Source organism: Coffea eugenioides, chromosome 7, assembly GCF_003713205.1.
Source record: "Coffea eugenioides isolate CCC68of chromosome 7, Ceug_1.0, whole genome shotgun sequence".
NCBI classification, from domain to species: Eukaryota; Viridiplantae; Streptophyta; class Magnoliopsida; order Gentianales; family Rubiaceae; genus Coffea; species Coffea eugenioides.
The window spans coordinates 28,445,697-28,517,785 of record NC_040041.1 but is presented as its reverse complement, the minus strand read 5'-3'; the positions used below and the strand labels follow the sequence as shown (position 1 = coordinate 28,517,785).

At 35.6% G+C, this 72,089-nt stretch overlaps 1 protein-coding gene across 1 annotated transcript; it reads right to left on the bottom strand.

Annotated features, from left to right (window-relative positions):
• Positions 1-31,725: 31,725 nt before the first annotated feature.
• LOC113777206 lies at positions 31,726-44,053 on the bottom strand. The gene is made up of 5 exons (XM_027322241.1): positions 43,787-44,053; positions 40,516-41,719; positions 32,085-32,186; positions 31,883-31,973; positions 31,726-31,735 (listed from the first exon to the last, which is right to left on the bottom strand). Exons 1-5 carry the CDS (start codon positions 44,051-44,053, stop codon positions 31,726-31,728), a joined length of 1,674 nt encoding a protein of 557 aa, XP_027178042.1.
• Between the last annotated feature and the right edge of the window lie 28,036 nt (positions 44,054-72,089).

Here is a 72,089-nt window from a genome sequence, read left to right as displayed (position 1 = left end):
AGAGTTTGAAGCAAATGAGGGAGAAAGTTAATTTAAAAAATGAGCCGTTGCACTGTCGGACGGCCGAACGAAGTTGTGCGTCCGACAGTTGCGTCCGAACAGGCGCAATTCTGGAAAATGGCTGAAGAACATCATCGGACGTCCGTTCATCTTCTTTCGGACGTCCGAAGACTTTGAGAAATTTTAGGATGATTTTTCGATTATTCCTAATTTTGATCTTAGATGAATGAACTGATCTAATGGCAGAGCTTTGGTAAAAATATCAGCAAATTGATCTTTAGAACAAACATAATTTACACATATGTCACCTTTTTGAACAAGATCACGAATAAAGTGATGCTTTATATCTATGTGCTTTGTCCTAGAATGATGAATAGGATTTTTGGTCAAATTTATAGCACTAGTATTATCACAAAATACAGGCATGCAGTCATACAACAATCCAAAATCATTCAAAGTGTGCTTCATCCATAAAAGTTGAGCACAACATGCACTAGCGGCAATATATTCCGCTTCGGTTGTAGACAAAGATATTGCATTTTGCTTTTTGCTAAACCAAGAGACTAAACAATTTCCAAGAAAATGACAAGTTCCACTAGTACTCTTTCTATCCACACGACAACCTCCAAAATCAGCATCCGAATAACCGTATAGTGCAAACTCATTAGATCTAGCATACCAAAGACCATAGTCTAATGTACCTTTCAAATACCTAAAAATTCTTTTTACAGCATTCAAATGTGATTCTTTTGGACAAGATTGAAATCTAGCACACAAGCAAACAGCAAACATAATATCAGGTCTACTTGCGGTTAAATAGAGTAGGCTTCCGATCATACCTCTATATTGCTTTTCATCCACATGATTACCTTCTTCATCTTTGTCAAGCTTTGTAGAAGTGCACATTGGAGTTCCAACTTGCTTTGAGTCCTCCATGCCAAACCTTTTCAGCAACTCCTTGGTATATTTTGCTTGATTTATAAAAATTCCCTCAAGAGCTTGATGTATTTGAAGTCCAAGGAAGAAATTTAATTCTCCCATCATACTCATTTCAAATTCACTTTGCATAGTGGTGGAAAAATCCTTGCATAGATACTCATTAGTAGCACCAAAAATAATATCATCAACATATATTTGCACAATAAGAAGGTCATTCAACACTTGCTTAGTAAAAAGTGTGGTGTCCACAACACCCCTTTTGAAACCATTTTCAATCAAAAAAACCACTTAGTCTTTCATACCAAGCTCTTGGAGCTTGTTTTAGACCATATAAAGCTTTAGATAGTTTAAACACATGACTTGGAAATTTTGTATTTTCAAAACCGGGGGGTTGATCCACATATACTTCTTGATCAATAAAACCATTTAAAAAGGCACTTTTAACATCCATTTGAAACAATTTGAAGCCTTTAAAGCATGCAAAAGCAAGAAGCATTCTAATAGATTCTAATCTTGCTACGGGAGCAAATGTTTCATCAAAATCAATTCCTTCTTCTTGTGCATATCCTTTAGCAACTAATCTGGCTTTATTTCTTACAACAACACCTTTATCATCTAACTTATTTCTAAAAATCCACTTTGTGCCAATGATAGGTTGATTTTGAGGTCTATCAACAAGTGTCCAAACTTCATTCCTCTCAAATTGATTAAGTTCCTCTTGCATTGCCAAAATCCAGTTTTCATCCTTTAAAGCATCATTGACATTTTTGGGTTCAAAAAGAGACACTAAAGCAAAATTGTCAATCAATTTTCTAGATGAGGAACGAGTGTTTACCTTCTCGGATGGATCACCAATTATAAGCTCTTTTGGATGATTTTGGCTGAATTTCCAAGCCTTGGGAAGATCTTTGAGTGGATCATCATTTTTGTCTTCATCTTCCTCTTCTTGATCATTATGAACTTCATTTTCCATTTCAGTTGCTGCTGGTTTAGAACTTCCTTCATTTCCAATTGACAGCTTTTCCATTCCTGCTCGAACACCTACATCATCATCCTCACACGGACTTTTGGAATTATCATCATTGGTTTCATCAAATGTTATATGTATAGCTTCTTCAATCACAAGAGTCCTTCTATTAAAAACTCTATATCCTCTTTTATTCTCACAATACCCCAAAAATATTCCTTCATCAGATTTTTTATCAAACTTACCAAGATGTTCCTTTAGATTCAAAATAAAACATTTACAACCAAATACTTTGAAATAACCAACTGTAGGTTTCTTATCAAAAATCAGCTCATAAGGAGTTTTCTTTAAGATAGGTCTCAAGAGAATTCTATTCATCACATAACATGCAGTGTTTACCGCTTCAGCCCAAAGATATTTAGGCAACCTACATTCATTTAACATAGTTCTAGCAGCCTCTTGGAGAGTCCTGTTTTTCCTTTCTACAACACCATTTTGCTGTGGAATTCTTGCAATAGAAAACTCATGAGTTATGCCATTATGATCACAAAATTCTGGAAAACCACAATACTTGAATTCTGTTCCATTATCACTTCTAATTCTAACAATTTTTAATCCAAGCATATTTTGCACTTTAGCAAACAATGAAGTGAAATTCTTGAATGCATCATCCTTATGAGCAAGAAATATTACCCAAGTGTATCTAGAATAATCATCTACAATCACAAAACAGTATTTCTTACCACCCAAGCTAGAGATTTGAGTAGGGCCAAATAAGTCAAGATGCAAGAGTTCTAAAGGTTTGGAAGTAGATACACACTTCTTTGGTTTAAAAGAAACTTTTGTTTGCTTTCCAAATTGACATGCATCACATATTTTATCCTTTTCAAAACTGATTTTTGGCAAGCCTCTAACTAGCTCCTTTTTCGAAATTTCCTTTAGTAACTCCATGTTAAAATGACAAAGTCTTCTATGCCACAACCAAGGATCTTCATTTGAAGCTTTAAGACATGTTAAGCTAGAAGAATCAATTTTATCAAGAACCACAATATATATGTCGTTGAACCTCTTACCTTTGAACACAACATTGTATTTGGAATCAAGCACAATGCATTCATGCTTTCTAAACAACACATTCAAGTCTTTATCACACAATTGACTAACACTAAGCAAATTATAACTCAAGTTATCAACTAAGAGCACATTATGAACAAAAGTTTCACCATCCTTACCAACATCACCTATTCCAATTGTTTTAGCTTTCACATCATCACCAAATGTCACTTTTCCACTTGATCTTGATTTCAGCTTTATGAACAAAGAGGGATCACCGGTCATATGCCTTGAACAACCGCTATCAATGAACCATTTGGACTTGTGTGAGCATTTTTCCTGAAAAGAGAAAGTGTTTGGTACCCATTTTAATTTTTGGGTCCATAATAGTTAGCATTATATCTAACTAACCACATGCATTTCATCCCTTTGTTCAGATTTCTTTTCACATAGCAATCACTTTTCAAATGCCCTCTTTGACAACAAAAACCACACATAATGGAAGAGTCCTTAACATGTACTGGTTTGACATATCTCAATCCACCTTTTCTATATGTTGTGAAACCATGTGCATTTTTGTTGTGTGCAAATGTTCTTTGAAAAATAGTAGGATGTGTAGGTGACATGTTCCTTTTGATAAACTCCTGCTTTCTTGCTTTCAAAGTCTCATCCAAGTTGTCCATTCTCCTTTTTAAATCACCATGTCTTTCCTTCAGCATTTTACAAATATTTGTCTTTCTATCAAGCTCATTCTGAACATCAAATCCGGCTCTTACAAGACATTCATTGTCAGTCTTTAGTTGTTTATTTTGTTGAAGGAGACATGCATTTTCATGAATGAGAAAAGCAATTTTCTGTTTTAGCTGCTTGTTCTTATCATAAGATTCCTTCAAAGCATTATGCAGTTTTTCAACAAAGGATTCAAGATCATCATCTTCTTCATCATCACTTTCAGATTGAGAGTGTATGGAAGTTACCTCATTATCTCCAATAGCCATGAAGGCCATTTGAGCTGATTCTTCCTCTTCTTCAACTTCCCCTTCAGAGTTGCATTCATTCCAAGTAATCTGGAAGTTGTTGAATCTTGGCTTTCGATCAGCTTTTCCATCTTTCATTTTCTTCATGGGGCATTCGTTTGCATAGTGTCCAGGCTGTCCACATTCATAGCATTTGTCCACTTGCTTCTTGTTGAATTCTTGTTTTCCTTTGTTCCTTGCATTTGATGAATAATTTTGGAATTGATTGCTAGGTCCTCCCTTTCTGAACTTCCTTTTATTCAAGATTCTTTTGAAGCCTCTTGTGATGAGAGCAAGATCATTATCATCACCATCCGAATCTTCATCATCCAAGTGAGCTGGATCATCTTCACTTTGAGTAGTCTTTAGAGCAATATTTCTTTTTGCTCTAGCATCCTCTTCCTCCTGCACTTTAGATTTCAGTTTTAACTCATAAGAGGTTAGTGAGTTAATGATAGATTCAATAGGCACAGAACTTAAATCCTTAGCCTCCTCTATTGCAGTCACTTTATTTTCCCATTCTTTGCCCAATGCATTGAGAATTTTTCTGTTCTTCTCTCCCAAGGTGTACTCTTTGCCCAACACCTCGAGATCTTTGATCAAGTCAGTGAACCTGCAAAATATTTTGTCAATATCCTCAAGAGGTTCAATCTTAAAAGATTCATACTTTGTGACCAAGATGGCCTTTCTCTGTTCTCTCACATTGTCACCACCCTCATGGATTTCTCTTAACTTATCCCACATTTCTTTGGCTGATTTACAGCCTTTCACTCTAATTGATTCATTTGAATCTAAGGCACTATAAAGAACATTCATGGCCTTGGCATTCAATGTGAGGTTAGTCCTGTCTTGAGCATTCATTTCAGCTCTCATTTTTGGCCGAAGCAGCCCTGTATCTGCATCAAGAAAGTTAGCTTCATGCGGTCCTTCACTCACAATAAACCACAGTTCAATATCAATAGATTGCAAAAAAATAATCATCCGTTCTTTCCAGCTAACATAGTTGGAGCCACTGAACATGGGAGGCCTAGTAACAGATTGCCCCTCAACAAACATAGCATGACTGGTTGTCATCTTTACTCCAAGCCGTTAGAGCTTAATCTCAAGGAGACCAAGCTCTGATACCAATTGTAAGTCCCAAAGACAACCAAGAGGGGGGTGAATTGGGTTATTCAAAATTTTAATCAGATTTAGGCAATTTTTACTAAATGAAAATTTCCTTCTTTTCTAGTAATGATCAACCAAGTAGATTAGAAGACAAGAGCAATATTGATCAGAAACACAAGTATAGACAAGCAATGAGAATTTTATTAAACAGAAAAGTAAATTGGGGAATCAAACCAAGTGTCTACCAAGCTATCCTCAAACTTGAAGACCACACACTAGGAAGAGCAACTTCTCTTTGATGGAAGACGATCAACTAGATGTACAATGGAGGGAGCACTTCCTCCTTGCCCTAAGCCTCACTTAGTCAAGCTAAGAAGTTTTACAATCACTCAGAAAACCCTCAACAAAGCTATACTAAAGATCCTTTCAATCACAAAGGAAATGCTCACCAGAAATTCACACCACTTTAAAACAAATCTTGCTTTGGAGACTATTTTCTAGCTAAAATATCTCTTGAGATCTTGTAAACAAAGTGTGCAAAAGTCCTCCCTTCGTTCAGAACAGTTTGTTTTTAAAGGGGAACAGAAATGAGCTTCATTAAAGCTTCCAACGGATAGAAGGCAGATGAAGGGTCAGCTAGCCGTTGGGGCTTTCGGACGTCCGACGATAAAATCATCGTCCGAACCAATCGTCCGAAAATAGCCAAGTTGAAGTTCGGACGTCCGATGAGATTTTTGTCGTCCGACAGCACAGCGTCCGATCGTAGGCCGAGAGCTAGCAAGTTATCTTGGAATTTTTCGGACGTCCGATCTGGTTGATATGCGTCCGAGGTGTGCGTCCGATCCTTCCGGACGTCCGACAGTTTCCTTTCGGCCGTCCGACCTGATTGTCCTGTTTTTGCTTCTCATTTTGGTTGTCTTGCATTTCATGACATATTTGAACCTGATTCTTGGATAGACAAAAACACTTGTATTTGAAGGAGTTTAGATAAACATTTCAAAGTACCAAGAATGACAAACTAGACATACTTAAAAGATAGTATCTTTGATCGGAACAAAACAATGACTAAATTCATTTATATTATTTCAATCTTGTTTGCCACATCCAAAGCATCGTAGACTGGAGTCAATCAAACATATGCTTTCCTTGTTCCATCAGGCCTGATCAATCTTGGTCAGTATAAACGAACTTTTGTGATCATCAAAACCAAGAATAACATAACCTTTAAGATTGATGTGATTCCGGGAGCAGCACCTATCTCTAAGACACCATATCGGATGACTCCAGCCTAGTTGAAAGAATTGAAATTACAACTACAGGATTTGTTAGAACGGGGCTTTATAAAGGAAAGTGATTCTCCGTGGGGAGCCCCGGTTTTGTTTGTTAAGAAAAAGAATGGAAGTTTGAGACTGTGTATAGATTACTGAGACTTAAATGATGTTACTATCAAGAATAAGTACCCGTTGCCCCACATTGATGAATTGTTTGATCAACTACAAGGGGCAGTAGTATTTTCCAAGTTGGATTTGAGGCAGGGTCATTATCAATTGAGGATTTTGGAAAATGATATACCCAAGACTGCTTTTAACTCGAGGTACGGGCATTTTGAGTTTGCAGTAATGCCATTTGGATTGACTAATGCACCTGCTGCTTTCATGGATTTAATGCATAGGATTTTTAAACCTTATCTAGATCAATTTGTAGTGGTCTTTATTGATGATATATTGGTGTACTCTAAGAATGTGAAAGATCACGAAAAGCACTTGAGGATTATTTTGCAAACCCTGAGGGAACATAAATTATATGCTAAGTTTAGCAAGTGTGAATTTTGATTGAAAGAAGTGACATTCTTGAGGCACATAATTTCTAAAGATGGGATTAACGTGGATCCGACTAAAGTTGAAGCTGTCGCAAAGTGAAAATGACCGGAAAACCCTACTGAAGTTCGAAATTTCATTGGACTAGCAGGGTATTACCGGAGGTTTATTCAGGATTTTTCTTGGATTGCTGGACCTATGACTGAGTTGACCAAGAAAAGTAGAAAATTTATTTGGAGTTCCATGTGTGAGGAGAGTTTCCAGGAATTGAAAAGACGTTTGACAAAAGCACCTGTGTTGGCTCTACCAAATGGAAAGGATAGTTTTGTGGTATACACGGATGCTTCTAAGGAAGAATTAGGATGTGTTTTGATACAAAATAATAAAGTGATAGCATATGTATCTAGGAAATTGAAACCGCATGAGGGAAATTACCCGACTCATGACTTGGAGTTGGCAGCGGTGGTATTTGTTTTAAAGAAATGGAGACATTACCTGTATGGAGTGACATTTGAGATTTTTACTGACCAGAAAAGTCTCAAATATTTGTTTTCTCAAAAAGAGCTAAATTTGAGGTAACGTAGATGGATGAAATTTTTGAAAGATTATGATTACACGATAAAGTACCACCCAGAGAAAGCCAATGTAGTGACCGATGCTTTGAGTCGTCAAGTACAAGTGGCCGGATTGATGATTAAGGAATTACACCTGTTAGAAGAAGTTTGTTATTGGAATCCTCGATAGGAGCCAAGGAAAATAATTCTTGGAAATATTGAAGTAAATTCCACTCTATTGAAAAGTATCAAGGAATCTCAGGAAAAGGACTCTGAAGTGCAAAGATCGTTGGAAAAAGTTAAAAAGGGAGAAAAGACGGATTTTAGCCTGGGGACGAATGGCATTTTGAAGTTTCAGAATCGGATAGTTGTGCCAAAAGATGAGGAGCTTAAGAAAGAGATTTTAGAAAAGGCACACCGATCAAAGTTTACGGTACACCCTGGAGGGAATAAAATGTACCAAGAGTTGAAGAGTCTATATTGGTGGGAGAGTATGAAAAAGAAAATTGCCCAATTTGTCCAGACTTGTTTGGTTTGTCAACAGGTTAAAGTTGACCATCAGAGACCATCAGAACTTTTGCAACCTTTGGAGATACCTGAGTGGAAGTGGGAGAATATCACTATGGATTTTGTATCAGGATTACCAAAGACACAAAGAGACCACGATGCCATTTGGGTGATAGTGGATAGACTTACCAAATAGGCTCATTTTCTACCGATCAGTATGAAATACCCATTGGAGAAATTAGCCAAGCTGTATCTGGATGAGATTATCAGGTTACATGGGATACCTGTAAGTATAGTGTCCGATAGAGATCCAAGATTTGTTTCGAGCTTTTGGCAGAAGATGCAGGAAGTGTTGGGGACTAAGTTGAACTTCAGTACTACATACCATCGTCAGACCGATGGACAGTCTGAAAGGACAATTCAAACCCTTGAGAATATGTTGAGGACTTGTGTTTTGGATTTTGGGGAAAGTTGGAATAAGTTTTTGACGTTGGTGAAATTTGCCTATAATAATAGTTTCCACTCTTCTATTCAAATGACACCGTATGAAACACTTTACGGTCGAAAGTGTAGGTCTCTGATTTGTTGGGATGAAATAGGTGAGCGAAAGATCCTAAACCCGACTACAGTGCCTTGGATTGAGGAAGCTAATGAGAAAGTAAAGTTGGTACGCCAGAAAATTCAGACCGCGCAGAGTCGTCAAAAGAGTTATGCAGATAACCGAAGGAAGGATTTAGAATTTGCGGTTGGAGATCTAGTATTTCTCAAGATTACTCTTTTGAAAGCAAGCTTAATGTCTGGAAAGGAGAAGAAACTACAACCAAGGTTTGTAGGGCCTTATAAGGTTATCCAACGCGTGGAAAATGTAGCATATAAGTTGGAGTTGCCACCGAATCTGTCTCGGATTCATAACGTGTTCCACGTGTCTATGCTTAAAAAGTACCATCCACACCCTTCTCACGTTTTGCAGCCAGAAAGTGTTGAAATTGATGAGACCTTAACCTATGAAGAGAAACCGGTAAAACTTCTGGATCGGAAGGTGAAAGAACTAAGGAGTAAACAGATACCGTTGGTAAAAGTTCTTTGGAGGAATCACGGGTTAGAGGAAGCAACCTGGGAAGTCGAAAAAGCAATCCGAGAAAAGTATCCAGACTTGTTCGCAGGTCAAGGTAAATTTCGAGGACGAAATTTTCTTAAGGGGGAGAGGATGTGAAAACTCACAAAAATGATCTATTTCAAATTCCTAACTTCTAGCTCATTTAATTATTTAATTGGCCTTTTGCCCTGAATATTATTTTCTAGACTCTTTAGACCTAATTACATGGGTTTATAACTCAATTATATTTTTAGAGTGGCTTGTTGAAAAATTTAATTTTTGGAAGCTCGTTAAGTGAAAATAGTGAATACGCGATTGGAGTCAATAATCGATTCGAGAATACAGTAAACTTGAAAAATTGGAGACTTGTACAATGGTCTTAAAATAGGTATTTTTATGTTTAAGTATTCAAATGTTGGTTAGTTATACTATCGTAATAAGAATTTCTTGAAAATTTCACTCTATCGCGCTTAAATTGGAAGTACACGTTTTTACGCGCGCGACTAATTGAGGAACTTTAGACCCTTATTTTGGGGCAATTAAGAGTGAATAATATTAATATGAATACAAGTACATTAGAGGTTCAGTGCACTAGTGAAACAAACTCGAGTAGAATCGAGCACGAAACGCGCGCGTACGCGCATTATTCCTAGTTGACTTTTGAAGTAACTTTTGGCCACAAATTTTAAAGCTTCTCACGGAAGCTTACCATCAGCACATCTCTTCTTTTCCTTGCTTCAAACAGCCGGCCAAGGAGGAAGAAAAAGACAGCTCCAAATTCTCCTTCATTTCACCATTTAATCTTCACCAAATCACATCAAACTTTAACCATACGTAGCTAATCACTTGGAGATCACATCAAACTAAGAAAGAGGGCTGCTTTCCACGGTTTTTCTTGGGTTTCATTGGACCGAAAATTCTGTCTTAGTTCATCTAAGAAGGTAAACCACGATCAACCCTTCAAATCTTGCTTTATGGAAGTAGTAGTGCATATATAAACTCATGCATGCATGTGGGTAGCTTGTTTATGTTGGAAAAATTGTTGTGTGGGCTTTATGCACTCCCACTTTGGTTGGATGGACTGATTTGATGAATGATGATGCTATTAATGTTGGTTTAGTGCTTAAATTAGTGGAATAATGTTGAGTTGTTGGTAGAAACTCAAGGAAGGTGCAATGAACAAAAGTGACCATTTTACCCCTGCCATGTTCGTGCACTTTGGTGTGAAATTTTGAGGTTCTAATGACTTTTATATGATGTATATATGGTATATGAATGGTGTAGAAAGTTTCATTGAAAGATAACATGATTTGGTTGGTCAATTGTAGTGATTTCAATGGTTTAGCAAAACTGGAAAATTTTCCCGGATTGCCCAGGCAGTCTTTTTCTTTCGGCCATAACTTTTTACTCCGCTATCAAAATCGAGTTCCATTTTTGGTACTGGAAACTAGACATTAACAGATTTCTAACGGTATAAAATGTACATTTTGATTCCACCTGAGTAGTCCGTACCAATCGTTTAAATATGACTGTCCTGTTTCTCGTTTACACTGGGAACCCTGTTTTGAACAGCGAGATGATGCTCAAAAATGAGCTAGTTGTGAATGGATTTTGAAAATAGTTTCTTCTAAGAAATTGTAGCTTTATGAATTTAGTTTTCAACGCCACCAACCACGCTCAATTCCGAGTTGAATCGAGTGAGTTGTGGCCAATCTACAAAACTGACTTGGTGAATTCAAACCCTCTTTTGGCTAGTGAGTGCTTAAATCCTTATTGGGACTTGTTGTTTTGAATTTCATAGTGTAAATCACCTACCAAATATATCTTGGACATCTCTTAGACATTACCTACTGGAGTGGACCGTGTTTGAGATGTTTTCTTGGCCAAATGTTTGAAAACGGAAAAACGGAAGTCCAAGGCAGATTTGCCTTGGAACTTCTTGGAATTTTAGTGGTTTCGTTAACCGATTTCTCGTACATATTTTCCTTTTATATTTGGCAGAGGAATAGCCCTTATATGGTAGTATATTCATACCAAATTTGGTGCCGTTCCGAGTCCTTTTTGATACCTAACCAAAGTCCCAAAGTTTGAAGTTTAAATCTGGAATTTTGCTGAACAGTTTCGGTTTTTCACCAACTTTGAGCTATCATATTTTGGTGCTCAGCACTCCGATTCTTGTTCCATTTATTTTGTTTTAAACTTGGATTATAGCTCTAATAGAGTTCCAAATTTCAGAGGTTAGTTCAAATCAAGTGAATTTTGCCGAATTTTCAAAATTGACCAAAAACCAACCTAAACCTGTCCTAAGTGCTCCAAAACAGCAACTTTGAGCTAATTTTTGAATACTTTACGTTTGGAATCATGGAAAAGTAGATTCTAAGAACTTTTAGTACTTTCTAAGAGGTTTCCAACGGTACCAAGTTTTCCAATTTTGGACTTGTAAAGAGGGAGATACAATTTTTCAAAGATCTCGTATCAAAACTGAAATTTCCGAATCTTAAGGAAATGGAGTTTTTCGAATTCTCCTTATTCCTTCGATATTACTTGAACGTTTTATACTTGATTTCAAAGATGAAAACTTGATTGCTCCCGTGTTTTAAAACTCTATCTTTGAGCCTCGATTTACGAATAATCGAGGTTCATTTTCATGAGATTTCCTTAGGTTGTATACTAGTGCAATCTTCTTCGATAATTGGGGTTTATGAGTGATGAATCATTATTAATTATTCAGGCTCGTGCGAGGACCTTCAAGAGGATCCCACAGTGGACACTTGAACTTCAAACGACTTTTCTTCTTGTTTACTTGGTGAGTGTCAAGTGTGTGACTACTTGAGCTCCTGTGAACTTTATACATGCTTGTTTACTATCGATGACTTGTGATTTTGAAAATGGAGTCGAGTGTATTCTTTATCGCACTCGTTCTCATTTGAAATGAATCACTCATGCTTGAAATATTTTAATATGTCAAACGCTCGAAAGTTCAAATGCTTGAATGTATCAAATGCTTGAATTACATGAAATAGTATGCTATGGCTGCATACGTCCTTGGAGTGAACCTCCTCGATACTCAAATGTACATGGAGGACGCCCAAACTGGCCGACCTTGAAACTCGAGCCGCCATGGGCTTGGTCGGGAACCTCGGTGAGCCATGAGAATTACATGATAAACTTGACCTATCGAGAGATCTCGCTTGGCATACTCGTGGAGTATCGCCTTATAAATGTCGTGCGGGCCCGGTGAGAGTTGTACGGTGGACGGACATGAGAAGTAAGTAGATCTACGGATTGGAAATATCGACCCGGATGACGGAGAGTCATTGCGGGAAGATATACTCATGAGATTGACAAGCAAGTGGAACTTAGCTCCTGAGAGCTACCATATCCTTGAATTTTTCTGTTTTATATTTCATTTGAATTGTTAATTACTCGCACTGTATCATTTGACCTGTTTTTTTTTGGGCTTGCTATTTGAACTATGTGCTTGCATGTGTGTTCTTGGCCTCACGAGCGTTCTGCTCACCCCGTAGATTTGTTTTCCTTAACAGGGATGGAGGATGTGGAACTTGATGGAACCCCTTTTGAAGTACTTTTGTATTAGGTTCCAAATGTAATTGACTGGACTGCTTGGCTATTTTGTACTTTGGGGATTGAGATATCTTTTGGGGTCAAATGTAAGAATTGGATGATTGTTATATTGCGGAACTTGTGGTGTAAATTTTAATGTTACTTATGGAAGCGACTTATCTTTCTTACTCTGCCTTGTTGTGATAGATAATATTGTATTAAACTTGAACGGGATTGGTCTTGAGTCCTGGCGAGAGATGGGCAGGCGTCCCGCGGATACCCTTTGGTTCGCCTTAGGGAGAAGTGGGGGCGTCACAAAATTAGTCTCTGCAATTGTGTTGTTGGCACTGTTGTTGTTGTTTGTTTTGCTGGTATAAAAGGCCAAAAATTAGGATGGAATAGCTATGTTTTAGTGGATTGTGACAAGCTACTAGTAATCAGCAATGGGTGAATGTGGAGGTTGGGATGTATTATATTGCTAGTAAGATATCAGTAATGTTGTATTCAATGCTATTGTAAACTGTAATGAAGGCATTATTAAGGCATTTAGAGGCCAAATAAAGGCATTATTTGGAAATTATCCCTGTGAAAATTTAGATAGTTTAGATTACAAAACAGATTTGTAATCTAAAAACATATGATGACCGTATAATCCCAAGGGAAACTAATGTTCTGCAGCTTTTCACCAGTCACCAGCAGCTTAATATGATACAGCACCAACGAAATTCACCCAAAAAATTGAAAAAGAAAAAAAAAACAAACATCAGCCACAGCCATTGCTTCTTCTTCACTAACTCCCTGTTCCTTCAACTCTAGTACTCGCCAGCCAAATAGTCGGACTGGAGGTGGATTGAAACCAGAAATTCTGTGAAGTAACAAGAATGAGTCAAATTTTGACTTGCAGGACAAAAATGAAACCTCAACAACACCTTTGCATCATCCAGCAATACAGGTGTAATGAGGCACCTGTATTTTGCAATATAAGCACATTTAGAAATTATCCCTGTAAAACACAATGATGCCAAGATATTCACAACTCAAGTAACGAAGGAAACTGCAACAATTCTGCCATAAAATCAGCAATCTTTAAATAATAATATTGCAATTCACTTATTACAACCATGAAAAAGGGACCTCCAATTATCTCTTACAAAATATACATAGACTTCATCAGACAAGATGACAAAATAAGTACAAAATAAGCTGCATTACAACATCTGCATTACTTCCAACATAACAAAAGAAGTACCAAGTCTACCCAGCAACAAACGAAATACATAATTAGTTCACTTTTGTTTTTCCTTTAACATTAGACTTGTCACCACATTGGGGAGTCGGAGATGAATTTGAACATCCCTAGTTCTAAATGGTGCAGAAGCAATGGGAGCAACTGGTTGGCTGATATGTGCCACATGTGGATTTGAAATTCCAAATCATGTAAGTTAGGTTCAGCAACAGGGGCAGAAGAAATTATGCTCGTCTCAGTAGCTTGTTGGCTATGTTGTGATGAAGTTACTTTCTTTCCTACACGTCTAGTGCCTTTTCCCTGCACAACAGTAGTATGAGTAATGAGTATGCGCAGTAGTTATGTTGGTAAGAATATAAAATCAAATTCAAGTTATAAGAAAACTTCACAGCTTTTTTCACTGCTCTTCTTGTTGTCTTCTTAGTAGTGGAGCCAATACCTTCAACCTAGAACACGAGATTAAAACCATTATCATTAAGCAAATACAAAATCACAAGACTTGAATTCAAAAATATCATATCTTATCACTCATAGAGATGCTATGGTTTGTATCCATTTGTGACAAGTTTGTTTCACATTGTGCTTCATGCAATCCAGCAGATGACATCTGTGATAGACTTACATCTTCACCACATTTTGGTTGCCTAAGTTTGCATGTCCTTGTGTTATGACCCTTTTCCCCACTGTAAGTACATTTATAGATTTATCCAAATCGTCTTACTTTAACTCTTTTATCTTTCATTTCCTGCACCTCATCAATAGATTTTCTCCTTTGTTTCTTGGGTCTTCCTGGTGCTCTTCCATATGTTGGTGGGAGTAGGGGCTGGACATTCACATGTACCCAATCGTGCTCTCCATGATGAGGTAGTATGCAGGGCTCATAACACTTGAGATAAGTTTTCACTCTGTAGCAGTCATCAACATACTCCATTGGATCCTTCATTGCAATCCAAAATGCTGAAATTGCATGATAGCAAGGTATCCCTGTCAAGTCCCATTTCCTATAAGAGCATGTCTTCTCTTCAATGTTAACTGCATACTTTTCACCATAGGGATCAGCAACTTCATAATTAACTTCATTGGATTTGTAAGGCACACAGTAAGTTACCTTATCTATGTTCTCCATCATTCTTTTCCTGATTTTGGGCAGTCTGCATAGTTGTTCCTGATACGAAATATGGGCCGCTTATGGGCCATGTTTTGGGCTGCAAGAGATTGAATCTTTTAGTAATAGTTAGTAGTTTATTTTCTAGATTCCTATTTTATTTGCTAGGAATAAATTCGGTCCAAGACCTCATGTTGAGTTGGATCCGATTTATAGAGTCTAGGCTCACTATAACTTAAGTTGGTTAATTAGCTTTTATTGGGTTATGTTGGGCCAGCTTAAAGCCTTCATTGGATCAATTATAAGCTGACCATTAGATAGTGGATTTGAGTAGTGGAATCGGGCCAAAGGCCTAGCCTAGCCGAGTTAGGGTTTTGTCTTGTAAGGCTATATATAGCCTAGGTTTTCATTCATTAGGGGGACAATTCAGATTTTATAAGATATATGTGAGTTATTTCACTCTCTCTTGCCTCAAGAGAATTTCCTTTGAATACTTGAGAATTAATCTCAAGTTGTTCATCGAACTTATCAATCAAGTAGTCTCCTTGATTGTGGCGTTCTTCTATCCATACTTTTGGTTCACTAAATTTGCTAGTCGTGGGTTAAGGAATCTCCTTAGTTCGTGGCTCGTGATTATAGAAGGGTCAAAGTTCCGCCAATCATCCCAACTTGGTGTTCGTCTAGATCCGTCTCACATCAGTTGGTAATCAGAGCTAGTCGACAACCACCAGGTTATATCCTTCTTTTCTTTTGTGTTTCGAGTCACATACTCTTGTTTCAAATCAGTTTGTGTGTCAATTCAAAAAAAAAAAAAAAGTACTGTAGCATCGTACTGTTCATCGCTACAGTAGCGGTACTGTTCACCCGGTACTGTTCACCCCAACACTGTTCACCGACACTGTTCATCGTTACTGTTCACCGAATACAAATCTGTCCAGCCTTGTTGTTTGTGTTATCCAACTTGTTTACTTGATTTTCAAATCTGAATTTTGGCAAAACTTGTTGGAATTTTGTGAATCTTGAAGAGAACTTACAATAATCTTGAGCTTCTTGCATTCTTGATCACAATCTTGAAATTTCTGAAGTTCCTGACAACTTCCTTGAAATTTCTTGAAAGATCTTGGAGTTCTTGGTAGTTATTATTTGTGGACTTCCTTGTTTTGTGTCGTGGTCGATAGTTGTAGTCAAGAAAAAAAAACAGAAAACAAAAACGAAAAGAAAAAGAAAGAAAAGAGGAATCGGTTGGCAAGAAAAAAAAAAGGAAAGGAAAGAAAGTGGCAACCGAATTGTTTTGAATAGGAAACCAAATCTGATTTGTGCAATCGTTCTTGGAGTAGAATTTGGAAGTTACCAAAAGTTGTTTCAAGAAAATTACCAAAGGTTGTTTCAAGAAGGTTACCAAAAGTTGTTTCAAGAAGATTACCAAAAGTTGTTTCAAGAAGGTTACCAAAAGTTGTTCAAGAGGAAAAAGGATTTTTCAAAGGGTTTCCAAAAACTAACTTGTTTCCAAAATCAATTAGGAAACTAAGTAAAGCACTTGGATAACTCTTTGTACTCACTTGGACACTCTCTCTCCTACATTTTTTAGAAAACTTTCCTAAATTCTCTCATCCATTTTTTTTCCAGAAATTTTCCTACATTCTCTCATCCATTTTTTTTGGAAACTTTCCTAAATTCTCTCAACCATTTTTTAGGAAACTCTCCTAAAATTCTCTCATCCATTTTTAGGACCTTTCCTATATTCTCTCATCCACTTTAGGAAACTCTCCTATATTCTCTTCCTAGATTCTAGGAACACTTTCCTACATTTTCTCCTACATTCTTGTGATTACACTTGTGGAAAGGTTGGTAACGGTTGTTGGACTTGAGCAGCATTTCTCAACTACCTAACCCAACAGGTAAAGGTATTTGGTAAGTCCATTAGAGTGACATCCATATACACGAGTGCGAGTGGAAACACGTAAGGGAGCGAGTGAGGACTATTCTACTAATTTTTGTTGAGTTTTGCAGGTAATAAAAGTATGAGACAAACGAATGCTCAACTGGAGCTTCACCATCTTGTGCCTAAAGGAGTAAATACCGTGGCCTTGCGTGAGATAACTGAGCAATTGGAAATCATCAAAGCTCAAAAAAATGATTGGTTTTATACACGTTGCCATATCAAGGATAAAGTTTGCAGCTTAGCCATTGATAAGGGTTGTGAAGTTAATCTCGCAAGTACTGTCTTGGTTGAGAAATTGAATTTTCCAACCATTGATCATCTTCGACCTTACAAGTTGCAAAGTGATAGTGGTGATATTTGGATTACTAAGCACACACTTGTTCCTTTTCGTATTGGTCAATACGTGGATGAGGTGTTGTGTGATGTGGTTCCCATGCAAGTGACGCATGTGCTGTTGGGACAATGGTGGATGTTTAATCGAGAAGTCAAATATGATGGATATACTAATAAGTATTCCTTCACATTTAATGGCCGTCGTACCAGGCTTGTGTCGCTTAACTCTAAGCAACTTTGTATTGATCTAGCATACATGAAGAGTGAGTATGAGCGTTATAGTATGAAGCAAGAGCTGGAGGAGAGAATTGTGACTGAAGAGGTAAAATTCGAGGGAGTTGAAAAGGAGAAAGAGGTTGAGAATAATGAGGGGAAAAAGTCAGCTACTGAGCATGAACAAGAGATTAAAAATTCTAAGAGTAAGCTGATTGTGAGAAAGGATGTGAGACCATATGTTTTTTCTAACGATCTTGACTCTACTTTGTTTAGTGTTTCTACTTTTATGCAGGTTAAGCAAGGAAAAATTGAGTTGATCTTGGCATGTTCTATGCCTAAATCCATTGGTGAATATCAAACTTTTCATGGAGTTTGCACCTTACGTGTTGTCTCTCTTTGTCATCCACTGATGTTCAACGTCAACCATGAGCCTGATTTGCTTGTTGGGAGGAATAATGAAGTTTCAAAGGGAGTTTCTACACTTGAAACTTGTTATACATTTCCTTCTTATTTTGTTGGTGACAATCCTTTCCTCATTGGTCCAAATTCTGATTCCTTACAACCTGATTTTATTCTTCAATTTGAAGGTTCAGAAGCTGCCTATCTCGATCTTACTCCATTTGTGCAAGATAGGCCATACCAACAACAACTTGCAATGAATTTTGTAACTTTGCAAAATCATGTCCGGGACTTTTCTAACCTGATTGAGCATTACTATGAAGATCCTTATCTTGTGAATGTGAATGGTAAGCTATCAAGTGATTTTATACCTACAAATGCTAATCGTGTGATTTATTGTGTAGGTCCAAATTCGACCATTCATGACACAGGACTGATTAGAGAGCTTTGGAGTGGTTGGAGTCAAGCCTTGAGTTTTCCATGGCAGATTGTGAGCATTTTCAAGCTAACCAAGAGACATGTGCACCGAATTACAATAATCATGACGTATGCAAGTATCATTCATTCTAAGAGAGCACAATATGTGGAGATTTGAAGTTTCATACTGCCAATTCTTGTAGTACTATTCATTTCCAAACACGATTTGAGGACAAATCTTTTTCAAGAGGAGGGGAATGATACGAAATATGGGCCGCTTATGGGCCATGTTTTGGGCTGCAAGAGATTGAATCTTTTAGTAATAGTTAGTAGTTTATTTTCTAGATTCCTATTTTATTTGCTAGGAATAAATTCGGTCCAAGACCTCATGTTGAGTTGGATCCGATTTATAGAGTCTAGGCTCACTATAACTTAAGTTGGTTAATTAGCTTTTATTGGGTTATGTTGGGCCAGCTTAAAGCTTTCATTGGATCAATTATAAGCTGACCATTAGATAGTGGATTTGAGTAGTGGAATCGGGCCAAAGGCCTAGCCTAGCCGAGTTAGGGTTTTGTCTTGTAAGGCTATATATAGCCTAGGTTTTCATTCATTAGGGGGACAATTCAGATTTTATAAGATATATGTGAGTTATTTCACTCTCTCTTGCCTCAAGAGAATTTCCTTTGAATACTTGAGAATTAATCTCAAGTTGTTCATCGAACTTATCAATCAAGTAGTCTCCTTGATTGTGGCGTTCTTCTATCCATACTTTTGGTTCACTAAATTTGCTAGTCGTGGGTTAAGGAATCTCCTTAGTTCGTGGCTCGTGATTATAGAAGGGTCAAAGTTCCGCCAATCATCCCAACTTGGTGTTCGTCTAGATCCGTCTCACATCAGTTCCATTTTTCTCTGGCTCTGTCTCTATTTTCCTTCATTCTTGACATCATAAAATATCTCAATGACTCCATCATTGCAACAATTGACTCCTCTCTAGCATCTAAGATCTTGCTGTTGAAGGATTCACATATGTTATTCAGCAACATATCACACTTTGGGTAAGTGCTAAAGTGTGATCTACTCCACTCTGCTGGATTCTTGTCATCCAACCAGTTAGCAGCTTCAGCATCAAGTTCAGCAATTGCCTCCATTTTTCTTCTGAATTGAATTGGAGTAGTTGCCTTAGCTGCTTTCCATAGAGCTTTCCTCATTGCCGCCCCTTTGAACCCAGCAGATGACATGTTACTATGCATATGTTTAACACAGAATCTGTGGGTTGCATTCGAAAAAACTGTTTCACATGCTTGGATTATTCCCTTTTGCTTATCACTCATTATTGTCCACTCATAGTCCCTTTCAATTTTCAAATCTTCCTTGAGTAATGTTAGAAACCAAATCCAAGAGTCTTTGGTTTCTCTCTCAGTTGCTGCATAAGCTATAAGATACATTCCATTATTTGGATCAACTCCAACTGCTGTCACTAGTACACCCCTTGCTGAACCTTTGAGAAAAGTTCCATCCAATCCAAACTCAGGCCTACAAGCTACTAAGAACCCCTGTTTTACCCAGCAAACCACATGTATAATCTCTGAAATTTGCCCTGTCCAATTACTGCATCACAATAGTCATCTACCAGTTTCATAATTACTGTGTTGCCTGGATTACTTCTCTCGATTTCATTGATATATTGAGGCAGTTTATTATATTGATCCATCTCACTACCTTTGGCCAAATTCTCTGCAATTTTCTTAGCTCTATAGCCTTGATGTCTACTAAGATGACATTTGTGCTCCTTCATTACCAGATTTTTGAAACTAAAATAGTCCAGCCTTGGGTTCTCCCGAAATATGCCAACATACCTTCTTCCTACCCACCCAGACTTCACACTCTTGTTGTGGTATGAAAATCCACATTTGTGATTCTTTTGAAATGTTCTAACCTCCAATCCACCATCCCCTTTCATCCTCCTAGCATATATGCACCAATCACACCCATCTTTAGGACATATTGCTCTAACTCTTATGCTATACTCTTGATAACTTTAAATGATCTCCCTCTCCTGATGTTCTAGGTTCTAATTGCTTCTTTCAACTCCTTGAAGGAAGAAAATATTTGTCTAAGTTTAATTTTGGGGTTATTTTCATCCTTGGGATCAAACACAGGGGGTCTCAAGCTTTTCTCTTCATCTGACCCTCTATCACTACCAATATCAATATTTGAATCTGGGGCAGCATCTACGTCAGAATTGTCATCGTCACTTTCAGTATCACTAGGCATTTGTTTCCTAGCCATGTGGCTCATCCTAGCATCTGTAGACTTTTTTTTTAGATGCCTATTCAGCTGCTCTTGTTTTCTATTTTCTACCCCTAACCATTCATAATGTTCATCAACATTTTCATCATAATCATTACCATCTGAATTTTGATCATAATCCAAGTCTTCTCCTGAGAACTCCCTCAAATTAGAGCCTGAACTAGCCATATATTCATCATCACTTTCATCCTGTTCATCTTCTAACACAAAGTCCCCATCCTCAATGTCAGACCCCCATTGTGATGCTAGTAGATCATTAAGGGAAACTTCCACATACAAATCAACCACCCTACCACAGTCAAAATGATCAGCACAATATGCATGCAATTCTCTATAATGTCTTAACAAACGAAATCCATGTTCCTCAATTAGGATATGGTACTTTTTGTCACCAACAGCTTGAAGTTGATTTTCTAGCATTCTATCCATTTCAAATAGACTAATGTATGTGGCCTCTACATGATAAAAAATCCTTAATTCTCCTCCCTCATAATGCACATCAGGTTCGGTTTCAATTTTTCCCCATATATAACACTTCATAGTCACTTCAGTGCTATCACTGTCCGAATTTAGGGACAAAAAAAATGAAACAAACACAATAAACAAGTACCATAAGTGACAAATTAGATTATATAAGTAAGTAATTTGCACTCAATCAGCTTCAAGACAGTTCAATAATACACCCCCTGCCATATAAAGTTCAGACAAGGACCACAAAAGCATGCTACAAAGTCTCATTTAACCCAACATTGTCTACCATGACAACCCACACCAGAGAGACATACGGGACCACATACAATGGTAGACAAGTTTGTTTTTAGGACTTTGTCAAATTACTTAAAAATCCAAAATTTAAGACATTCTTTGTCTTCCAAGTGAAAATATCACCATTCATCATCACGTTCTTACAATATAAGCATGAATTAAGCATGCATAATGCTACCTGAGGTAAAAATCACATACTGTAATCTGGTGGCGGTGCTCCATTCATTTCTTTTGGTCTTAGTGCCATTTCCTCCTCCCAGATTCACGAACAACTCCACTATCACCGAGTTCTTCCGATTTGCTGGTTTTATGCGTAGAACTTAATCTGGTTTTTTGTTCTCGTTTCTGGAGACCGAAGAGAAGAAAGGGGGGACAATTAGTGTGTTTTGTCTTTGCTAATTAAAAAGGGGGCACCAGAAAGCTGGAAATAATTTTTTATAAGTTTTCCCGCTTAAAAAATTGAAAAAAGGATTTTAACTGCCGGCACGTGCTCTCACGTGACTTGTTTCCGGCAAAAAATGAAGAAAACCCGTCAATTGTCCACTTTCGAGCAAAATTGGATAGATTGGGTACCACATTTGTTCTCCCCAATAGATTGGGGACTAGTTTCGCGCGTTTGTAATACATTGGGGACCAAAACTCCAATTCTCCCTAATAATTAATGCTGAAACCCTAGAAATTTGAGGTTTTGGTTCAAATCCACTTCCTTGTTTTGCTTCTTTAGGCTTATACATTATACCTCCCGGTTTTGTTTTTACAAGGCTTATACATTATTCCTCCCCACTTCGCTTTTATAAGGCTGACACATTAGATAGGTTTTGCTTTGACTTGATTCACGATAAGAAATATAACTAGATATTTACGCTTGTTTAAAACTGCACATAGTTAAATGTCAAAAAATTAGACTAATTTTCACAATTTCTGTTTTAAAAAAAATTAAATTTACTCAATTTTGTTTTACTGACAAAATCCTAAAGAAAGTCTGAGAAATGAAAAAAAATCAATTACCAATATGTCATCTGATGATTGTAACACAAAGTGCGGGAAACAGCAAAAGAACTTCCCTACAAAAGAAGAGGGTTAAAAGTACCTAACACTTAAAAAGAAGGGCCATTTTTTATTCTTAATTCTTAACATATCTCATCACATCTAATCTTGTCATATTATAAATATTTGATTTCATTATATTTGATTTGATTAAATTAAAATCTATAGATTTGATTAGATTAATATATATAGATATATTTGATTTGATTAGATTAGATTCAATTTTAATTAGGCTGATTTGATTTCATTTGATTGTACATATCTCGTAGGACCATTTTTCTTGAATATACAGAAAATTTCCAAATTCTTAACGTCTTAGTTTTCTACCATTAATAAGCTAAAAGTTGGAGAAGTTTGAGGAAAATTCAAGAAATTGTTTGCAACAAGGATGTCCGCAATAGTTTTAGTACCTTGGCCTACAAGTTACATACGATTGGCAACCGGCATCTTCCCTTGTTAATATATGCTTCCTTTTTCGCAGAACCATATGTTTCGTTTAACATATATTTCTTTTTCCATTTATGTTTTTCCTTTTTAATCACTCAGAATATTTCATGCACCAAAGTATAAATGTAAGTAGAACTGTAGAAGGGGTGCTGGCAAATTAACCAGTATTCCCTCATCCTTGTTAAAAACTTAAAACCTTTGCAGCAGCAGAGATGGCCAACGACTCGTCAGGGCCAGTGCCACTGTCACTGTTACTGTCAACGGCAGCGGTATCCTTTGTAGGCTTCGTATGTTCCACGATCGTTTATTTTGTTGGAGGTAGAAAAAGTCATTTCGTGCTTATCCTGGCGGTTGGCTTGCATCTTCCTTTATTCGTAGGTTCGCTGCTCTGTCTCTGGTGTAACTATATGACCCATCGGCTGCCTCCAACAACGCCTGCGAACAACCGGACGAGATAGTTTAACTATTATGATCAATGCTTTTTTGTTTTTTTGGGAAGAGTGTAGTTAATTTGAAAATTGAGAAAAATGGACATTCGTCGGAAGAATCCTATTATATATGCTTAATTATTATGTTGAGATTGAATTTAATTTCTCCAAGGAGAGAATTCGATATTGATTTCTCAAATCCTTACTATACTCAATCGGATTGTTGGTATAGCTTATTCTACGCTATTATATATCTATATTTTTCATTCTGTCTTAATTTATTTAGTGTTACCTGCTCATGGATGGACTTCTAGTTTGGTGGCTTTTTAAAAGTGTTTTTATGGCTTCGTTGTTTTTCGAAGTACAGGTTTCTCTTGTATCTTTCAACCTTGGCAAGTATAGTCTTGTAATCCTTTGCAGTATCTCTGGCTAGTATCCTAATTAATAATTGAAACAGGAAGATCAACTATATCAGCATACCAATTTTTGTCCTTGTTTCAAATCTTAAATTGTCCAACGGCCATTGGGATTTCTAGAATAAAAATAATGTGATGACATCTGCATATAGAGATAAATATCCTTGCGCATTAGTTTTAGTTTTTCAACTAATCAGACTCTTCAATTCGACCAAGTATGATGCAGGTGTTAACCTTTAGATTTGGCTGGTCAGAAAAATGATTAAAATTGTAAGTGAATTTTTTTTTTCAATGTTAAATGGTTAATCATAGGCAAAACTAATATGGCATGGGTACTTCTCACTAGAGGTGCCAATTACTATCCAATTACATTGATTCGTTCAAATCTTTTCATCAATAACCCGTCCATTAATTTTAAATGAGTCTAAATGGGTACCCAATTAAACCTATTTAATTAGTGAGTAATCGATCTATTCGACTCACCTATATATACCAATTTAAAAATTATTACATATTTAAAAGTTGAGCATTAAATAAATAAATTTGAATTTCTCACCAATTTAATAACAATAAAACACCATTATTTCTTGTCAAACAATATGCGAAAAAATAAAAAATAAATAAATAGAATTTTAAGTGACTCATAAATAGGTAATTGGATATACCCATACCCATTTATTTAAACGTGCATTAGTGGGTTGACCCAATTATGCTTATTACTCAATTATGACCCGTCCAAATTCTTCCGAATCACCCATTTTGATAGTTGTACTTCTCATGAAGTTTCTCTTTTACATTGATTCAAATGTAAAGCAATTGAAATATTGATTAAATCTTTAGTATATCCTAGGATCCTGAGGAATTCAGCTGTTAGAACTAGTTTTAGAAAGACATTACAATTTGCTCTAGTCGTCTATGAGTAGACCTCTAATTTTCCATGTCTATCCCTTCATTATTATTTTTTTTGCAAATACTTTAATGACGGTCTCCTTATATTTTGAGATAGGTGTAATTCAGTTAGCATACAGACGTATACAACTTAAATAATGAACAGTGGTTTCACCCTACGGCTTGTGGACGGGTCCTCACAAGTTGCATTGCATGCAATTTGAGGGTAAAATTATAATTTACACTATGATTGAAAATATTTATGTCAAAAGATGACAAATTGACTGTACCTAATTTACCTCGAATCCAACTTGTTTGCACGCAAATCCAATTCATTTACATCAAATTCTAACTTTTGAATATATAAAACAATTTACACCAAATTCCTACTTATTTACATCGGGGACAAACTTGTGCAAGACACAACTTGTGAGGCGACATAGCCTAGAAGCCTAGTTTAAAAACTTAATTTTAATAAAGGAAAATCGTTCAATACATTTCTCACATTTTGTAAAATGATTTTTCCGTCCCTTACAAATTCACATTTGTCAAATTTGGCCCATGTCTAGGTTTTTGATTAGTTTTTATCGAAATCCACCACGTGCCTTGTACGTAATCATTTTTTAGAGGTAAAATTGTCAAATCATATTTCACATAATCGGATTCATAGTCCCTCACATTTCACAAAATAAATTGTTTCGTCCCTCACATTATACAAAATGAAATTTTCATCCTTCATTGATATACCAACCTCTTTACATTTCCCATTATCTTTACATTCATTCTCATTGTAACTTTCCTATAATATACCAACCTCTACTCTTTCCACTAAGGTAAATATGAATTAAACTATCAATAAAAATAGAAGTAGGTCAATCACCATTAAAAGTCAAACTGTCGTTGTACTAAACACAATTAAAAATCAATTGGAAACTTATGTTGAGACCAAATTTGACTAATGTGAATTTGTAAGAAACGTAACACTATATTTTTAAAAGTAAGGGATGGAAAAAATTATTTTATAAAATGTGAGGAACATTTTGAACGCTTTTTCCTTTTAATTACATCAGTTTATAGCAACCTGACAATATTTACTTTGCCCACCCAAATTATTATAATCACTTCATTTCCCATTATCTTTACATTCATTCTCATTGTAACTTTCCTATAATATACCAACCTCTACTCTTTCCACTAAGGTAAATATGAATTAAACTATCAATAAAAATAGAAGTAGGTCAATCAACATTAAAAGTCAAACTGTCGCTGTACTAAACACAATTAAATTGCTATTGTATAAAAAATAACTCTTGTTTTCAATTATGATCTCTAGAATCCATTCCTTCCAAGGCAAGTTTTATTATATTTTTCTTTAGAAATTCTTCTATTATATTTTCAATCTTTATGGGTTAATTATTTAAATAATTACTCTTATTAATTTTTTTTTGTAAAAACTTTTTCTTATTCTTATTCATTATTTATTCATAACATCTAACTTTGATGGACATTGTATTCTTATTTTTTACTGTATCATCATGCTTTAATTTCGAATCAAACTAAATTTGCAAAAAGTTAAATCACTTGATCATTTTGTCTTATGTTCGTCCACTTAATCAAAATTTCTGGATCCGTCTATGCCTTTAGGTTGAGAACCTTGTATACAACTGTGACAATCCCACTTTCCCCAAAGGCGAACCGGAGGGGTCAGCGAACTGCCTGTCCAACTCTCGCCGGGACTCACAACAATCCAAAATTCAAAAACTAGAAATACTTCAAATATTTTCAATATACATTTAAAGTATTCCAAAACATTAATACTTAAAACTAGTTAACCTTCAAGCTTAAATACAACCCAAAAGAATATGTACTACAGTCATTTGCTATAATACAATTTAAAGTCTCCAAAAGAAAACAACTTAGTACTATTCGTGAGCACTCTCGGCCTTGAACCCTGTTAAGAAAAATAAAGGAGTGGAATGAGCTAAACAGCCCAGTGAGGTTCCAAAACACACAAGCAGTTCTAATAAATCAAGTAAATTAAGCATAACACACATATGGCTCAAGGTTTCACATTGGCACATTAAAATGAGACATTTATCATTTTACAGAAATAAACACATATTAAAAAGGATACGGTGTTCACTTGAAACTATTTCGGTCAGCTTCACCTTATAACTCCAATAATTCCCCCGGTTGTCTGGCCATCGCCTTATTCCTCTAGTGGTAATACTCGAGTATACCGAAATGATAGCCCAGGGTTCCAACCTACCCGACCGAGCCCAGTCCTGACTCGAGCAGGTTAGCAACCAAAGGCATGGCCCAGTTCAGCTAAGAGCTTACAACATGCACAAATAATCAAGTAAACCGATAAACGGTAGAAATTCACGGTTAAACGGTAGAAATTTGTTATTTTAGTAGGTCGAGTGTGATAAAGTACACACTCGCCTTAAAACGGTGGAAAATTACATAGGAGCAATTATAGGGAGCACTTAACACTTAAACACACAAGAAATATGAAGTAAACATGTAGCAAGACTATTCAAGTCACACACACATGCAAGGAACACTCACTGTTACGTGCGATATGTCTCGGTTCCTGGATAACACCCTTGATTCCCCTCGAGTCTTGAGGTAAGAACCAACAAGTTTATATGAAAGTGAAAAACAAAACCTTAGGATTTTCGCACTTAAGAAGTGAAGAAACAAGAGGTTGGTATATAATTCCCAAATGTATACTAAAGAATAAAGCGAGTCGTTATAGCCTTGAATCAAGCCTTTTCAAATTCAAAGTTCAAAAGTAAGAATGGAACCATGAGAAATCAAGTTCTAGGTCAAGAATTAAGTATAATAAAGAACATTAAGGTTTCTCATTTAAATCCAAGGAAACATCAAGTACAAGGGAAACTTGTATCCTCCATGAAATCGAGTTTAAAATGAACCATCAATCTCAAAAGGAAGTTGAATGTTCTTAAAAGTTCATTTCTTAAGAAATCAGAAAATTTGAGCTTTATGCGACAAAACTTGGAAAATCAGATCTTGAGTTTGGTAAGTCCAAAAATCAGAAACTTTACACCGTTGGAAACTAGATTCATATTACTAAAACTTCCCAGAAGACACTTTTCCAAGATTCCAACCAGAAAGCATTCAAATTTCAGTTTAAAGTTGCAGTTTCAAGAAGACAGGACAGAACCGGTCTTGGTTTTTTAGCAATGTTTGAAAATTTAGCAAAATTCACAGAAAGTGAATTAGCCTCTGAAATTTATAACACAATAAGAGTTCCAAACCAAGTTTCAAACATAACAAGTGGAACTAAATTTGGAGTTTTGAGCAACAAGATATAACAGTTTGAAGTTGACTGGTTTTGGCAACCTGTTCATAAGATTTCCAGTCACCAAGCCTCAACACTGTTTTGAAATCAAACCATATCTAAGTCTACACAAGTCCAAATTGAGAATGGTTTATGGCGTTAGAAACTAGGTTCAAAATGCTACATTTCATCAGAAGACATCGTTTTAAAATCTTTTCACAAGTGGGACAAAATCGATCCACAAGATGCACCTTCCCAGATTCTCTCGGACAGACAGGCAAAGTAGGTCAGTCCAATTTTTCAATTTGCTACAACTCACTCAAAACGAACTAGCAGGGGATTTTTATACCGTTGGAAAGCTCTTGGTGTCTAGTTTCGAATGCCGCAAATGGCACTGAATTTTGACTTTTGCACAAAGAGTTATATTCAGACAAAGAACCACTGTTCGCTTCCCTGGTAACCAGTTTCTAGATTTCGAACTTTCTCCAAAACTCAAGTTTTGTGCAACCATTTGAGATGATTTTCGAAAGACACTTTCTACACACATAATACAACATATATCAATCAATTTAGCAGTCAAATAAAAAACAAAATTTCGAATTTAAAGTAGGACAACAAGAGCAGAATTTCGGCCAGCTCTCCTCTCACGATTTTTCCAACTTTCTCTCATCTTCTCAAGCCAAAATCATATCACTCACCACATAAACAATAACAATCAAGCAATATAGCCTCAAGTCAGCTACCTAAAGGCTTCCTCAAGACATCTAGCTTAGGATTTAAAGCAAGATAAATGTTTCCTCAAGTCCGCTAACCTACAAACTTCATTAGAGTTTCAAACCCATGAAAACTAACCATCAATCTTTGTATAAATGGAAAGATTAAAGAGATGAATTGATTACCCTTTAAACCCTAGATGAAGACCAGATTTTTCACCAAAATATCACCAAGGTACTCCACAAGATGGCTTCTTTCTCCAAGCTAGAGAGAAATCCAAGTGGTTTGTGAGTTAGATGAAGAAAAGTGAGCAAACTTGGAGCCAAAGAATGGAGTTTCTTTGTTCCCTTTTCTTCCTTGGGGTTTCGGCCGAAAATGAAGAGAGAGAGAGGGTTTCTTGGTTTTTAAATTTTGTGGAAGAAATGTGTTGAAGAAGCTAACTTAAAGTTGTACCAAAAGTCAACTCTTAATAGTGGCCAAATAGTGTTGTGCACTACCACTTTCTTTTTTGTTTGATACACTTAACTACTAACTTTCCAAGGTAGTTCCTCTAGTACTACAATTTCTCATACATACTAGCCTAGTATTAAATCCTCAAATCTCAGTTAGTTGTGCCGGTGCGACTTTCGAGAAACTTTCGACGCGCGCGCAATAAAAGCTTAATTTAAAAAAAATTCATGCAAAAATAGTAAAATTAAATAACACTTGGGCAAAATAATTATAAAATAAACTAAATTAAGAATAAAAACATGAGTCCTCCTCACTGCAACTCCCTTCCAAATTGCTTTTCAGTGTAAAAGTCTCACTAGGGGAAGATATTTTTAAGCTTCAATTCAGTAACTCCTTATATGTAGCAAATAGTCATTCAGGCAAGTAGAAAACTCCAAAAATTACACAATCAGCATTCAAGTTGCTCCAGCAAAAATTAAAGCATACTCTCTCATTAATACATTGATCAGCTTATACTTTAGCACAAAGTAATTTGCTTTACAAAAATCCCATGATTTGTCCCCTTCTGTAACCAATCCTCAATTACTATTATTATGTTGCAGTCTTTCCAAAATACCGTGAGACTTATATTAATAGCAATATAATTTTAAAAAAATAGCAATATAATTTACCCATGCAATGCCTAAAACAGTGGAGAGTCAAACGAAGAGGTATTTCTAGTCGTCCTAGGCCCAAGGGTAATACGCAACCCCAACTGCCAGCAAGAGCAACTCTTTTTGAAGAACGCTTAAAAGTGCTCAAGCTAAGTTGGTTGTTCCGTACTCTAAGAATATGCTACACGAAAAAATAAAAGAATACTTCTTGATTGTTTCCCCATGTAGCAGTTGCCACAGGACCCAATAATTATATTATGCAAGCTTTGAAACATAAGATCTCCTAGAACCAAATGGTTACAAAAGCAACAACGTAAAGAGAATTTTTATGAATTCTAAGCTCTTATGGACCATGTTTGCCAAAAAAGCCAAAACCTAGGCCTTGATTGGATTGCAATTTTTCTCCAATTTTTTTAATTTGTCATGAGCACATTTTCAAATCATCTTTTTACCTCAAATATATAAAATCGTTGCAGTACATTTTTTCACAAAAAAACTTAAAAAATTTGGGTTTTGAGCCTTATTCAGGCTTAGCCCAAATGCACTTATTACCCCTTAATTTTCTTAATATAATTACTATAAGTATTAAGTCATAAAGTTAATTTAACATCCGCAACATTAAAACTACACACAAACCAATAATAGTTCATTAAAAAGTATATAAATCAAGAATTTTCTAACAATAATCATATCTAATTTGTTCAAAGTATATGAAAAATAGTAATAAAATATAATCAATAGTCAATACATTTTAAATGGTTGGAACTTCTCTATAACCTTTTCAATTTGCTCCTACTAAGATTTATCCACTACCATTGTTCACAGTGACCAAATTTGAATAGAATACAACATTTGAATCCAATGAAAGAAAATGTATACTAATACAAATAAAAGGAATAAGAATTAAGAAAGTGCTCCTTGTATAAAAAAAATGTTATCATGCAAATACAACAAATTCATACCTCAGAATTTCCTGTTTTGATTTCTAAGAAAGTGATTCAAATATGCATAGCAGCCTGAATCTTCTAATTTTTTATATTAATATTCCTAATACATATTTATATATTTTGACATATAAGTACTGTTATTTAGTAATTATACATTTATTTGGATATAATTATATATATCAAGATATAGATGTATTATATATATAGGTACAAATTAACGGATAGGGCTTATATCAGATTTGAGCCCAATAAGGCCCAATCTCTACTCGCATTTAATTTGAACTTAATATTTAGGTCTAAATTCAACCCAGGCCAATGAAAAGATAGTCTCATCACAATTTTTATCGGGCTGATCATGTTGAATTCGGACTGGCCCCGACCTTATTGATAGTCTTAATTACCTCACTAATGTACCTACCCGCTAGGGTAGGTCTTGAGGATATATACAAGAAATTCGGCTTTAAAAATGAGGGAATTGTGTGAAAAATGAATGCAAAATATTACATAAAGGCCACCTACCTAACACCTCGGAATGAACTAAGTGCACCAATGTTTTTAAACTTGGACCGGACAGCGAATCGGAGAAGGGACCAGTTCGCGGTCCGACCGATCTGACCGGCCAGTTCACCAGTTCACTTTTTTTTTTTATATATAAAATGCAAGCAACTTCAGTGCTAAAACTAAATTTAAAAGCATAGTTATTGATGCTCCAACATAGTTATTGATAACTTAAGTTCTTAAAATGCAATTACCAACATAACTTAAAACTAAATTTAAGTTGAGATAATAATAAAATTCCTAAAATTTATACATGAAATGGAATGATAAACATAACCAAAATATCGTAATTCACCGCAAGTTTTCATATATTCATTACAAACATGAATAGATATAGTCCAAATGTTCACCAATTATCACACAAAAACACGAAAATAAATAAAAATAATGTTAACATTCCTTCATAATCCTAAAAAAAGACCATAAAAGCGTCTAACTCATATTCAAGGTAAACAATTTAAATAACAAACTTCCATCATTGGTATCACAAGGCAATAGCACCACCTTCACAACTTCATCAATTTAACCTGAAAAAGTTAAAAGTTTATTACAAAAATATAAATCTCATTGCTCAAACTCAAAAAAAAGGTAAGAAATTTTGAAAAACAAAGATACAACCAAACACAAAAAGAATTAAATGCTATTAAATATCACTAATTAAGATGTTATATTACCAATTATTATCTTCATCATCATCCAAAAGGCGCCTACGCTGAAATGCTTCCAAGTCAATATCATTATCTTCTCCAACCTCACTTTCATCATCTAAATCAATAAATAAAGCAACAATTAAGGATTTATCCATATTTATAAGAAAATTCAAACTCAAAAGCATACTTTTAGCACCTTGTAGTACAAGTTAATTTAAAAAACAACCTTCAACTAGTTGAGAATCATCCTTAGGAAGTTCTTCAAGTTCTTCCTCCAATTCATCATAATTAAGCTCACCATCTTGTTCTTCTTCTATGACCCAAAATTCTATTTTATCAATAGATTCATAATCAATGGGGTAATAAGATCTCTTTCAGTGATCAAACCTACAATAATATACATTAGTTATAAATCTAATATTAATTTAAAAAATAAAGTAAAAAATCAATTATACCTATGTTGCAAACGTAAATTGTAGTGCACATAAACAAGATCATTAAGTCTTTGGTGCTCCAACCTATTCCTTTTTTTAGTGTGAATGCGTTCAAAAACGCTCCAATTACGTTGACACCTAGAAGAAGAAGCTGTTTGACTCAAAATTCTAATTGCAAGCTTTTGGAAATTCCAAGCATCACAACCATATGACTTCCACCAATTTTCTATCATAATCATATTAAAATATTAGACCAAAATAAAGAATAAATTCACAATTTTTAGATACCAAAAAAATATAAATAACCTGGTCGATCAGATTTGCTAGTAAGAATAGCAAGTTTGCTCCCAAAACTCCCTTGCCTTTCTCGATACATTCCAACCTCTTGTGATAATTTTTCAGGGTTACACCAATCCACTTTTGTTTCAATATAATCAAGCAAACCATTTATAACCTCTGGATGTGTACAAAATGTGGCACTCTCATATTGAAAAGTGGGATTCAAATAATAAGCAGCAGCATGTAGATTTTTTCTCAACATTTTATCCCACCTATCATTGATGATGTCAATATAAGGCTTGTACTGTGAGAGCCCGTAAAATTTTTCTTAATTTATACCATTTAATTCTATTCCTTTTCATGCATTTTTCTTATTTTATTTTACTACATTAATTTTCTGGACACTTTATAAGTGAATATAGTTTTTCCAACCATTTTTCTAGTATAAGTTAGTTCGGGTTAAATTTGAAGTGCGTTATGGACATGGGACCCGCTAGTGCGACAAACATTTGGTGATTAAGTGATTTTTGTGCGAAGTATTATTATTTTACAAGGTGCTAGGAGACAATTAAAAGTTAGCTAGATAAATTACCATTGGTAGACAAAAGGTTAAGCTTAAAACCCTAAAAGGAGCCAAGTGTCACTATGCTATTAGAAGTTGGACTTTTGACCAAGGTTGGTAACTTTACTAAAATCAGATTTTTGACCAAAATTCATTCATTTTCTTGTCTCCTTTGGCTGAAATTAGTGAGAGAGAAACCAAGAGAGTTCTTCACCTTCCACTTCAATTTCTTGCCCAAATCTTGAGTTTCAACCGATTAATTTGCAAACTACTCCATAAAACTTACTTTCCAAGTAGTTTCCAAGGTGTTTGTGGAGTTATTTTTGGAGGACAAAGCCTAAGCTACCATCTTTCATAGGGAGATAAGGTATTTTGCCAAGAACCTCTTCTTTACTTCAATTAATTGCTTAGTAGTGGTTTTTAGTTGTTTTAGATGTTGTTTTGTGGAAGATTAGCACTTGAATGCATGAATTCCAGATTAGGGTTTCATTTTTTTTCCCAATTCTGCCTGGTTCTATTTCACCTTGTTAGAGGCCGAACTAGCCTTGGTACAAAAGATAAAAGTTGTATAGAATGATGTTTTATAGTTGCCTGAAAAATTACAGCTCAATCGGAACAACGTAGCCTGTAAAAAGACCGAAATACCCCTGCTGCCCTGTTTCTGCCCGAAAATAAAAATCAGCCTCTGTAAGTGGTTAGTTTGACCAGGAATATTACCGAATTGGTTGATGATGTCTTCTTAAGAATTATAGCCTTGTATCTTAGCTTTCCAATGGCTTTGGAATCACTTGAATTGGAGTTATAGGTGTTGCGATATGACTGAATAAGTCAGGACTGCTGCAGTACACTGAACTGGAAAATCTGGGGTTGTTTTGGTAAATTTGACCTAGATACATTTTAAACTGGACTGAGTAGCCTTCATCAAAGTTGTATCTCTCTGTCTTAGCTTCGAAACGGTATAAGTTTCACACCAATCCGATAAGCGTAGCCTCGGATGTTATCATTCCGCAAAACCCTATCAATTCTGTCTTTTACTAAAGCTCATTTCCGCACATGTTGTTAACTTGATTTTGTACTCATATGACTTTGAGCCTATTGAATGGCTATTGTGATGAATTTATATTGTGTATAACTTTGGGATTGGCTGAGGAAAATAATGAAGCCTGGAAAATTAGGTAAACACAAAGGGCGTGCTGCCCAAATTTATGCTCGAGAACTAGAGAACTATACTTGCAACTTGAGTAAGGGTTAAGAGTGAATATCACTTGAACCATCTAGGATGTTTGCATCTTCTTTTATCGAGGTATATAAGTAAGGACTTGGCCGAACTTATACCCTTGAGGAAAAAAAAATCATGACTGCTCGGAGTACGTTTTCTTTGTCACTTCGACTTATATGGAGATTTCAAAGTTTTACAAATATTTTACTCATAGCCTTTGGTTTAAATGTACTCTTTTCACTTCCAAAACTATACTTATATTATGTACTAGTAGTTATTCGGATTTTCTTGGGTTCCCTTAAACTTTAGAGGGATTTAACTGTAATATTTTCTCTTGGCTATTATTAGGGTTTCTTGGCGATTGAGAGTGTTATCCGGGAGGATACTTTGGACATTATTTTGCTTAAATAGGTGAGTGTTCCTTGTTTGCTATATTTTTCTTGACTTCATGACTTGTGTTATTGTTTGATAACGTGTTAAGTGCTTTTAATGATTATCAAAACGAGTTTTCTAGGCGCGTGTGTACTTATCGCACTCGACCTAAATGAATGTGAAATTTTCAATGATTTAGTGATTGAAACGTTAGTTGTGCATGATGTAAGCCTTTTGGCTGAATTGGGCCCTGCCCTTCGTTACCGATCGACTCGAGCCAAAAGCCGACTCGGTCGGGCGATATGGTTACCCTGGGTGTGAACGTTTGGTATACTCGAGTATTACCTTGTAGGTTGGTGGAGCCTGGCCAATGTCCAGGAGGGGGTGAATGAAATGAACGATCGAACGAGGGGTTTACTTACAAAAATACATTTTCAAATGATTGGAGGAATAAGGGGAATGGCAGGAGAACGAACGAACGAACGAACGAACGAACAAATGGCTCCCTGTGAGCCCGTATCCTTTTAATGTATGGGTTATTATCGCTTTCCATAGTAAATGTTTCTTGAATTATTGATTATCGATGGTTAAAGTATTGGCTTTGTTGTTGAATATGTGTTCGGAACCTCACCGAGCTTTTAGCTCACCCCTTTAGTTTTGTTTTCCTTAACAGGGGGATGCGAGCAAGGACGAGAGCCCAGTGTAGGTTAGCCTAGTCTAGTTTTGTGTTTTGTAATGGTTCTCGCCCTAGTGCTTGGCACGGGCAGGATGTATGACGAATTGAGAACCTTTATATATTCGATATTTGTACTTCCTTTTGAGATAGAAATGTATATAAGTTTCGCTTTAAGTTTTAGATTGTTATTTCATTTGATCTTGTGGTTTTATTTCGGATTTGATTGAGATTCGACTGAGTCCCGGCGAGAGCTGGGCAGGCGGTCCGCCGAACCCTCTGGTTCGCCTTAGGGGGAGGTGGGACTGTCACAGGTGGTATCAGAGCCTGTTTCGCGTGGTCTCTGCGCGGAGTGAGCCTGGACTGAGTGGTGAATAGGTATGAAGGACTAAGTGCTCGTTCGAGCATAAGCTATGAACCCTGAAGTGTTATAGGTCTTAAATCTTTCTCATGGTATCTAAGGACCATAGATAGGTATGTCGGGTAGGAATTTCGATTTGTAGATGGTTTACTCTTGGGACTGGCCAGCTCGAGACGTGAATTGTCCTATTTCGGATTCTTGTGCCCGAGTACTCCAGAGTTGAGGCGGAGTTAAGTATTTGAGATTTGCATTTTGGGAACATGAACAGGCTTTGTCTGGCTAGAATGAGTACAAGAAGTCAATGGACATCTAGTTTGGATAGTAAGTGACGTGAGAGACCGGACGGGGTTATCTTAGCTGAGACTGGGACGACTTCACCTTTTCCTTTTGATTTGCCCGTATATTGCTACCACCTGATGTTAGTATGTGTGTTTGTGTACATGGTTATCTGGCCAACTTGATATGTATTTGTGTATTTGTTTATCTGTCTTCTTGATATAACGTGTTATGTGCGGATATGTTTATTTGTGTATTTGGTATGTTGGATTTTGTTATTTTAGTCAATTTACTGCATTCATTCATTAAAGTACCCTTTTGAAAAAAAAAAAGAAAGAGGGAGGGGAAAAACTATATATATATATATGGAAGGAAGACGTAGTCGCAGACATGGTCATAGCCGTGGAACAAAGCGAGGCCAAGAGTCAAGAGAAGAAAGGGGAAACAACAGCTGAACAAAACACGGACCGAGAGTGCCACTTGTGTTTAAGAATTTATTATGACCCATTGTTTTGCCCGACAGGCTATCATCTGAGTTCCAACAATTCTGTGAGATGGCACATTGGGTTGAGATGTCTAAGGAAATCGTGGTTCTTCGAGACGAAATAGAAGTCCAAAAGAAACTAGCCGCATACTGGGAAGGGCGATGGAAGCACGAGTATTCAGAAAAAATTGAGCTCTTGCACAAGAACTTAGAGCTAAAAAGGAAATACGAAGGAATTTCCGAGGAGGCCTTAGCAATGGCACCAAGCACTACTTCTATGGGGGTTCCAGAGAAAACTCAAAGAACAGAAATTGCAAGGTCACAAGTGAAGACCTTCCATGCAAAGAAAAGGAGCGCATCTCTTGAGAGTCAAAGGCCAGAACAGGGTAAGCAAGGTAGGTCATTTTCTAAGAAGGGTCGTGGAGCGGGTGGTGTGAAAATTTTGGAGACACTTCGGAAGGATACTCCAGGAGGAGACCCGAGTGGAAAAGGACCACTGAGAGGTATCTCACGAAGAGATCAAACCTCAATTCCTTTTCCATTTTGTAGCTATTATAGAAAATCCAATCATATTGAAGTGGGTTGTTAGAAAAAGGGGGGAAGATGTCTGCGCTGTGGGAGCGCCGAACATCGGATTGCTAATTGCCCGGTTCAATTGCGCGAAAAGAAAGAAACCCAGCAGCCAACCCAGACCGACCCTGGACCGTCAAATAGAGAAGGGACTGGAATGAAGACCCTCGTTTCTTCTGAGGACGTAGAAGGTACAGGCCATTGGTCACTTTAGATTTGATGGATCCCATTAAAAGGAAAATTTCGAGGACGAAATTTCTTTAAGGGGGAGAGAGTATGAGAGCCCGTAAAATTTTTCTTAATTTATACCATTTAATTCTATTCCTTTTCATGCATTTTCCTTATTTTATTTTACTACATTAATTTTCTGGACACTTTATAAGTGAATATAGTTTTTTCAACCATTTTTCTAGTATAAGTTAGTTCGGGTTAAATTTGAAGTGCGTTATGGACGTGGGACCCGCTAGTGCGACAAACTTTTGGTGATTAAGTGATTTTTGTGCGAAGTATTATTATTTTACAAGGTGCTAGGAGACAATTAAAAGTTAGCTAGATAAATTACCATTGGTAGACAAAAGGATAAGCTTAAAACCCTAAAAGGAGCCAAGTGTCACTATGCTATTAGAAGTTGGACTTTTGACCAAGGTTGGTAACTTTACTAAAATCAGATTTTTGACCAAAATTCATTCATTTTCTTGTCTCCTTTGGCTGAAATTAGTGAGAGAGAAACCAAGAGAGTTCTTCACCTTCCACTTCAATTTCTTGCCCAAATCTTGAGTTTCAACCGATTAATTTGCAAACTACTCCATAAAACTTACTTTCCAAGTAGTTTCCAAGGTGTTTGTGGAGTTATTTTTGGAGGACAAAGCCTAAGCTACCATCTTTCATAGGGAGATAAGGTATTTTGCCAAGAACCTCTTCTTTACTTCAATTAATTGCTTAGTAGTGGTTTTTAGTTGTTTTAGATGTTGTTTTGTGGAAGATTAGCACTTGAATGCATGAATTCCAGATTAGGGTTTCATTTTTTTTCCCAATTCTTCCTGGTTCTATTTCACCTTGTTAGAGGCCGAACTAGCCTTGGTACAAAAGATAAAAGTTGTATAGAATGATGTTTTATAGTTGCCTGAAAAATTACAGCTCAATCGGAACAACGTAGCCTGTAAAAAGACCGAAATACCCCTGCTGCCCTGTTTCTGCCCGAAAATAAAAATCAGCCTCTGTAAGTGGTTAGTTTGACCAGGAATATTACCGAATTGGTTGATGATGTCTTCTTAAGAATTATAGCCTTGTATCTTAGCTTTCCAATGGCTTTGGAATCACTTGAATTGGAGTTATAGGTGTTGCGATATGACTGAATAAGTCAGGACTGCCGCAGTACACTGAACTGGAAAATCTGGGGTTGTTTTGGTAAATTTGACCTAGATACATTTTAAACTGGACTGAGTAGCCTTCATCAAAGTTGTATCTCTCTGTCTTAGCTTCGAAACGGTATAAGTTTCACACCAATCCGATAAGCGTAGCCTCAGATGTTATCATTCCGCAAAACCCTATCAATTCTGTCTTTTACTAAAGCTCATTTCCGCACATGTTGTTAACTTGATTTTGTACTCATATGACTTTGAGCCTATTGAATGGCTATTGTGATGAATTTATATTGTGTATAACTTTGGGATTGGCTGAGGAAAATAATGAAGCCTGGAAAATTAGGTAAACACAAAGGGCGTGCTGCCCAAATTTATGCTCGAGAACTAGAGAACTATACTTGCAACTTGAGTAAGGGTTAAGAGTGAATATCACTTGAACCATCTAGGATGTTTGCATCTTCTTTTATCGAGGTATATAAGTAAGGACTTGGCCGAACTTATACCCTTGAGGAAAAAAAAATCATGACTGCTCGGAGTACGTTTTCTTTGTCACTTCGACTTATATGGAGATTTCAAAGTTTTACAAATATTTTACTCATAGCCTTTGGTTTAAATGTACTCTTTTCACTTCCAAAACTATACTTATATTATGTACTAGTAGTTATTCGGATTTTCTTGGGTTCCCTTAAACTTTAGAGGGATTTAACTGTAATATTTTCTCTTGGCTATTATTAGGGTTTCTTGGCGATTGAGAGTGTTATCCGGGAGGATACTTTGGACATTATTTTGCTTAAATAGGTGAGTGTTCCTTGTTTGCTATATTTTTCTTGACTTCATGACTTGTGTTATTGTTTGATAACGTGTTAAGTGCTTTTAATGATTATCAAAACGAGTTTTCTAGGCGCGTGTGTACTTATCGCACTCGACCTAAATGAATGTGAAATTTTCAATGATTTAGTGATTGAAACGTTAGTTGTGCATGATGTAAGCCTTTTGGCTGAATTGGGCCCTGCCCTTCGTTACCGATCGACTCGAGCCAAAAGCCGACTCGGTCGGGCGATATGGTTACCCTGGGTGTGAACGTTTGGTATACTCGAGTATTACCTTGTAGGTTGGTGGAGCCTGGCCAATGTCCAGGAGGGGGTGAATGAAATGAACGATCGAACGAGGGGTTTACTTACAAAAATACATTTTCAAATGATTGGAGGAATAAGGGGAATGGCAGGAGAACGAACGAACGAACGAACGAACGAACAAATGGCTCCCTGTGAGCCCGTATCCTTTTAATGTATGGGTTATTATCGCTTTCCATAGTAAATGTTTCTTGAATTATTGATTATCGATGGTTAAAGTATTGGCTTTGTTGTTGAATATGTGTTCGGAACCTCACCGAGCTTTTAGCTCACCCCTTTAGTTTTGTTTTCCTTAACAGGGGGATGCGAGCAAGGACGAGAGCCCAGTGTAGGTTAGCCTAGTCTAGTTTTGTGTTTTGTAATGGTTCTCGCCCTAGTGCTTGGCACGGGCAGGATGTATGACGAATTGAGAACCTTTATATATTCGATATTTGTACTTCCTTTTGAGATAGAAATGTATATAAGTTTCGCTTTAAGTTTTAGATTGTTATTTCATTTGATCTTGTGGTTTTATTTCGGATTTGATTGAGATTCGACTGAGTCCCGGCGAGAGCTGGGCAGGCGGTCCGCCGAACCCTCTGGTTCGCCTTAGGGGGAGGTGGGACTGTCACATGTACAATCTCTCTTTATTTCTAAACAGCTTCTTGATGCCATTTATTACTCTAAACATGCATTCATAAACATAAGCCAATGAAGGCCTTTCATCAGTGTCACAAATACGCAATAAACGAATGACAGGGCCCATTATTCTCACCATAATCAAACAGTTATTGCAAAATCTTTCATCCAAAACAATTTGCTTCACCTCTTTTCCTTTCTCTATTCTCAGAAATTTTTTGTAATCTTCACTAGTAACCAAAGATTGCAAACTATCCTTATGATCATGCAAACTTTTTAATGCAATAAAGGTAGTTGCAAATCAAGTTTCACCTGAACGAATAATTTCTTTCCACCCTGTAGTCTTTCTTAACCAATTCAAAGTGAACTTATGATTGTAGATAAAAATGGTCACTGTTGAAGCAAGAGACACTACACCTTTCACATCATTCATTTCACCAATGTCTTTCAAAATCAAATTGATGCAGTGTGCAGCACATGGGGACCAACAAATGTTCGGATATCTTTCACTTAACAAAGACCCAGCAGCTTTATAATTGCTAGCATTATCAGTAACTAAATGCACCACATTTTTTAAACCAAGCATCTCAACAATTTCAGCAAATAAATTGCACAAATTTTCTGCATTTGTTACAATATCATATGCATCCACAGATTTAATGAAAGAAATATCCTTAGAACAACAAACCAAAAAATTAATCAATAGTCTTTGCCTAGTGTCTTTCCATCCATCACCCATTAGAGTGCAACCAGTTTCTGCCCAAGTACTTCTAAAAGAATCAACAACTAATTTCACATCTCTCTTGGCATTTCGCAACAAGTTAACTCTTAAAGAATGATAGGATGGACCTTTGTAACCATGACCCATTGATGCTATTTGATCAATAGATTTTTGAAAAAATAGAGAGTTAACAGCATTTATGGGAATGTAAGCATCATAAAACCAAAGAGCAATAGCCATGCCCGTATTTTCCCATTTTTCCTTACTTTGCAAACAAGCTTTAATGGTTAGTTGAGAAGTATCACGCCCACCTTTTAAAAAAGGTCGTATACCTATTGAAACAGTGACCTTTCTCTTTCCTTTACTAGACACACCTATCTCATTTGCTGAAGGAAAAAGAATCTCCTGAATTTCATCGCCATCAAATGTATGAGTAGTGCGGCCGAATGGATTTTCCACCCCAAAATTGCCTTTTTTTTCTTTAGATTTCTGCTCCTTCTCCTTCATAGATGCTAATATAGCATGTCTAATTGCCGGGTCAATCCTTAAACATGGAACAATGCTGCCTTGTTCACCTGCCAAGTGCTGTTTCATTCGATGAATGCCACCACCAGCAATTACTTTAAAACAATACCCATATGTCAAAGTTCTTCTTCCTTGCATATTGAAAACTTCCGAACAATAATTCCATGCTATATCGGATTTTTGTCTATGATTTTGACTTGCTGATTCTCCACTATTAACAGTTTCAGCAATCGAAGATTGTGAATTACTACCAGTAGCAATTCCATTATCCTTCACATAGTTAATTTAGGCATAATAAGTTCATTTGTAAAATATAGTGTACCAATAAGAAAATAAAATTAACAAATTGCGCCCATCTTCTCAAATCCAGTAAAAATCAGAAAAGATAAATTACAGACGTTTTAGCAGGTAACAAGTTTGCCTTAATTGCTCACCAACATCATACCATCAGTATTGTACTATGCTAATTCTTAAAGTCTAAAAAGTAAAAACATGTGCAAGCTAACACAATATTCTGACTTAACCATGTGCAAATGCTCCAACAAACGAAGCTCAGAGAACCACTTATATAATGGGAAAAGCTAAGTGATACTTCTTGCCAATTCAAAATTTTTGAATTTTGAGATGAAAAAGATACACACTTAAAGAATCATAACATTTCCAGACCAACAGTATATATTGACGTCATATTAACTTTTCTTTAGTCCCCTTATCCTAATACATGACCAAAAGCAATCATTCCGAAAAGACTGGTTTACATTGCAATGTAGCCAAGCTAAACACGGGAAGATAGAGAACAATATGCTCATATGTCCCAGAAAGAAACTTTTTAATGAACAATAATGCAGAAATGACAAGGGCAAGACTGTTAGTTCCCAAGACAACCTAAGAGGGGGTGAATTAGATTGATTAAAAAACTAATCAGGTTATGGGCACTTTTTGCTTAATACGAAATCTACCCTTTTTTCTAAGTGATCACACAATGAATCAATCAATAAATGAGCAATATCACTTAAGAGAAATAGAAGAGATATGCAATTTAAGGTTCACAAGATGATAAATAAAAAGAGAAGAATTGCAAACCAATTGACTACCAAGCTCCTCTTGAACTTGAAGATCAACTCATAAAACAAGCTTCTTTAAATTGATGAAATATAACCAATCTTAGGTACAAATGAAGGCTCACTTCCTCCTTATCCCAAGTTTCACTCGGTCAATTTAGGAAGTTTAACAATCCCTCAAGATAACCTTCACAAAGCTACACTATTGAAGTATTCTCTCACAAATGAAAAGCTTACAAAGAATCTTACACCACAAAGAGTACAAATGTTCCTTGGAGAGTATTTTCTCACTAAAACTACTCTTGATCTTTTGTATTCAGTGTGCAAAAGTCCTTCTTAAGTTTCTGGCCATGCACTATTTATATGAGACTAAGAAAGTCCTTCATTAAGATTTCCAACGGATAGAAGGTAACTGAAGAGTCAACTAACCGTTGGAAGTATCAAACGTCCAATACTTCCGATGCTTGCGTCCGAAAGCGGTCAGAGAGTTTGAGAAGTCATTTCAATTCTTTCGGACGTCTGGTGATGATATTCTTCGTTCGATGCTTGCGTCTGAAAGCGGATAGAGAGTTTGATAAGTCATTTGAATTCTTTCGGCCTCCGGTGATGATATTTTTCGTCCGATATGATCGTCCAATATTTTTCCTGTCTATCGGACGTCCGGTATTGCCATTGTGAGCGTCTAACATCTTTCGACTTCCTTTTTCTTCTTTCAATTATTTTTTGAATCAAATTTCTTCAGAGCTGAAAAGCTTTCTCATTGAAAAATATTAGTATTATCCAATTATTTGTAAGCATCAAAAGAACGGGGATCAAGATCATCATTCTCCCCCTTTTTGATAATAACAAAACAATGGATGATATTTTGAAAAAAACTCCCCCTTACACATAGCATCTATAATCAATGTTTTGAAAAACTTTCCCTTACACATAGCATCCATAACCAATTTAGTACCAACATGAGCAAAGTAATTTCCATCAAAAAACTCCCTCTTACACTAATTCAAAAATCATTCAGTAATTTCTCCCCTATTTGTCATCATAAAATCAGAAAGTAGCCAATATCAATCAGAAAAATAATAGCAACGGATATTAATAAACATCATTCATATTAGCCAGTAGCCATAAATGGTAACATTCAAAGACATCAAAGGAAACACAATACGAAACATCAAAAACATGACAAAAGAAAACTGAAAATGCAACTTAATATGAAGTGCAAATGACCCTAGAGTGCCTAAATAGTGATCTTAGACGATCCGGGCCTTCTTCTTGCAAGATGAAACTGAGAGGGATCCAATTCGTTTTCAGTCTCTTCATCATCTGCTTCACTTCGTTCAGTGGTTGGAGCTTTGTCTTTTTCTGAAGATGGGGGATCAGGAGAAGTAGGCTGAGAGTTCGAGGCATCTACTTCAACAGTGGGATGAATGGATTCAGTCCGTGGCTCCTTTTCATGTATAGGTTCTTCCTCTTGTAGGACAGGAGGCATAAGTAAATTTCTTTTATCCAAGAATGCAGTCCGTTGCTTAGGTGACATGATCATCATTAAACCATCTTCAAGAAGAAAAACGTGATTCTTGAGATCCTCTAGTAGCCTAATGACTTCATTAGTGGATGAAGTGGGTTAAGAAGAGAATTTGCGAAGATGAATGGAAAAGGGTGAAGTAGGACCAAGCTATTTGGAAGGTCTAGAAGTAACAGAGGCTTCATGACGACTTTTGGTTCGAAATTCCAAAATAGCTTCCTTATAACACCAGTGGCTGTCAAAAAATCTGATATTTTTTCTCTCAAAATATGTTTTGGTGAAAACAGAAGAGGAAGTTTCTTTTGGAGATACTCCAGTGAAAGGGATTTTGAAATGAGCAAAAATTGGAGTCAAAAACTTCTCATAAGAAAGTTTCCTACGGCTGTCAGTACTAAGTTTGAGCAGAAATTTGCACATGACAAAACCAAAGTCAATTCGAATTTTCTCAACAAAGCAATAAAATAAGTAAAGTTCCATTTTGTTTGCATCAATCCCGTGACCATTAATAGGAACCAACAGATTGGAAATGATTGTAAAAATGATCAGATTTTGAGAACTAAGATCCTCCAACTTAGCCTCAGTAGGTGTGTTAAAGTAAGTGTTAAAGTAAGTATGAAAGTAAGTCATCAGTTTTTCAGTATGAAAATGATGATAAATAGTTGAAAATTCTTCATATGAGAAAAAATTCATAATTTTACTACGACAGTCTTCTTCAATTTTTATTTTCAAAACAAAACTGACAATATCAGGAGTAAGAAGAATATTCACTCCATTAACACAAGAAATGAGTTCAGTATGTGAGTTACCCTTCCTAAGATTGGCAAAAAACTGATATAACATCTCAAAGTAGTAGGTGTTGGACAGGGACAGAATATGAAACCATTTTTGAAAATCAAAAAGCTTAAGAATAGAGTCCAAATCAAGCTTACGAAATTTAGAGGGAATGATGGTTCTTTAAGTGATGAAACCTTTTTGTGAAATCTACTCAAATTTGTCTCTGAGCAGTGTAGTGGATTGTGGCTCTGTTTGCTCAATCCGTTTCTTCTTATTACTGGAAGTGCATTTTTCAGATCGATGAGCAGATTTTCTTGTTGATGGCACCTCAACTTCTTCATCTCTGAGTGAGGTTGTGCATCCGGCACTGGAAGACCCGCCTCTCAATCGCACCATAGTGAAATGCCGAGTGATTCGCTTGTAGAATGTGATAAGAATGTGGATGAAATGGACTAATTGTGCTATTTAGATGAAGATGAATGCTCGAATCTGTCAAGGTGGGTGAGTTTTTAAAAAACTACGTTTTCTCATAAAATTTGGGATCGGATGAATGTTTGATAGTTAGAAGAAAGTTTGGATGCTAATCTATTTGCAAAGAGGCTGTGAGATTGTTTGTGGAGTCAATTTTTAGAAATCTGTCTTGAGAAGAAACGAATTTGAATTTTTGCAGTTGGAGAGAAAAGAAGGGGTGCGTTCGAAGAGAGAGAATGCATTTGAACCAAATGAAAAGAAGCACTCTTTATAATATGCCCTTTTTGAGAGTTGGATGGCCGAACGAAGAGAGTCGTCCGACACTACCGTCCGATGCAAAACTTTTTTGAAAAAAGGCTTAGAAAACTGTCGGACGCCCGTTCATCAACTGTTGGACGTCCGATAGAACTTATCTGAAAAAGTTTTAGATAGTCTTTTCCAAAACACCCAATTTTCTCCTTAAAAATATAAACTATTCCAAAGGTAAAACTTTTGTAAGAATATCAATAATTTGGTCTTTCGAACAAACATATTTTACACAAATTTCACCCTTTTGGACAAGATCACGAATGAAATGATGCTTTATGTCTATGTGCTTTGTCTTAAAGTGTTGAATGGGATTTTTTATCAAATTTATAGCACTCGTGTTATCACAATACATAGGCACACAATCATAGACTAGTTCAAAGTCATTTAAGGCATGCTTCATCTATAACAATTGAGCATAACATGCACCGGTGGCTATATATTCCTTTTTCGCCGTAGACAAAGAGATAGCATTTTATTTCTTGCTAAATCATGATACCAAGGAAGTGACATGTTCCACTAGTACTTTTTCTATCTATCCTACACCCACCGAAATCATCATCCGAAAAATCACATAAGGCAAATTCATGACATTTAGGATACCAAAGACCATAATTCAAGATTCTCTTTAAATATTTAAAAATTCTTTTAACAGCAATTAAATGAGATTCCTTAAGACAAAATTGGAAATGAGCACACAAACAAACGGTAAACATAATATTAGGTCTACTTGCTATTAAATAAAATAAGCTACCAATCATATCTCTATATTTCTTCTCATCAATCTTCGTATCTTTTTCATTTTTGTCGAGTTTGGTGGATGTACACATAGGTGTTCCAACTTGTTTCGAATCCTACATTCCGAATCTTTTGAGAAGTTCCTTTGTATATTTTGTTTGATTAATGAATATACCCTCTTGAGTTTGAAACACTCGGAGCCCAAGGAAGAAATTTAACTCTCCCATGATACTCATCTCAAATTCATTTTGCATAATAGTGAAAAAATCCTTGTATAAACACTCATTAGTAGCACCGAAAATAATATCACCCACATATATTTGCACAATTAGAAGATCATTGGAGTTTTGTTTAGTGAAAAGAATGGTGTCCACAATACCTCTTTTAAAATCATTTTCAACCAAAAAATCACTTAAACGTTCATACCAAACTCTTGGAACTTGTTTTAACCCATACAAAACTTTTGAAAATTTAAATACATGATTTAGATATGTCTCATTTTCAAAATCGGGAGGTTGGTCAACATAAACCTCTTGATCAATAAATTCATTTAAGAAAGCACTTTTAACATTCATTTGAAATAATTTAAAGCCTTTGAAACATGCAAATGCGAGAAGCATTCTAATTGATTTTAGTCTAACTATGGGAGCAAATGTTTCATCAAAATCTATTCTCTCTTCTTGAGCATACCCCTTATCCACTAGTCTAACTTTATTTCTCACAACTTTACCTTTATCATTCAATTTATTTCTAAAGACTCATTTTTTACCAATAATAGGATGACTTTGAGGACTTTTAACTAGTGTCCAAATTTTATTTCTTTCAAATTGATTTAGTTCCTCTTGCATGGCCAAAATCCAATTTTCATCTTTCAAATCATCATTGACATTCTTAGACTCAAAATGAGAGACTAAAGCAAAATTATTCATTAATTGTTTAGATGAGGAGCGAGTTCTTATCTTTTCGGATGGATCACCAATAATGAGTTCTTTGGAATGATTTTGAACAAACTTCCAATCTTTTGAAAGATCATTAGGTATACTAACACCCTTGCCATTTTCTTCTAACGCTTGATTTTCTTGAAGATCATCTTCTTTTGAATTCTCTTCTAATAGAGTATTTTTTTCATCTTGAATCGTGAGTAAGAAAAACTACCCAAGTGTAATTTGAGTAATCGTCAACAATTACTAGGCAATATCTGTTACCACCCAAACTAGCAATTTGTGTAGGACCAAACAAATCAAAATGTAAAAGTTTCAATGGTTTTGAAGTAGAAACATAATTTTTGAGTTTAAAAGAGATTTTGGTTTGTTTTTCAAATTGACAAGCATCACAAATTTTATCTTTTTTCAAACTTAATTTTTGGCAAATCTCTAACAAGATCCTTTTTTGAAAATTTCTTTTAACAAATCCATATTGAAATGACAAAATCTTCTATGCCACAACCAAGGATTTTCATTTGAGACTTTAAAACATTGAAAGTTAGAGGGATTAATATTTTCAAGAATCACAACATAGATGTCATTGAATTTTTTTCCTTTGAAAATGATGTTAAACTTTGAATTAAGAACTAAACACTCATGTTTCTTAAACAAAATAAACAAATTTCTATCACATAATTGACTAACACTTAGCAAGTTATAACTCAAATTATCAACCAAAAGAACATTATGAACAAAGGTCTCACCATTCTTACCAACATCTCCTATTCCAATTGTTTTAACTTTCATATCATCTCCAAATGTCACTTTGTCACTTGATTTTGGTTTGAACTTAATGAATTGTGATGGATCACCGGTCTTGTGTCTTGAACATTCACTATCTATGAACCACCTTGATTCCTTAATAATGTTTACCAAGTTCACCTGTAGACACCAAATTTTTGTCAATTTTCAATGTTTTATTGGATTTTATCTATTTGATAAGTTTTTTATTTATTTATTTTTTTTAACATTTTAATGTGTAGTTTTCTCATTTTTACAGGTTTATTTTAGGGGAAAAAAACAAAGCAAAATAGCAACAAAAAAAGAAAAAAAGGAGAAAATCAAGAAATCAAATCATCATAATCATTTTTTTTTCACCAAATACACTTAACCCATTTCACACTCAATTGCCAAGCTTCTTTCTTTTCATTAAGTGGAAAAGATCATCATTTTGGTCAACCAAGCACACAAACTCCACTTTCCTCCCAATATAGACTCTCTCGGCCTTTTTTTTTCTTTCCACCATCAGACAAGCCAGAACAAGAAAAAAAAAACCAACTCTCCATTTTTTTTTGGCTCCTAAAGGACTCTTTCGGCTCTCTCTTGTGTCTCAACAGACAAGACCAAAAAAAAAAAGAAAAAGGAAACGCACGAGAGAAGAGGAAGGGAAGCTCTCGGAATTTTGCAGCCTGACCCCTCACTCTCTCCCTCTCTCGGACTTGGGCGGAGGAAAGAAACAGAGAAGAAGAAAAAAATCTTCCCCAACTCCTCTTGGTTCCATCTCAACCTCACACACACCTACATTGAGGTAATTTTTAGTTTTGTCTAGCACATTAAATCAATGCTTCATTGTTTAGTTTTCTTTCGTTTCTGCTGGCTACCTTGCATTGTTGTTGTTGTATTGTTAAAAAATTGGGAAATGGCATGAACTAGATTCAGGAAAAAGAAATGTTTCTTATGCATGCATATTAACCGTTTGAAAAAATGCCAAGATGGAAAAACTGGATTAAAATGCTAATTTTGTACATGTATTGTTGTTAAAATGAATAATCATGACTAGTCAATGGTTTGGGGAGGTTGTTTGATTAAGTTTTGTGTCACTTTTGTAGCATAAAAGGCAACAAAAAAAAAATTTTAGGGGCTGTTGTGCTTTATTTTGGCCATTTTATGTTGTTTTCTTGTCAAAATAAAATTATATTTGTATTGTAGGAGTTGTAAGAGTGTTGTAGTATGATTTTATAATTTTTGGTGAAAGATAGGGTGATTTGAAAAAAATAAAAACTGGACTATTTTTTGACATTTTGGCCACTTTAGGGTCAATTTTTGTTAAAACTAAGCCCAAAAATGGAATCTACGCGAAAAATCGAGTGAGGGGTGTATTTTGAGAAATTTTGGCGACCGGCGGTCCGGCGGTGGCGCCACCGGCGACCGCCATATCTGCCAGCCAGAAGGGAGCTTCAGTTCCTCGGTAGAGAAGAAGAAGGGAGGGAAACGGCTGGAAGTGGAGGAAGAAGAAAAAAAGAAAAGAAAGGAAAGAAAAGAAATTGGGCTAATGTTTTTTTTTTCTGGTTGGCTTGTAATTGTTTTTTTTGTTGGGTTTTGGAAATGGGTTTTGGTTTATATGAGGTTGGAGCCCATGTGTTTTTTGATCGGGCTTGAGTGATAAAAGGTGGGCTGGCCTGTGTGTTTTGACTTGGACTTTCGGCTGGGCTTACGTAGGTTCGGCCCAAGTAATATAAAAAGGGAGGCCCGGTGCCTTTTTCTTGCCCAAATTAGAAACCGAAAGTTGCACTTTAACACCTGATCTTTGGAGTAGTTTCACTGTGGCCCAGAACATTTTAATTTGTTTCACTTAGGTCCTTAAATTAATTTCACTTTGGTCATTGAATTTTATCTTTCATTTAATTTTGACCCCCAAACTTTGGAAAAATATAATTTCTGTCCCCAAAAGTTTTCCAATTTTTGCAATTCAGTCCTTGGTGAATTTTGACCCTCTTTATTATGATTGTTTCTTTTCTTTAATAGCCAATTATGTTACTTTTGAGTATGTTTAACTTGTAATTTTTAGATATTCTTAAATTTATTTACGTTTGACATATTAAGGTGAATTTTCATTATTATTATTACTTTTTCAATTAAATTGGTGCCATGATTCTTTTGTTCATTTTAAGTATAAATAGGGCAATTTGACTCCGTTTAGTCACCACTTCAAAAGGGAGGTACCCCATTATTATTATTTCAATGCCAATTACGTGCTCTTATGTGCTCCTATGTGCTCCTCCGTGCTCCTATGTGCTCCTCCGTGCTCCTATGTGTTTATATATTTTTATATGCTTTGTTTATTTGATTTGAATGTTCATTTAAATTTTCTTATGTTTGTTTAATTAATTTTATAATTATTCGAGAGGCATTTAAATACCTCAAAAATGTAATAGATAGGATAACTAATTTTATTTTATCATATCTTTCCCATTTTAGATTGTAGTTAGATTCCCTGATGTAATAGATAGGTTGTGTGTTTATGTGGCTTATGTGTTATATGTTTCATCCGCTTTTCTTAGGATTTTGGCATCTAGATATTATGTTTACTTGTTATGTGCTACGTGCTCTTATGTGTTTATTTGTTTTAATTTATGTTTTATTTGTTTCACTATGAATTGTTAATGCATGACATCACCACACTAGTCCAACGCTAGTTGTGGCTTCTCCCTCCGCTTACTTGCTAGTCCAACGCTAGTAAGGGTTTTTAGAAATGGGCTAGTCCAACGCTAGACCCTTGGATTATTCTTGCGTTAGACTCATTTTTGTGTGATATTCATTACATTTTCACGCATATTTTCATTTTTAGGATCTTTTCCCATTTGCATGATATTCCCTATTATCTATTATCCCCCTATCCTTCATGTGTTAATCATGTCATTTAGAATTGCATCTCATTTAACTTAGTTCATTTGCTTGTTCATGTTTGGAGAATTATTCTTTAAATATGGGAAATGGGTGATTATAACTTTTTAGTTTAAATACTCCATTAATCCCTATATAAAAAAATCATGTCACGAATTTTTGTCCCTCGTACCCGTTATGCTTGCATTCCTTTTTCCTTGCTCACTTATACCTTATGTATATAATTTAATTTCTTTTCTTTTCTTTTAATTTCATCATTCGCATACTCGTGACACTTTCAAGGAATTATTTTGGCCTTTGCAATTAATGCGATTGGTTCAATTAAACCCTTGAATGAACTTTTGGTCCCTTTCGATATTTTTATCAATTTAGATTTGCATCCATGTAGGAAAACATCCAAACGCGATAAAATTAAGGGTTAGATTAGGAAAATTTTGACTAAACCTCGCAACTAGCTTAGACTAGGTTGAAAGGGTGCCTTAGGTTTGAATTAATCGAATCTTTGCCTTCCCTTTCTTCAATCGTAACTCTCGAACTCATTTTCTCTTGTTTTTCAAAGACCTGGAGTTGTCAAAAAGGGTTATATTTTATTTTATTTTGGTCAAAAAAATATTTTTTGGTGATTTGGTACACCAAAATTCAATACCAAGTGGTGACTCCTATTTTTTCTTAAAACCCTTTTAAACTAAATTTTGGACCCAAATTGTCGCATTTTTTAAAGTCCCATTCCAGGTCCTTTTCACTTATTTTTAAATAAAAAAAATGCCATCTTTTGTAAACACCCTCCTATTTTTATTTTTCCATTGCGAAAAATGGGGCGCGACAACTTGGCGACTCCACTGGGGATGCTAGAGAATCCAAGTACTTGGTTTAGTTGTCTTTTCTTTTTCTAACCCTTTCACTTATCATATTTGGATGATTAGGTTGCATATTCCTTTTACTTTTTCTTTTTCCTCATTTTTAGGATTATTGCATTTCACACACGCGACCGTCTCTCGATATTCACATATACGATGATTTGTTATTTTATTTTATTTATTTATGTTTATATACTTGTATCACGCTTGCATCTTGGGTGGGGGAAAACATCACCCTAGAGCCTCGCATTGGTTCTCGATCCCTCCCCTCCAAACCGAGCACTGGCATACGTGCATACGCTTTATTTTTTATCCCTCATTTATTTTTCTTTTAATGGCTTGTCACGCCACTCTTCCCTATTAGGATTAGGCGATCCACTTGGACGTGTGATCGCGACACGACGTGTGCGTAGCATGATCCGAGGGGTCACTCAATCTTCCGCTTTAAGCTTTGGGTTAATAGCCTTTAGCTTTTAGTCGAAGGTTGAGAATTTTTGATAGATTCACTCAGACATGTAGTCATGGCACGACGTGCACGTAGCAATGTCTGGAGAATCGCTCGAGCCACCGACAAAGAACTTTGGGATTGATGACCTTTGATTTCCAAGTCTGAAGGCTCGGGGACCTAAACCTATCGAGTCTAGATGCATTAGTGAGCCGATACCTCATGCATCCATGATAGTTATCTAGTGTAGAGTCTGCCTCACCTCATTAGAGACACTATCCACGAGGGGAGGGATCCAACCCCTTTTTTCCTTTTATTGCTTTATCTCTTTGTATTGCTTCGCTACAATGTGTTATGTGTATTTATCTGATTGAACTAACCTTTCTTGGTTTTTGTCTCCATTGCATTCATAAGCCCTAAAAAATAAGAGTCCTGGCATGGTACTCTTTAGGAGCCTACCCTATTTGATGTGACATGTTTAAATTCAATGTTTCGCATTTGCAGCATAAATATATTTCATTTTAGGCTCACCCCGGCATACAAAAAGGGGTTCCTCTAGGTCACGTTTCATTTGTGTATTGCATATTTAGTCGCTTTGATAAACTGGCATCATGCATCCACCTTAGAAGGGAATGCCATTTAGGGAATCCCGTGTTAGGAACAAACCGCCCTGTGTCTCAGATATATAATCCAATGAGACTTGCACGTTTATATTTCTTGTACCTTCCAAAGGGGTAGTGCACAAGGTAAGGTAGGATCCGATCTTCTTCCATAATCGTATAACAAATTTTGCACATTAGAATATGAACATCTAACAATCATTTTTTGGCCATTTATCAAAAAACTGGTAAAAATCCCTTGCGTAAAGGACATTAATTTGAGAAAATTTACAAATGGTCCTTCTTTGTTGAGACGATAAACATATTGAGGCCAAATCTTGATTTTAGAAGATTCATAGACTAATGCATCGCAATGATTTTTTGAAACTACCAATAGATAGACAATTCAATAAACCATCATTTCCATTCAATTCATTCGATCAAATTATTCATCAAATTCATCCAATTTATTTGGTCAATTCATTCATTTTAGAACAATATAGTCAATTTTAAATAAATTATCCATTTCATTCTTTTGACCAGTTTACCATTTTTAGGGCAATCCGGTCAATTTTGAATGAATTATCAATTTCATCCAATTTATTTGACTAGTTTACCCTTTTAGGCTAATCCAGTCGATTTTAAATAAATTATCAATTTCATTCAACCCATTTAACCAATTAGGGTTTCAATATCGAATTTCAAATTGGTAAACCTAGTCGATTTTGAAAAAACCATCCATTGCATCCAGCCATTTGGGTTTTGACCCATGCTTCACTGAGAAAATTTGTCAACGAATTTCAATCTCTCTGATAAGAAGTTTGTCAAGGTCAAACCGCTGCGTTTTGCAAATTCTTGTATCGATCAAAGTGATCAATCCATTCGGACGTTGTCCTCATTTTGACAAATGTCTCTTGTCACTCCAATTGACCAAATTTTTTTAAATTATTTTTCACTCAATAAGTTGATCGGGTCCATCAGGTATTGTATAGTGCCTACCCTAGAGGATTTCATTTCCATGATAACCCTACCCTTGGCAGAAAAGGGCTCCCCCATAGGGCATGCATCCGAATTATTTAAATATCTACTAACTCATGTTTTTTCTATTTTTTCTTTTTCCTTCTTCTTGAATAAATTACAGCAATTTGACAGAAAATTCACTCCTAAATCAGTTTCTTTTCTCCACTATCAGGTATTTTTTACAATAGCTACCCAAAGAAACCCCATCATCACCAGATCTCGAAGTAGAGCCTTGAGACAGTCTGTAAACATGAGTTCAGTACCAGAAACTTCGGAAAGATCTGCCATAGTTACATCACCGGACTTCACAGCATTGGGAGCTCAATTAAGTGAGATACTTAGCAAGTTCAATGAGTTAAGTGCTGAAATGGCCTAGCAAAGGCGTGTAATTGATCAGTTGGTCGCCAGCAACAGTGGTGGTGGTGTCCCAAATGACCAAGAACCTATCGATAATTACCCACCTGCACAAGACTATCAACCACCCCACACATCCAATACCCAAACACCTTTCTTTCCTCCTTTTACTAACCTTCTTGAAAACACCTTTGCCCGATTAAATTCAGACTTTTCCTATATGCATCCGAATTATGTATTGGTGAACCCAACTAGTAGTCAAATCCCTCAAACCCATCCACAAACCAATCTGAACGTTCCCCCTAACCCTCAGGGACCGCACCACCACCTTACGGAGCCTTTTGTACTGAATACTGCATCTCAAGGGAAGGGGGCAATGGAAGAGCAACCTACACCCGTTGATAAAGATCTGTTGAGAAGGTTGGATCGATTCGATGACTTTATGAAAAAGAATCAAGGGTTGAGCAGGTATGGTGGTTTGGACTACGATGAATTGTGTCTTTTCCCAAATATTCAACTACCGTTGGGATTCAAAACCCCTAAATTCAGCAAGTATGATGGAACTGGAAATCCTAAGACGCACCTCAAGATATCTACCAACAAGTTAGGTAAACCTGTGGATGATGAGAATTTGCCTATTCGTCTATTTCCGAAAAGTTTGGAGGGAGATGCTCTAGATTGGTATTCAAATTTGAAATCTGGAGAATTCAAAACCTGGTTGGATCTATCAACTGCTTTTGTGAAGCAGTATGAATTTAACTATGAGTTGGCATCAACACGAACCACACTGGAGGGTACGAAAAAAAAGCCGTCAGAAGATCACAAGACCTACGCAAAACGGTGGAGAAAAATAGCTGCAAAAGTTGAGCCACAAATGACTGAGGACGAAATTATCCGCACCTTCATTAAGGCACATGATCCTCCGTACTTTGAGGAAATTTTTCGCATGACTGGATGCTCGTTTGCCGCTATTGTCAATAAGCTCGAAGAATACGATGATTTCGTAAGAGTTGGGAAGATCGTTAATGTCTCTGCCCTCAAATCGCAATTAGATGCTCTGCAAGGACAAGGGAGCAGTGAAAAAAAGACGCAGTTTAAAAAGGAAGAGGGGGAAGCTGCCTTTATTTGGGACCGTAACCCTACACTGAGACCCAGATTTCAACACAGCCCAACATATTCACCGCCTTATCCCTACTATCCAAGTTCTCACCCTGTTTACAACACTAATATCACCCATCCCCGATCTCGCCCAAATTACGCCAACCCGCCTACAACCCCTTTCCAAATATCTCAACCAAATTTTCAACAAACTCGTCATCATCCTCCTTACAACCAGAGATTTCCCCCACCAAACAGACCCATCTATAATTATCCCTAACCCACTGAAACCTACAATCAAAGCCGTACCCGAACATTCACCAATCTAGGTAGGCCTTTGGACCAATTGTATGAGCAATTAAAGGCTGCCGGTAAAATAGGTGTGATTTCCCCTCCAACTTACCCTTATGGCATACCTGTTGGATACAATCCACAGGCTATTTGTGCTTATCATTCAGGGGCACCTGGTCACGCCACTGCCGATTGTCGACTCCTCAAACATAAAATTCAAGACATGATTGAAGCAAGGGAAATAGTGCTAAGGAAAAATGGTGAACGAGGACCGAGCATAAGTACAAATCCCTTTCCCGAACACAAAGACGCCTTTGAGGCATCCACCCCCAATGAAGAAATTTGAAAATCCTGAAGGAGGTTTGCACAATTGGATTGCCGAGTATCTTCCCTCTCGAAGGGAATTTCGGTGAATCTGGGGATTGTCATTTGTTGAAAATTCATGAAAGTTGTCACTGTTTTGTGTAAATAGTTTTATCAAACTCAATCAAGTTTTTGCTAAAATAATTTTTGCATTATCAAGTTCCTGTGTTTTTCAATAGAGTGTATAGTTACATCTTTTCATACCATTTTGTTGATTGCTTATTTCCTTCTAAATTCCTTCAGATGGCCAAAAATAAAATTATTTGACCCTTTGGATATCACTGTTCTGGAATCCGATGATGGCAATCTCGATATCACTCACGACTTTGGGACTATGGAATCCGAATTTCAAAATGAGAGCGATAATGAGGAAGTTTTTGACTCTTTTTCAAAAGGGTTTGAACAATATGAAGAGAAATCTAAACCGAACCTAAAAGAAACAGAGATTGTTAACATTGGCACTGAGACTGAGGTCAAAGAAATAAGGATAAGTATACATCTGAATGAAAAGCAGAAAAGAAATCCCCTTCATTGTGTATTCTAATGAAACCCAAGTTAGAAGAAGCTGATTGGTTAAAGAGATTTTTAACAATTGGTTCTGATTGATGAAAAGCGTCTGAATGCTATATGTCGCGGCTAATGCTATCAAAAACGCATAGCCCGTGCTTACAACAAAAATGTCCACCGGCGATCCTCCGAAGAAGAAGACAAAGTGCTAAAGTGAATTTTGCCAATGCAAGATGAAGCCAAAGGCAAATTTGTTCCAAACTGGCAAGGCCTATTTGTCGTTCAAAAGGTGCTATCGGGCGGAGCACTTGTTTTAGCAGAGATGGATGGACAGACATTCCCATAACCTATCGACTTAGACATATGTAAGAAGTTCTTTATTTGATTATGCGAATTTCTTTTAGAAATCACACAAGGGACGAGACAAAAAGTCAGGCCATCTTCCTTTCCAATTAAAATATTTCATCCCCAGTCATCCCCTTTGAGCTATCAGAATAATAATTTTTGTTTGTCAGCCCCTGAGAATTGCAAACCTTACATTGGGGCAAATTTATTTTGAAAGAGAGATAAAAGAAAAACGAAATAAAAAAGTGAGAGAAAAAGAAAAATCCCACATTGGGACAAATTTATTTTGAAAGAGAGATGATCAAAAAGAAAACCCGCACATCGGGGCAAAAGTGAGGGAATGCAATGAAAAATGCAAAGAGAGAAAAATCAAATCAAACTGGGGCAAATTTTTCTCGATTTCATTCAAAAATTGGAGATAATTTCAAAATGATGCAAGCTCAGGTTATTTCACACCCCTCATCAAAAAAAAAAAAAATTGCTTTCAAGCCTCAACTTTTCTTGAAAAACACCCCACTTGACCTCATTACAAAAGCCCAAAGTCCTGGCTTTCATCACTTGCTGTATTTCTATTATGAAGTTTGCTAATCAATTGGCAAGTGATGTCCATAATGCCTTCGCCTAACCTTATAGGGGAAGCGCATTTTACTGATGCCAGCAATCTTCAGCTCACATGCCGGAGTTGATCATGGTCGAGATTTTCTATTGTTCCTTAGGTGAAAACCCGAAAGGGCACCTCAAAAAAAAGGGGAAAAGAAAAAAAAGAAAAAAAAAAGAAAAGGAAAGAAAAGCAAAACAAAAAATAAAAAGGGTTGGGGCAACCTTGGTGAAAACTCGAAAGGGCGCCAAGGTAGGGTTCTGCAGTAAGCGAGCACGAGGAGAAACAGCTGGTGACTTTGGTTCATTTGAATTTCCCTTCGTTTTGTTATACTTCTGCCAATGTTGAATTCCGGAACAAAGATATCCAGAGATTCGAATATGACATCCGTTGGCCAAAAGCTGTGTCACGTTGTAAAAATGTTCTTTTGCAAATACATTCTTAGGAAACTCATCTTTTCTCAATTGCTTGTATTCATGGCATTTTGTAGGCTTAAAACTCAATTAGTTGCATTTGCATTCTTTTGCATATCCATTTCTGCATGACATGTGAAATTACCTTGCATACTTCATTTTTTTTAATTTTTTTTAATTTTTTTATTATTTTATCATTGAATTTTGGTGAATGACAATCCCTATGGTTTATTCGAAGCATACTTGGATTCAGTCATCTTTTGGAAATGGTTGAGATTCAGTAAAGCTAACTACGCAGGTTTCACAATATGGCAAAATGCATACCTGGTCAGTCTGGAAAAATGCCACAGCATAAGTGGACGAAGGCATCAAAAGACTCATGTTTACACGATTCTCAAAGGGAAACGGATCAAATGATGGTGGCAATTTCTTTGTTCTTTCTCTTTTGCAGAAAAATTTCATGCATAAATGAAAACAATCACAACTTGCACTGGAGTCGGTATAGGAAAGAGTTCTCCAGTGACCAAAGGCGGATCGAAAAATGTTGCAAGCAAGTTTGATCAAAAAGTGCAACAACATGGCAATGCAGAATCAACTATTGGCTCAGATGCATAAACTTAACCTCTACTGGGGCAAAATTTGGGCTATTTTCAGGTAAATATACTGAAATTTCCCATGTTTAAATTTCTTGTTCGGGTCAGTCCCATGTTTAAATTCTCGTTCGGGTCAGTCCCGTGTTTAAAATTTCTCGTTCGAGTCAGTCCCATGTTTAAATTCTCGTTCGGGTCAGTCCCATGTTTAAATTTCTTGTTCGGGTCCGTCCCATGTTTAATTTCCTGTTCCGGTCAGTCGCATGTTTAATTTCCTGTTCGGGTCAGTCCCATGTTTAAATTCTCATTCGAGTTAGTCCCATGTTTAATTTCTCGTTCGGGTCAGTCCCATGTTTAATTTCCTTCGGTGTCATTTTTAAATTGGGTCAGTCCCATGTTTAAATTCTGGTCCATTTAAATCAATTTTTGGGTCCACCATTTAAATTTTTCAGTCCCACGTTCGGGTCAGTCCCTAAAAGTCCCATGTTTAAATTCTCGTTCGGGTCAGTCCCATATTTAAAATTTCTCGTTTGGGCCAATCTCATGTTAAAATTCTTGTTCGGGCCAGTCTCATTTTAAATTTCTTGTTTGGGTCAGTCCCATTTTTAATTTCTGGTTTGGGTCAGTCCCGTTTTAAATTTTTTGTTTGGGTCAGTTCATTTTAAAATTTTGGGGTCAGTCCTCATTTCAAAAGCGTCAGTCGTTCGAATAACTTGCATTTGAACTACGTTTGACCTGATTCCCATGGCGGGATACGTAGGCAACTCTACATGAGTTCGGTCACGTTTTTATAATTTCATTGCATCATTTTGCTCAATAATTATAGCCAAGTGTTGGTTTATTATTTTGGCTTAGGTGCAGTTAAAAGAAACAGGTAAGCTGTGTTGAAAAAAGAAATTTTAAGTTTATTTTAAGCAAAATAGCAACAAAGCAAGAAATCAAATCATCATAATCATCACCATACACTTATCCCATTTCACACTCAATTCACATCAATTGCCATCTCCTTTTCTTTTCACTCTCCACTGGCTCCTAAAGGACTCTTTCGGCTCTCTCTTGTCTCTGGAAAGACCCCTCAGGACTTGACTCCTCTCATCTCAACCTCACACACACCTACATTGAGGTAATTTTTTTTTGTCACATTAAATCAATGCATTGTTTTTTCTTTCGTTTCTCTGGCTGGCTGCATTGTTGTTGTTTGTTAAAAAATTGGGAAATGGCATGAACTAGATTGAGGAAAAAGAAATGTTTCTTATGCAAATATTTAACGTTTGAAAAAATGAAAAGATGAAAAAACTGGAATGCTAATTTTTACACATTGTTGTAAAAAATGAATAAACTAGTCAATGGTTTGGGGAGGTTGTTTGATTAAGTTTTGTGTCACTTTTATAGCATAAAAGGCAACAAAAAAAAATAAATTTTAGGGGCTGTTGTGCTTTATTTTGGCCATTTTATGTTGTTTCTTGTCAAAATAAAATCATATTTGTATTGTAGGAGTTGTAAGAGTGTTGTAGTATGATTTTTATAATTTTTGGTGAAAGATAGGGTGATTTGAAAAAAATAAAAACTGGACTGTTTTTTGACATTTTGGTCACTTTAGGGTCAATTTTTGTTAAAACTAAGCCCAAAAATGGAATGATAGGTGTATTTTGAGAAATTTTGACGACCGGAGAGGTCGCCGGTGACCGGCGGTCCGGCGGTGGTGCCGCTGGCGACCGCCATAGCCGCCAGCCAGAAGGGAGCTTCAGCTCCTCGGTAGAGAAGAAGAAGGGAGGGAAACGACTGGAAGTGGAGGAAGAAGAAAAAAAGAAAAGAAAGGAAAGAAAAGAAATTGGGCTAATGTTTTTTTTTCTAGTGGGCTTGTAATTGTTTTTTTTGTTGGGTTTTGGTTTATATCTTTCGGGTTTTGGTTGGGCTAGGAGGTTGGAGCCCATGTGTTTTTTGATCGGGCTTGAGTGATAAAAGACGGGCTGGCCTGTGTGTTTTGAATTGGACTTTCGGCTGGGCTTACGTAGATTCGGCCCAAGTAAAATAAAAAGGGAGGCCCGATGCCTTTTTCTGCCCAAATCAGAAATCGAAAGTTGCACTTTAACACCTGATCTTTGGAGTAGTTTCACTGTGGCCCAGAACATTTTAATTTGTTTCACTTAGGTCCTTAAATTAATTTCACTTTGGTCCTTGAATTTTATCTTTCATTTAATTTTGACCCCCAAACTTTGGAAAAATATAATTTCTGTCCCTAAAAGTTTTCCAATTTTTGCAATTCAGTCCTTGGTGAATTTTGACTCTCTTTATTATGATTGTTTCTTTTCTTTAATAACCAATTATGTTACTTTTGAGTATGTTTAACTTGTAATTTTTAGATATTCTTAAATTTATTTACGTTTGACATATTAAGGTGAATTTTCATTATTATTATTACTTTTTCAATTAAATTGGTGCCATGATTTTTTTGTTCATTTTAAGTATAAATAGGGCAATTTGACTCCGTTTAGTCACCACTTCAAAAGGGAGGTACCCCATTATTATTATTTCAATGCCAATTACGTGCTCTTATGTGCTCCTATGTGCTCCTTCGTGCTCCTATGTGTTTATATATTTTTATATGCTTTGTTTATTTGATTTGAATGTTCATTTAAATTTTCTTATGTTTGTTTAGTTAATTTTATAATTATTCGAGAGGCATTTAAATACCTCAAAAATGTAATAGATAGGATAACTAATTTTATTTTATCATATCTTTCCCATTTTAGATTGTAGTTAGATTTCCCGATGTAATAGATAGGTTGCGTGTTTATGTGGCTTATGTGTTATATGTTTTATCCATTTTTCTTAAGATTTTGGCATCTAAATATTATGTTTACGTGTTATGTGCTACGTGCTCTTATGTGTTTATTTGTTTTAATTTACGTTTTATTTGTTTCACTATGAATTGTTAATGCATGACATCACCACACTAGTCCAACGCTAGTTGTGGTTTCTCCCTCCACTTACTTGCTAGTCCAACGCCAGTAATGGTTTTTAGAAATGGGGTAGTCCAACGCTAGATCATTGGATCATTCTTGCGTTAGACTCATTTTTGTGTGATATTCATTACATTTTCACGCACATTTTCATTTTTAGGATCTTTTCCCATTTGCATGATATTCCCTATTATCTATTATCCCCCTATCCTTCATGTGTTAATCATGTCATTTAGAATTGCATCTCATTTAACTTAGTTCATTTGTTTGTTCATGTTTGGAGAATTATTTTTTAAATATGGGAAATGGGTGATTATAACTTTTTAGTTTAAATACTCCATTAATCCCTATATAAGAAAATCATGTCACGAATTTTTGTCCCTCGTACCCGTTCTGCTTGCATTCCTTTTTCCTTGCTCACTTATACCTTATGTATATAATTTAATTTCTTTTCTTTTCTTTTAATTTAATCATTCGCATACTCGTGACACCTTCATGGAATTATTTTGGCCTTTGCAATTAATGCGATTGATTCAATTAAACCCTTGAATGAACATTTTGTCCCTTTCGATATTTTTATCAATTTAGATTTGCATCAATGTAGGAAACATCCAAACGTGATAAAATTAAGGGTTAGATTAGGAAAATTTTGACTAAACCTCGCAACTAGCTTAGACTAGGTTGAAAGGGTGCCTTAGGTTTGAATTAATCGAATCTTTGACTTCCCTTTCTTCAATCGTAACTCTCGAACTCATTTTCTCTTGTTTTTCAAAGACCTGGAGTCGTCAAAAAGGGTTATATTTTATTTTATTTTTGTCAAAAAAATATTTTTGGGTGACTTGGTTCACCAAAATTCAATACCAAGTGGCGACTCCTATTTTTTCTTAAAACCCTTTTAGACTAAATTTTGGACCCAAATTGTCGCATTTTTTAAAGTCCCATTCTAGGTCCTTTTTACTTATTTTTAAATAAAAAAAATGCCATCTTTTGTAAACACCCTCCTATTTTTATTTTTTCATTGCGAAAAATGGGGCGCGACATCACCTACACAAGAATTCAAGAAATAATATTTGGTACTCTTTAATCTTTTGGGTTCTTGAGAGTTAGTATCATGTCTAACTATCCGCATGCATTTCATGCCTCTTCTCATGTTCTTCCTCATATAGCAATCACTTTTCATGTGACATTTTTTACAACAAAAACTACACATAATCAAAGAGTTATTTATATGAAAAGGTTTAATACATCTTACTTCTTTTTTCTTATGAATAGTAAATTTATTTGCATTAGAATTTATCTTCTTTTCATGAGTGTCAAGATGAGACTTTGATCCATTTTCTTGAAAATAGTTTTATTTTTTAAGCTGGAGAAACTAATTTAGATTGTCCATTCTTCTTTTCAAATCACCTTGTTCCTCTTTGAACATTTCACAAAGTCTTGTTTTTCTATCAATTTCATTTTATTGATCAATCTTACCATTTTTCAAATAATCATTTTCAGTTTTCAATTTTTTATTTTCCTGAAAAAGATGTGCATTGTCCTGAAGAAGAAAACTAATTTTGTGTTTTAATTCCTTGTTTGTAACATAAGATTCTTTCAAACTATCATACAATTTTTTAATGAAGGATTCAAAATCATCATCGGTTTCATCATCACTTTCAAGTTGAGGGTTACAAGTTGTTACCTCATTATCTCCAACGGCCATAAAAGTTATTTGAGCAGATTCTTCTTCCTCTACAATTTTACCAGCGGATTTGCACTCATTCCATGTGATTTGGAAGTTGTTGAATCTTGATTTTCTTTCAACTTTCCCTTCTTTCTTCTTCTTCATTGGACACTCACTCATATAGTGTCCAAGTTGGCTGCACTCATAGCATTTTTTACCTTACTTTTTGTTGGTCTCTTGTTTTCCTTTATTTTTTGTATTGTTGAATTGATTGGAATTCGAATTGCTAGGTTCTCCTTTCTGAATCTCCTTTTGTTGAGGCTTTTCTTGAAACTTTTTGTGATGAGAGTTAGATCATTGTCATCAACATCCATATCTTCACCATCTAATGAAATCGAGTCATCTTCATCTTGAAATGCTTTTAGAGCAACACTCCTTTTTACTTTTGCATCTTCTTTTTCTTGTATTTTGGTCTTAAGTTTCAACTCATAAGAAGTTAGAGAATTTATAAGAGATTCAATAGGCATTAAATTTAAATCTTTCGCCTCTTCAATAACAGTCATTTTACTCTCTCAATCTTTAGACAAAGCATTCAAGATTTTTCTGTTTTTCTCTCCTAAGGATATTTCTTTTTTAGAACCTCTAAATCCTTAATAAGATCATTAAATCTACAATACATTTTATCAATATCTTCATGAAGTTCCATCTTAAATGACTCATATTTAATAACCAAGATAGATTTTTTATGTTCTCTAACATTCTCATTACCTTCATGAATTTCTTTCAATTTGTCCCAAATCTCTTTAGTCGACTTACAGTCTTTGACCCTAATAAATTCATTTGAGTCTAAAGCACTATATAACACATTCATAACTTTTGCATTTAAGGTGAGATGAGCTCTATCCTCTGCAGTCAATTCATTTCTTGTTTTCGATCTAGATCTATGAGTATTTTCATCTTCTATTGAGGCATCATATGGACCTTTATTAACAATAAATCACAATTCAATGTCAATCGATTGCAAGAAAATAATCATTCTCTCTTTCCAACTCACATAATTTGACCCATTAAACATTGAAGGTCTAGTTACAGATTGTCCTTCAAAAAATATGACATTGTTAGTTGTTATCTTTACACCTAAACCGCTTGAATTTAATCTGAAGGAGACCAAACTCTGATACCAATTGTTAGTCCCAAAGACAACCTAAGAGTGGGATGAATTAGGTTGTTTAAAAAATTAATCAGGTTATGGGCACTTTTTGCTTAATACAAAATTTAGCCTCTTTTCTAATTGATCACACAATGAATCAATCAATAAATGAGTAATATCACTTAAGAAAAGTAGAAGAGATATGCAATTTAAGGTTCACAAGATGATAATAAAAAGAGAAGAATTACAAACCAATTGACTACCAAACTCCTCTTGAACTCAAAGATCAACTCACAAAACAATCTTCTTCAAATTGATGAAATACAACCAATCTTGTGTACAAAGGAAGGCTCACTTCCTCCTTACCCCAAGATTCACTTGGTCAAGTTAGGATGCTTTACAATCTCTCAGGATAACCCTCACAAAACTACATTATTGAAGTATTCTCTCACAAATGAAAACCTTACAAAGAATCTTACACCACAAAGAGTACAAATGTTCCTTGGAAAATATTTTCTCACTAAAATTACTCTTAATCTTTTGTATTCAATGTGCAAAAGTCCTTCTTAAATTTCTAACCATGCACTATTTATATGGGACCAAAAAAGTGTTTCATTAAGACTTCTAACGAATAGAAGGTAGCTGAAGAGTCAACTAGTTGTGCTTGCATTCGAAAACGGTCAGAGAGTTTGAGAAGTCATTTCAATTCTTTCGGATGTCCGGTGATGATATTCTTCGTCCGATGCTTGCGTCCGAAAGCGGACAGAGAGTTTGAGATGTCATATGAATTCTTTCGGACATCCGGTGATGATGTTCTTCGTTCGATATGATTGTCCGGTATTTGTCCTGTCTGTCGAACGTCCGGTATTGTCATTGTGAGCGTCAGACATCTTTCGACTTCCTTTTTCTTCTTTCAATTATTTTTTGAATCAAATTTCTTCAGAGCTGAAAAGCTTTCTCATTGAAAAATATTAGTATTATCCAATTGTTTTGTAAGCATCAAAAGAACGGGGATCAAGATCATCAAAGACTCAAATATAGTGACAACGTATATCACTTGACTATAGCATTAAAATCATTTCACAAGGTTCTTTCAGGCCAAAAACCAAACAGATAGTGTACATTATCAAAATGCATATTTAACAATCCTAAAATGCTAGAAAAACATAAATACAAGCCATAAATTTAGACCTGTATTACAGAAATTCTTGAAATTATGCTTATATTTCTGAAAAATCTAATTCCAGTAAGGATAGGGCACAGTCCTATGCACCTTGGCTTTGACAGCATTCAACCATATCTGTAAATATTTAAGTATTTCAAGCTTATATTTCCTATTATCTTTATCTATAAACAAAAATAGACCAAAAAGGACGAATTCATGTAAAAAAAATATAAAAAAAAAGAGAGACCAGACTACTAGATTAGTACTTCTTTGGATTTCCTTCAAATTTTACTGAATCGCAACTCTGCAACTGAGCCGAAGAAATCATACAAAAATAGCTCAAGATGGTTATTGCCGCCAACGCTGAAATGCTAAAAGGAGAAGAGGATAAAGAAAACAGAATAGAGGAGAAGCCGCGGCTGAGGAATTGAAGCAAACAAAGAAATGAGTCTGATGTGTCTTAGGGTATTTTTAGTTTTTCACTTAATAAGTTAACTAATTAAGTAGATGTTTACACAAAATAAGCTTGTCCGCTATCTGTGGTTCAATGGTAAGGAATCCTTGTTGCAATCCCAAGGTCTGGCATTCGATTCTTAGTGCCCGCAATCTTGAAACTATTTTTGCAATGTTTAAAAACCGCGATTTTTCACGGTTAGTCTGGGTCATCCGGTTTCTAACAGTTTTTCATTAATCTCCGGCTTTATCTCTAGATCAGACCGGTGGCATGTCCGGTTCGCTGTCCAACCTGTTGAACCGGCCGGTCCAGTCCAATTTTGAAAACATTGAAGTGCACAAGAGCCTGCAAGTCCACCTCCATCTCAAAATGCTTGAGACCCCTCTCTTTACAAAGCTATAGACCCAAACATACATATAAAGCTTTAGCCATGAGCGCATCCACCTCCCCAAATTTCTTGTAAAAGGCAAAATTAGTTTATCTTCATGATTACACAAAATCCCTCCTGCAAATGCTCCATCAGAAACCGTGCTCGCATCTGCATTCAATTCGAAAGAATTCAATGCCGGTGGCGACCAAGCAACAACCTCCAGCCGGTGTTCCTTCCAACATGTGTGAGCCAGTCTACTCCAAGAGTGATCAAGATCACCCCTTAAATGCTGTAAATGAAGCACACCAGCCGCTCCCAAATGCTTAATGAACAAATCCTCTTGCTCAATAACAAATGTAGCCGAAAAAGAACCTCTCCAAATTGTTCTTGCACTTCCTCTTGCAAATGTGAATTATGGTTGGATTGTAGAAATCATAAGGAATGTTTTGGTATAAATTTTGGGATTTTGGGTGAAGATTTTAGTGATTTAAAAAAAATAAAATCCGGCTGTAAATTGCTATTTTGAGAAATTTTCATGTATTTTTGTGAAAAATTAAGGTTGGAAACGAATTCTACGCAAAAAATCGAGTGAGAAGGTGTATTTTGGTGAATTTTTATAACCAGAGAGGTCACCAGCGATCAGCCACTGTCTGGCGATGGTGTCACTGCTAGCATCTGCCATGGACGCCGGCCGCCATAGCTTCAGGTCGCAGAAGAAGAAGAAGAAAAGGGAAGAACAAGAACAAGAAAGGAAAGAAAGAAAAGAAAGAAAAAGGAAGAACAAATATAAAATAAAAAAACATTGGGCTTGTATTTGTTTTTCATTGGACTTGTGACTGGACTTTTGGAACTAAACCCAACGTTTCCATTGTATTTAAGTTTGCCTAAAATTTCTTTGGGCTCACCTATTTTTTAATGAATTAGCCTGCGTTTTTCTTTTAGGCTAGCTTATTCGGCCCAATATACTAAAAATGATGGCCCAATTTTGTATCTAGATATTTGGCTAAAAAATTATACCTGAAACAAATTTTGCAACCTAGTCCCTGATCTTTTGAGTAATTTTATTATGACCTAAAAATTTTGAATTTCTTTCATTTAGACCCTAAAGTTAATTGCATTTTGATCCCTAAACTTTATCTTTATTTAATTTTGATCGCTAATTTTTATAAAATTATATTTGGACCAAAAACTTTTAAATTTTTGTAATTTAGTCCCTAATAGTTTTTTATTCCTTAACTATAATTGTTCCCTTCCTTTAGTTGTTAATTATGCTTCTCTTGCATGCATTTAAATTGTAAATGTTCAGTGTTTTAAGTTTATTTACTTTTTTTAACATAATAATGTGAATTTAGTACAGCTTTTTTTTAAAATATTCTCAATTAAATTAGTGTCATGATTCTTTTATTGATTTTGAGTATAAATAGGGTAACTTTATGCTATTTAGTCACCACTTCAAAAGGGAGGTACCCCTACTACTCTTTTAATTTCGATTATATGTTCTTATGTGCTCCTACGTGTTCCTGTATATTTATATATATTTATAATTTTTTAATTAATTTAACTATTTTATTCAATCTTTTAATGTTTATTTAGTTAATTTTATAATTATTTGGGAGGTACTTAAATACCTCAAGATATAATAGATATGTAATATTTTTGCCAAAAGTTGTAATTAGATAGACCAATGTAATAGATAGAATAAATAGATTGATTTTATTATATTTCTCCATTTTAGATTGTATTTAGGTTCCTAAATGTAATAGATAGGATAGATAGATTTATTTTATTATATTTTTTCCCATTTTAGATTGTAGTTCGGTCCCCCATTGTAATAGATAGGTTTCCTGTGTTTATGTGCCTACATGCTTATATGTTTTACCCGTTTTTTTTTAGGATTTTTGCATTTAGATATTATACTTATGTGTCATGTGCTATGTGCTCTTATATGTTTACTTGTTTTTATTCATGCTTTATTTGTTTTATTATGTATTATAAATGCATGATGTCACTACACTAGTCCAACACTAGTTGTGACTTCTCTCTCCACTTCCTTACTAGTCCAATGCTAGTGTGGATTTCTAGAAATGGGTTAGTTCAATGTTAGATCCTTAGATTATTCACGCGTTAGATTCATCTTTTGTGTGTTATTCATTGTATTTTCATACACTGTTTCTATTTTTAGGACACTTTCTCATTTGTATGATATTGCCCTCTTATATTATTCCCTTTACCCTCTATATGTGTGAATCATATCATTTATAATTGCATCTCATTTAGAAAATTAAAAAATATGTTAGTTCATTTGCTTGTCAAGATTAAAAGGTCACTTTTCCAATATGGGAAATGGACAATTATAGCTTTCTAGCTTAAGTACTCCACTAATTTCCCTATAAAAAGAAAATTGTGACACGAGTCTTTTGTCTTCTATACCTATTATGTTGCATTCCAATCGTTTTGGTCATGTATACTTCTATATATACATTATAACTTTCATTTCTTTTGAGTCACATTTTTGCATACTCATGACCCTTTCAAAGGATTGTTTTGGATTTCACAATTAATGCGATGGTATCAATAAATCTTAAATCGACATTTTGCCCCTTTCGATATCTTCTTTAAATTTAGGTTTGCATCCATATAGAAAACATTTAAACGTAATAAATTTAAGGGTTAGATTAGTAAAATTTTGATCAAACCTCGCAACTAGTTTAGACTAGGTTGAAAAGATACTTTAGGATTGAGCCAATCGAACCTTTGCCTTTTCTTTCTCCAACCGTGATTTCTAAACTCATTTTCTCTTGTTTTCAAAGACCTGGAGTTGTCGGAAAGGATTTTATTTTGTTTTATTTTTGTGTTATTTTAATTTTATTAAAAATATTTTTGGATGACTTGGTACATCTAAACTTAATAGCAAATGGTGACTCTTATTTTTTTTTAAAAAACCTTTTTAGACTAAATTTTGGACCCAAATTATCGCATTCTTTAAAGTTCCATTTTAGGCCCTTTCTTACTTATATTTTTAAATGAAAAACACATTTTTTGTAAATACTGTGAGGATCCGAAATTATTTTTATTTTATCTTATTTCTTTGGGTACTTAGTCATTATTCGAATAGCATGTAGCATGAAATCCTTATTTGATGGTGTTAAAGGTTTAGTATAGGATGGTAGGACTTATGAAGAATAATTCTAACTATAACTTGGTACTTGGATGGTGAATTTATGGCTTTTAGACCACTATGCCTAGTTAACCTCTAGATCACTTCTTATACATGAGTTTTCCTTTAAAATTAGGGTGTTTTAAAGAACCAGTGACTTTTCTTCCCGAGTCGCTTGTTGAACATTTTGACAAGAGTAAACGTTATTATATCACCTTACCATATCCTTGCCTCATTTGAAACTTTATTTTGTCCTGTTTAAATTTGTATTTTTGACTTTAGCGTCAAAAGTTTTCCCTTGTGGTTTGAGCAAGGATAGGTGATACTTTTGGACTAAAAGCTTATACTTGGGGTTTCGACTACTTTATCCAAATGTTTTAAAATGGTGAACTTCTTTAGTTCACTTATCTTATGTATTTGATTACAGGTTTCAAAAGCGAACCCGCGGATCCTTTCACCGAGGAAAGTTAACTTTTCTAAACACGGTGAGTGTTTCAACTGCATGTTCCCTGCTCATTGTTGCTAGAAATTTGCTAGTCACTTGATTTGCCATTTCATAAGCCAGTGTGTACTTTATCGCACTTGACCTAAATCGACTATACACTTGATATCTCATTCATGTATGTACAAGTAACTTGATTTGCATGTGACCTGTATATTGGTTTGAAATACTTGAAAATGTGACATGCTAGGCATTATTTGTGACTTGGTCAGGGCTAGGCGAGTGTGTCCTTATTCGCACTCGTCCTCCCCTTTTTGAATGATCTTGTACTTGCTTGAAGTTGATTGACCTGTACTTGTGTTTGTACTTGTGCTTGATTTGTAAGTGTTGAGTGGTAGCATGTACCACGTTCAATCCGAGTGGGAGGTGCCTCTCATTCCCGTCTCAGTATCTCTATCTTAATTAAGTCGATTGGAAAGTTATCTCATCGACCATACTTGTTCTTGCTTGAGTATACTCGAGTATTACCACCACTATTTCTATTTGGTGTTCGAGCCTGGTAGGGGGTTGATGGGTGGATGGAGATAAATGGTGTTCTACTGGCCTTGTTACTATATTTGAAACATTGACGGAATGTCAACGGACTTGAAAAATGTTGCTGCAGAACTGGCTGCAAGTGAAACACTGTACGAGACTAAGTGCTACGCTTGAATTCTAGCAGGAGCCACCATATCAGCTGTATTAACGTTTGAATCCTGGGTGCTCTGCCTAGAATCTGGCGGAAGCCACTGTATCAGTATCGTATCATTTTTCTTGCTGGTGTTAAAATGCTTATCTGAATGTGTGAACGGTCCATAACATTATTTGTAACTGTTTATTATCTTTGTTCTAAGATTTTGAGTTATGTGGAAAATATCTTGCCAATTTGACTGCATGTTCTCCTGGAACCTCACTAGGCTTTTAGCTCATCCCTTTATTTGTTTTCCTTAACAGGGTGCGGGAATGAGAGAGACAAAAATAGCACTAGTTGCATTAGGAATTTTAAACTTGTATTTGGCCGATACTTTATTATAGTACTGGTTGTTCAAGTTCTTACTTTTGGCTTGTACTTTGGCTTATATATTCGGATGATTTGTAGCATGTACATGGTATATTGAAGAATTATAGTGTTATTGATTTGGCATTCAAAAAATAGTGAGCTCGAAAGTTGTAATCCTCCTTTTAAGTAAATGCCATCCTTTTTACACTTGATGAGGTGATTGAATTACTTGTATTTTTATCCGTTCAGTTGTGCACCTAAGTATGAATGTTTTGTGAAGTTGGATAGATGCAATATTTCTTGAGGAATTTTGTGCTTACTTTGCAGTTAATGTTATCTCTAAAGTTAATGTGAGTGAGTGAGTCGTGGCGAGAGTTGGGCAGGCGATTCACTAACCCTTGGGGTACGCCCTAAGGGAAGGTGGGGTCATCACAAATACCATTTCTTTTATCACAAAAAATGGGGTGTGACATAGTGGATGTATCAATTGATGCAAACATGTTACAAATGCTACAAGTAAGAATATGCAAAAAGATATGAATCCAAATCTTGATTATCAATGATTAATTATTTGTGTTTAAAAAGAAAAAATAGACAACAGCTAGTAGGAGAGTGTAATGTAGGAGTTTAATTTGTTTAAACTTGGGAATTAACAAAAAGGATTCATAAGGGAGAAGATTTATTAAATGTTATTCAAATTAAAACATCAAAACTTTCCCTTAATTAAGAAAATAAACCATTTGTTAAAGAAAATGATAGAGTGTGTGCAATAATTCTGAAAAGAAAGATCGTTGTACGTTCAAAGTACTTTTGGCTCCGTTTGGATTAGCTGTTTTTGGGTTTGTTTTTCAAAAACACCACTGTAGCATTTTGAATCTGAAAAACAAGTCCGTTTGGATTAGTTGTTTTTGGGGTTGTTTTTCAAAAACTTTTATTTTAAATGGAATTTGTTGGTACTTGGAATCTTACTTGTCACGCCCCAAATGCCGAATATTTGGACCAGATATTGTAATGTGGCACACAGTACTCATGAGACCTTACTTTGATGAATACAAAGCATCATGATCATAACTTAAAAATTGGCTAAAATTTAAAACTTATAATTACTAATGAAATACGACAAATAATAAAATCAATACCTCTGCTAAACACTTTACTCTTTACTCTCAGAGTGAAAGCATCTATCTATATACTTCTCTCTTATCTGCTAAATGTACACGATCTTACTTTCTTGGTCTACAAGAAAAAATAAAGAAATATGGGTTGAGTGAC

Bases quoted from the DNA above. Each gene is read 5' to 3' on its own strand.
- LOC113777206 (XM_027322241.1), bottom strand. From the start codon at position 44,053: ATGATCATGTCACCTAAGCAACGGACTGCATTCTTGGATAAAAGAAAT. The intron at 32,187-40,515 runs GTGAAACTTGAT...TTGATAAAATAG, and splicing joins GAAAGAAATTATTCGTTCAG to AATTTTGGGTCATAGAAGAA. The intron at 31,974-32,084 runs GTTGTTTTTTAA...TTATTGATTTAG, and splicing joins TGATTCTCAACTAGTTGAAG to ATGATGAAAGTGAGGTTGGA.